The sequence below is a fragment of the Euphorbia lathyris genome, chromosome 2 (genome assembly GCF_963576675.1).
Source record: "Euphorbia lathyris chromosome 2, ddEupLath1.1, whole genome shotgun sequence".
Lineage (NCBI taxonomy): Eukaryota > Viridiplantae > Streptophyta > Magnoliopsida > Malpighiales > Euphorbiaceae > Euphorbia > Euphorbia lathyris.
The window spans coordinates 121,887,083-121,959,171 of NC_088911.1; the positions used below are offsets into that span (position 1 = coordinate 121,887,083).

The 72,089-nt window shown below is 35.4% G+C and overlaps 2 protein-coding genes and 1 non-coding gene across 14 annotated transcripts; all 3 read right to left on the bottom strand.

Moving 5' to 3' along the window:
• Positions 1-3,730: 3,730 nt before the first annotated feature.
• LOC136221000 (small nucleolar RNA R71) lies at positions 3,731-3,837 on the bottom strand. The gene has a single exon (XR_010684794.1). It is a non-coding gene; the product is annotated as a small nucleolar RNA R71 (small nucleolar RNA).
• Positions 3,838-19,165: 15,328 nt separating this feature from the next.
• On the bottom strand, positions 19,166-26,179 carry LOC136216637 (homeobox protein knotted-1-like 4). Of its 3 annotated transcripts, none has more exons than XM_066003188.1 (7): positions 25,481-25,552; positions 24,690-24,816; positions 24,508-24,557; positions 23,988-24,062; positions 21,921-22,067; positions 21,573-21,707; positions 19,166-19,490 (listed from the first exon to the last, which is right to left on the bottom strand). In XM_066003188.1, the coding sequence occupies exons 5-7, from the start codon at positions 21,964-21,966 to the stop codon at positions 19,243-19,245; spliced, it is 429 nt and encodes a 142-aa protein (XP_065859260.1). In that variant the 5' UTR covers positions 21,967-22,067; positions 23,988-24,062; positions 24,508-24,557; positions 24,690-24,816; positions 25,481-25,552; the 3' UTR covers positions 19,166-19,242. The 3 variants fall into 2 exon arrangements, with proteins under 3 accessions (XP_065859259.1, XP_065859260.1, XP_065859261.1); XM_066003187.1 differs by lacking the exon at positions 25,481-25,552 and adding an exon at positions 25,844-26,179.
• Positions 26,180-28,951: 2,772 nt separating this feature from the next.
• On the bottom strand, positions 28,952-37,986 carry LOC136219760 (uncharacterized). Of its 10 annotated transcripts, none has more exons than XM_066007285.1 (9): positions 37,765-37,986; positions 37,424-37,532; positions 30,699-32,991; positions 30,292-30,597; positions 30,143-30,203; positions 29,673-29,748; positions 29,516-29,588; positions 29,324-29,397; positions 28,952-29,230 (listed from the first exon to the last, which is right to left on the bottom strand). In XM_066007285.1, the coding sequence occupies exon 3, from the start codon at positions 32,985-32,987 to the stop codon at positions 31,512-31,514; it is 1,476 nt and encodes a 491-aa protein (XP_065863357.1). In that variant the 5' UTR covers positions 32,988-32,991; positions 37,424-37,532; positions 37,765-37,986; the 3' UTR covers positions 28,952-29,230; positions 29,324-29,397; positions 29,516-29,588; positions 29,673-29,748; positions 30,143-30,203; positions 30,292-30,597; positions 30,699-31,511. The 10 variants fall into 10 exon arrangements, 7 of the variants coding, with proteins under 7 accessions (XP_065863357.1, XP_065863356.1, XP_065863355.1 ...); XM_066007284.1 differs by having other exon boundaries at positions 37,424-37,538; XM_066007283.1 differs by having other exon boundaries at positions 37,750-37,986.
• Positions 37,987-72,089: the final 34,103 nt, after the last annotated feature.

The following is a 72,089-nucleotide window of genomic DNA, read 5'->3' on the forward strand; positions in this document are numbered from 1 at the left end:
GCTTTTCCGCCTCGTTGACCCAACCAAGGCGGTAAGGTCTAGGATGTGGCTTGGGAACCAACCCAAACTTACTCACGGCAGACCGACTAATGATATTCACTTGGCTTCCTCTGTCGATCACCATCTCACACTTCTTCCCAAGAACTAAGCATCGAGTTCTAAATAATCGATGACGTTGGCTAGGCTCCTATTCACTAGGCATTGGCACCTTAGTCACCAAATACACATTGTGCTCATTGCCATCATCATCAACTTCATAAGTGTCTTCATCTTGGCTCCACTCAACACTTCCCGACTCATAGTCATTTCGGAACCGATCTTCATCATCATCATAAGCTTCTTCATTTCGGTCCCACTCTACATTTTCGAACTCATCTTCATGACAGAACTGTCCTCCATCATACTCATAGATATCTTCATTGTAGTTCCGTTCAACATCCTCTAATTCATCATCACAATAGAATCTACCTTCATTACCTTCATAAGGAGCCCCGTGTCGATCCCACTCAACACACCGACGCTCACTCTCATCATAGTAGACCCCATATTCGTCTTCCTCATAAGCGGCCCCATATTGGTTCCACTCAATGCTTCGACATTCATCCTCCCCATGGTAAACTCTACCATCTTCATCATAATCAAACTCATATGCACTATGACAAAGTTCACCATCCTCACATATTTCATGTTCGGAAGTGTGCTCTCTCTCGTCAACCTCATCCTCGAATTCGCCTTCATAATAATCACACTTCTCATGTCTTACTATCTCATTCTCGGATTGGTTCTCCTCTTTATCAACCTCCTCTTCTTCATGGTTGTATTCAAATTCATTTCCATCTTTATCCACGATCCATCTTTTCCCACGACCTCTCGTTTCCTCACACTCCTCCCTATAGTTCAAGACGGCTAGACCATTTGAATAGCTACCCGACCCAAACGACATGTTACAACCAACTATAGTTTAACCACCAACATCTCTCCCATCTCCATAGCCATCAATCTCCACACATAAACTAATTTCATCATGATCCTCAAAGAGATTAATAAGCCCAAAGTCACTCTCCCCTTCCTCATTCATTTTCCCAACATCTCTCCCATCTCCATAGCCATCAATCTCCACCAACATTTGAATAATGCCTTCACTTTCCCCAATCTTACAAATAAGATTATGCTTAAGAGGCATTTTATCAAACACTTGGGGAGCATAGCTTGCTACATGGGCTTTCCCAACATTCTCACCTACCAACTCTCCTTCATCCTCATCCATACATGAACTCACATTCTCATTCATAGCATTATTATCAATAAATCCACAATGAGAATCTAAATCCACTTCAACATCATAAACAACATCACAAACATCCAATCTCTTCCTAGCAATAGGACTATCCACAACTTCAATATGAGAAATTGGAAGTTTAGGATTTACCTCTTCAATGTGTAAAGGAGAAAAGATTGGTGATGGATCTTTAAGAGGAACTTCTATGGCGGGTTGGGGATCATTTCGGTATCCTTGCTAGTGGCTCTCTGTTAAGCCCAAAATATACCTAATATATCATCACTGATTACATCAATATTGTTACGAATTTCTGCTGTTTATACCTATTTAGAATACTTTTACGTTCGAATATGTTTCTTTCATGCAAGGTACCTAAATATTTGGTACAGTCCAAATAGGAACGAAAAAGGATCAAAAACAGAAGAAAAATCCTACATAAGGAGTCAAAGACGACGAAGATCAAAAACGCCAAATCGAGGACGAGAACAAAAGTCGAAGGCTAGGAAAAATCTCCGTGCCGCGACCGCGGCCCCCAAATTCCCGATCGCGACACGCGTTTTCCAGCTCCTCATTCCCTTCGTCCGAAGACCAAATAAATGCTCCCCCATTCTCGGCCGAGAATTTGCATTCTCGATAAGATCAGAAATTCTGAAAAAGCCAATTGCACACTTTCGTTTTCGATAAAACGCGTTCGTTCGGGTGGATAAAGACGTCCCTTCACAATGGATACGATCCTTCACAACGGACACGACGCTTCAATCAAGACTCTTCAACATCTATAAATAAAGAGTTGATGGAGAGTTGAAGATATATGAGATAGATAGAAGAAAGAGATTAGTATAGAATTAATGCAGAAATTCTGAGTCGAGTGATTCAGAATTTAGATTTCATTTCTGTAAAAAGCAATATGATGTACACACATTGTTTATTCAATAATAACAAACACAGTAGCGTTTAGATTTGGTCATATTTAGTTTACATTTTGGTAGACGCCGACCGTATCCCTATTACGAAGTTACAGCGAGAAGATTGAGTAGAGAATCCGCCCTGAGTCTGACAAACTCTAACGAAACCCAAGGAAAGGATTGACAACCCGTTCACTTGCACACCGTAGAATGTTTTCATGCTCCTTGTTCTTTGTAAACTTGTATCAAATTTATATTTCATCTAATAAAGTCCGTTCTATTCGATAGATTTTTATGCAGCACTTTGGTAAAGGATCCGAGGTGGATTGGTGGTGTTTTCATTAAAACGTAGTTAAATTCAAATCTTTACAAGGAAACTTTGTTGAACAACTTAACAAATTAATATCATTAGTAGAGTATTAATTTGATTAAGGTAGCGATCTTACCCGACCGTAGGAAGATTGACTATGGTTCAAAGCCCTAAAATTAGAGGTTCCGTCATTTATTTCATTGTTATAATTTATACAAAGTTTAAGTTGTTTTCTTTGCTTAATGCAAACGAATACATTTGTTTACTTTTCTAAAAGTACTAAACGTTCATGTCTTGCAAATTCAACCCTAAATCAGAAGTATTTTCTAATATTGTTAAACTCTAATCTAATTCTTATTCTAGCAATTTTAAAACCAAATCCAATTAAACGATTTTACGTATCATAAACTTTAAAAGTAAATCTAACTGTTTCAAAATAAGTTTTTGTTGAAAAAGCGTTCCCTGTGGGATCGATATCTTTTATTACTACAAGCGTATACTGTGGACTTGCGAAAATCGCTCAACAAGTTTTTGGCGCCGTTGCCGGGGAACGCCAAAATTTTTGACAAAAATTTAGATTTTTCGTATTTTATTTCGAATCTAGGTTTATTTATACTTATTCAAAATTTTATATTTTATTTATTTTTAGTTACTAACATATTTATTTTTCAAATTCCGTTTTGAAGGTAGTTTCGGTTCGTGCGAAATTTCAAGTTCATGCGCAGTTCTCGAAGTTCGGGCACGTCACCAGATCCTATTGACCTAGAAATTGAAAGGACTCTTAAAAAGAACAAGAAAGACAAGAAAAACAAAAACAAAAACAAAAACAAGACTCCAATAAAAATCAGAGTTACCGAGCCAGAAATTATGGCCACACTCATGGATTACGCTAGGCCAGGAGTGGCCGATGTAACAAACAGTATAGTTAGACCCCAAATTAATGCAAATAAATTTGAGATTAAGCCAGCGTTGCTTAATATGTTACAAAATAACGTAACATTTTACGGGTTACCTGATGAAAATCCTAACACCCACTTGACAAATTTCTTAGAAATTTGTGACACTTTTAAAATACCGAATGTGACTGCGGAAGCAATCAATCTTCGCCTTTTTCCTTTTACTTTGAAGGATCGAGCCAAAGAGTGGTTAACTTCTATGCCAGCCGCATCATTTGAGACTTGGGAGCAATTAGCCCAAGCGTTTTTATTGAAATTTTTTCCTTTAGCAAAAACCGTAAGAGTCATAAAAGAGTTAACATCTTTTTCTCAAAATGATAATGAAACTCTTTATGAGGCTTGGGAACGTTTTAAAGAACTTCAACGTTTATGCCCACACCACCAATTGCCCGCTGAACTTTTAATGCAGACATTTTACAATGGTTTAAATCCTACAACTAGAAGTTCATTAGATGCTATGTCTGGAGGGTTATTCATGAAGAAAACATCGGCCCAAGCAAGAGAACTTTTAGAGGAAATGGCAATCAACAGTAGTATGTGGCCCGCGGAGCGTGGACACGTACCAATGGCGAAACCATCATCCTCAACTACGTCATCAGTTAAAGGAATAGTGAATCTTGATCCAGTTGCGATGTTGCAAGCCCAATTTTCTGCCTTATCGCACAAAATTGATAGGTTTATGGCACCGTGTGATCCTAATGGTAAGCCAACCCAAACAGATGTGGATTATGAAGGTATGAGCAAAATTGAATAGGTAAATTTTGTCCAAGGGCAAAATCAAAATAATAACCCTTATTCCAATATATATAATCCTGGATGGAGAAATCATCCTAACTTTAACTGGAGAGATAATAATAATGCTAATGCTAATCAAAATCGTACCACTAATTATCAAAATCAATCAAGAGATACGATTAGCACTTTATCTTCTAAAATCGACAAATTTATTGATGCTATGAGCGGAAAAATAAGTAATCACGACGATGGTTTTAAACGGATCGAGAATAAATTCGGTCAGCTTATTAAAAACCAATCATCTAGCATCCATAATTTGGAGGTTCAAATTGGACAACTCGCTAAATCAATTCCATCCCGCAAAGAGGGAAGTCTTCCCAGCCATACAGAAGAAAATCCGAAAGACCATGTAAAGGCTATCACTCTTCGTTCAGGGAAAAAATACTTAGGTCCGAAAACGCCCAGAAATTCGACTTTACCAGGAACTGATTTACCAAAATCCAAAGAAGATAAATTAAACCAAAAAGATGCACAAATTGACTCTAGTACAAAAACTTTTGTACCCAAACCACCTTTTCCACACAAAGTCCGCAATAAGGACTATGATAAACAACTTTTAACATTTTTAGACAAACTTAAAAATTTGCATATTAATTTGACGTTTATGGATGCGATTACGCAAATTCCCAATTATGGTAAATTCCTAAAAGATTTAATTTCAAAGGAAATCAGTTGGGAAGGAATTTCATCCATTTCACTAACTGAAGATTGTAGTTCAATTGTGTCAAGTAATTTTCCCACTAAACTCAAAGATCCCGGATGTTTTACCATTCCATGTAGATTGGGTGATATTGAATTTCCCAGTTGTCTCTGTGATTTAAGAGCAAGTATAAATTTGATGCCATTATCAATTTTTAATAAGTTAGGCTTATAAGAAGATATCAAACGTACCAATATGGTTTTGCAATTAGCGGATCAAACCACCAAAAGACCATACGGTATAATTGAGGATGTTTTAGTTAAAGTTGACAAATTTATTTTTCCTACCGATTTCATGATATTAGATTTTGCATATGACGTTAATTGTCCGCTAATTTTTGGTAGACCGTTCATGAACACGGGACGTGCTCTAGTTGATGTGTCGGAAGGGAAAGTAGTTTTGAGAATAGGAGACGATAAGATCGAGTTTGATATGAATCAAGCAATGAGGTATCCTATGGAGGATTTCGCTTGTATGAAACTTGGTCTAGTTGAAGAATGTGTAAATGACATTGTTCAAAAAGAAGAAATAATATAACCTATAATGAGTGAGGAATTAGAAGATAAGGACCCAGAGCCTTTGATTTGAGAAGATGGACCAGTTCCGCCTTCAATTATAGTTCCACCTAAATTAGAACTTAAAGAATTACCAAACCATTTGAGGTACGCTTTCTTAGGCGAAGGCGATTCTCTACCTATAATTATCTCTAACAAGCTAACACAGGTTCAAGAAGAGAAATTGAAAGAAGTTGTTAGAAATAGGATAGGAAGTATGGGTTGGCAAATTTCAGACTTAAAAGGAATTAATCCTAGTATAGTAATGCACAGAATTCACTTAGAAGAAGATAAGCCACCTAAAGCGGATAGGCAAAGACGCCTCAATCCGAATATGAAAGAGGTAGTAAAAAATGAGATTACCAAACTTCTAGACAATGGAATCATTTATCCTATTTTGGATAGTGAATGGGTTAGTCTGATCCATTGTGTACCTAAAAAGGGAGGCATAACTGTTGTAAGGAATGACGAAGGTGAATTAATACCTACACGAACCACCACCGGTTGGAGGGTTTGTATAGATTACAGAAACCTTAATAAAGCAACTAGGAAAGATCATTTTCCTCTTCCTTTTATTGATCAAATGATCGAAAGGATAGCTGGTTATGCTTTCTATTGTTTTCTAGACGGTTATTCCGAATTATTTCAAATATATATTTACCCGGATGACCAAGACAAAACAACCTTCACATGTCCTTATGGAACATTTGCATATAGGAGAATGCCCTTTGGTCTATGTAACGCACCAGCAACATTTCAACGTTGTATGACTGCGATTTTTAATGATTTCATCGAAGATATCATGGAAGTTTTTATGGATGATTTTTCCGTTTATGGAGATTCTTTCGATTCATGCTTACAAAATTTGGATAAAGTTTTGTCTAGGTGTGAAGAAACAAATTTAGTATTAAACTGGGAAAAATGTCATTTCATGGTTGATGAAGGAATTGTTTTAGGCCACAAAAATATCTAAAAAGGGATTAGAAGTGGATAGAGGAAAAACTTCAGTAATAGAAAAATTACCCCCTCCAACTACTATTAAGGGAGTAAGGTCGTTTTTAGGACATGCAGGTTTTTACATAAGATTTATTAAAAACTTCTTTGTAATTTCCAAACCACTTACTAATTTACTCATAAAAGATTCAACCTTTGATTTTAATGACGATTGCGTTAAAGCTTTCGAAACATTGAAAACAGCTCTAGTCAGTGCACCTATTATTGCTAAACCCGATTGTGATTTACCTTTTGAAATCATGTGTGATGCAAGTGACTTAGCCGTCGGATGTGTTTTAGGTCAAATGAAGGATAAGAAATTTCATGTCATCTATTATGCAAGTCACACACTGTCTGGTGCACAATTAAACTACACCACAACCGAGAAAGAAATGTTAGCTGTAGTTTTTGCACGCGATAAGTTTAGGTCATACTTGTTAGGTTCGAAAGTTATTATTTATACTGATCACGCAGCTTTAAGATATTTATTTGCTAAACAAGATGCAAAACCACGTCTAATTAGATGGGTTTTATTGTTACAAGAATTTGATATAGAAATTAGAGACAAAAAGGGAGTAGAAAACCTTGTCGCCGATCATCTATCAAGACTTGAAGATGAAAACGGTCCTACAGGTGAAACTATCGGTATACGAGATGATTTCTCTGATGAACATCTCTATCAAATAAAAAGTGTCATGTCACCATGGTATGCGGATATTGCAAATTATCTTGCAGCCAATATTGCTCCGGAAGGATTAACTTTCCAACAAAAGAAGAAATTCTTCTTTGACGTTAAAAAGTATTTTTGGGAAGATCCTTTTTTGTTTAAAACTTGTGGTGACGGGATAATTAGGAGATGCATTAGTGAAAACGAATATGAGTCTATAATGTCTGAATGTCATTCTAGCTCATATGGAGGACATAACGACGTTAGTAAGACAGTAGCCAGGATATTTGAATGTGGTTTCTTTTGGCCTACGATGTTTAAAGACGTCCGTTCATTTATTACTCGTTGTGATAAATGCCAAAGAACGGGAAATTTAGGTAGAAAAGATGAGATGCCCCTCACAAACATATTAGAAGTTGACGTATTCGACATGTGGGGAATAGATTTCATGGGACATTTTCCTCCTTCTAATGGTAAAACTTACATATTAGTCGCCGTAGATTATGCTTCAAAATGGGTTGAAGCAATTGCAACCCCGACAAACGATTCCAAAGTTGTTATTGGTTTTCTTGACGATATATGTTGTAGATTTGGTTGTCCTAGAGTCATTGTTAGTGATGGCGGTACCCATTTTATAAACCGAAGTTTTGATATACTTATGAAAAAATATAGAGTACGCCACCGCGTGTCGACGCCATACCATCCTCAGTCGAATGGTCAGACAGAGATATCAAATAGAGAACTCAAATGGATTCTAGAAAAAACGGTTTCATCTTCAAGAAAAGATTGGTCTTATAAACTAAACAATGTGTTATGGGCATACCGTACTACATTTAAAACTCCAATAGGAATGACTCCATACCGCCTAGTGTATGGGAAGGCGTGTCATTTGCCTGTGGAATTAGAACACAAAGCCTATTGGGCTATTCGGGAACTTAACTTTGATTTACAACAAGCAGGTAAGAAACGTTTGCTCGACTTAAATGAATTAGACGAGTTACGTCATTTATCTTACGAAAATGCGAAAATATATAAAGAAAAAGTGAAAAAATGGCACGATGCCAAGATTAAAGTTAAAAGCTTTAAAATAGGGGACAAGGTGCTGTTATTTAATTCACGGCTCCGTTTATTTCCAGGTAAACTTAAGTCCAAATGGACAGGACCATATCTAGTTCTCCATGTATCTGATTATGGCTCCTTAGAACTTGAAGGACCTAACGGAGTTCGCTTTAAAGTTAACGATAATAGATGTAAAATCTATTACGAAAATGTTTCAAACGAAAAAGTTGCGTTTGTAACGCATTTTTCTGACAATTAAGTTCCTTTAGATTTAATGTATTTTATTATTTATTTTAATTTCGTTTTGTTAGTTTTAATATGTTTTAATGATTTTTTTAATTTAGTTAAATTTCTACACATGCTAATTTTATGATTTTTAATTATTAATAGACTTTATATTAAAATTTAGATGCATAAAAATATGTTTAAGTCATGATTTTATTTTATTTTTAGGCTTTTAGTATGTTTTTGGAGAAAATTGGTGATTCTTAGCCGAGAATTTGGAATTCTTAGTTGAGAATTCACATTTTCAGACTTAACCAAAGAGGTATGGAATTTTCTGAACTTACCGAGAATTTAAAATTCTCGGCCGAGAATCGGAAACATGGGTTTTGACACCTGATTTCCGCAAGAAATCAGCATGCGCGACCGCGAATTTGACATTCTCGGTCGCGACACGGCACTTACCTGCACCATCAGACCTGTATCTTCTTCTACCTGCAGGCATAACTTTTCAGAAACGAAAAATTAGATTTCTTCAATCTTCAGAGGTATGATTTTATGTCTTTTCGCATCAAAACAACACCTCATTTCATCCTAGAATCCTATAAATAAGTTCTAGAGGATCAAAGTTCTGTTACATTCTTTTCATCTCTGTCAGAACAAATTTATGATTTTCTAAAAACCTCCATTCATAAACTAAGTTCCAGACAAGTTTGTTTCTTCGATTTTTCCCAAACACCATGACTACAAAACACAACACCTCTAAGAGAATTCCTGTTTCCAGCACTAAACATTCCGACTTATCTAAACGATACGGTGCACCTTTTCCTATCTTCAATCACGATGAAGGAAGGCGTTACTGGAAGCTTCATTACAAGTTCTTCACTGGAATGTTGTATATGGACGACTTTCTTAACACACAACTCGGAATTAGCGATGACATGAGTCGCTATATGGAACGCCTAGGGTGGACAAAATTCGCCACTATGCGATTCCCTATTATAGGCGATTGGATTCTGGAATTTTTCTGTACCGTTCGTTTTGTTAATAAACAACGGGTCCGTCTTAGTTTTCGTCGAGATGGCGAAATCTTTACTTTTGGGTATCCAGAGTTGCATGCTTGGTTTGGTTTTCCCCCGAGGGATACAATCAAACGTCATCCTGGCAAAGACATGACATCCACTGATATTTGGAGAATGCTCACTGGATTATGGCGATTCAATCCTCGACTCGCCTATAACCATTCCTTTCACTCCAACTCGATGTTGTATCTGCACAAGTTACAGTCTGTTCGGGCGCACTTTTAGTAGTGTGGTCCGTGACACCGACTTGTATGTCCTTGGGGATGTGTTCCAAGGAAATACCGTTGATACTTCCAAGATTCTGATGGAAGGACTTGTTGCCGCATCTCGATCCAAGGATAAAAAGATTGGATTCGGGAATATAATTTGTGGAATAATTCTCGGTACTAAGGGGACTATCACTATTCCTTAGAGCGAGGATGAGAGTTTTCCAACTCTCGATTATGAGTTTCTCGAGTACGAAGGACTTGTGAAACGTGTATTTCGAGCAGGCCCTCATTTTCTTTCTGCACCGGAACGTCAGGCTTTCGTGCAGTTGCAAATTGATCTTTATAGGGCTAGAGAAATCCCGCTTGATAGGGATAAATATATAGAATAGTTTAGGTTTTTATATTTTATTTTGTCCATTTTTCCTTTATTTTGTTGTTATTCAATTTTTATTTTTATGTTTTGTATATATATGTTAATTTAATAAATGAAATTTTCTTTTTCATCTTTGTTCATTTACTGCTTTTTCTAAATAGTTCGATAAATTTGTTTCATTTTCTTATGGATAAATCTATGCTACGTCCATTAAATTGTTACTTTCCATTCTAATTATTCTTGGTTCAATGACGAAAAAGAAAAATGCTTCGAATAATCCAATATGGTTTCTTAATCAACACATATTCTCACTTTATAAACTTAATTCATTGTGTTCTATACATTAAGTTTTCATTTAATTAATTCAATTCATGCATTTAATTTGTATTAATATGAACTTAATATACACTTAATATGATTCATTTAACTTGTATACATAAATAGACATTAATGATTCATTAACTCTTCATATGCTATTTATTTCTCTTGAATATTTCCCATTAATAAGGATAAACCTTTGGTTTTCCTTGGAATTAATGTTATTTATTTCAGTTTTTAAGTGCAGGTACAGTTTATATTAAGTTCAGGACAAAATTAATCAACAAAATTACACAAACCAAGTCAAAATGCACAAAATCATGCACTTTTTACCAATTCTCTACCGAGAATTTAAAATTCTCGGTAAGTCCAGCGAAAACAGGCCGAATTCAGAGCAATTTATTCTTTGAAATTCGCGTGCCGCGACCGCGGCTAAGCATTCTCGGTCGCGACACGCGACCTGTAGGCAGAGTTATTCCAGATTTTTGACACATTTTTGGCCTATTCCTATTCCTATTCTACCTCTACATCTCCCTATTTCACCCTATATAAACCTACTTCTTACACAAACCTCACATCACCTCACTTTTTACCCAATCCACTACTCTAAACTCTTCCCCAAACATTACTTTTACTCTTCCCAATTTATTCATTACCCTTTCTACATCACTTATCAATTCAATCACCTACCCATTACAACTCCCAACTCATCTTCAAGCTTTGCTTTTCTCTCTTTTCTTCTTCTTCTTCTTCTTCTTTGCAAACCCTAAACACCATTAACATGCCTAGAACAAAGCGTGTTGGTCACAAGCCCGCTGTTACGGAGGCTAATCGCCTTCGGGTTCAATGCGGAGCTTATTTTGATATCGCTTCGGAGGAGGAAGCCGCTCGATTTCTTCACTTTTCCAATTCCAAGCGGGAGTTTGTGGATATGCACTTCATTGACTTCGATTCGGTAAGAGCATTGAACTTCTCTACTAGAATTGATGCTTTTATTGAGGCTTTAGGGTGGCAAGAATTTGTTTCTATGCGTTTTCCCCGTATTAATGAATATGTGGTAGAATTTTTGGTCACCTTGACCATGAACAAGAAGAAGACATCCATTTCTTTTAGGAACAATGGTACTACTTACACCATTGATTATGAAGCTATGGGAAACATGTTTGGTTTCCCTACTAGTGATTTCTATGATAAGCCTAGGGATTTTGATAACGATTCTATTTGGCAAAATCTTTCGCATCAAGATTATTTTAGCTCCAAAAACACTGCAAGTTGATTAAGGACAATTGTGTGTTCTTCTTTCATAAATTTCTGATTTTTTCATTGTTTGGTCGTGTTGAGAGTTCGAAGATTCAAGTTCGGGATTTGTTTGTTTTGGATTGTCTATTTAAGGGTTTGAGGGTTGATAGCATAGGCATGCTATTTGACAATTTATTTCGTGCTTCGAGGGCTACTACCATTCAAGTACCTCTCGGTAATTTTATCACGGCTATTGTTTTGGGAGCACAGGGTGAATTGGACGATTATGACATGTCCACCTACCATGGGTATGTTTCGGTTTTGAACATTTCGGCACTTGAGCGGGCTCACTTATTTCTTTCTTCGGTTCCTCCCGTTTTTATTTCATATGCTTCCCGTATTGCCCATCTTCGTGGCACTATGGGTGGAGGCGTTTCAAGTTCACAATTTGTACGTATCGAGGAAGGAGGCGAGGCGGAAGGCGAGGAAGATGCACCGCCGGCTCAACCACAACCCCAAGCACCTCAAGAAGATGATCCAGTAGATTTAAGGCGAATTTTGAACCAAATCAATTCCAACAATCGGCAAATGAATTTACGAATTGATGATTTGGTGGAGAACAATATGGTGATGAATGATAACCTCAATACTTTGAGGCGCGAGCATAGGTCTACTCGGTATCGGATGCTTTCATTCTTCCGTCGCCGAAATGTGGAGACTTCACCAACACCTCCGGATTCACCACCTAATGCCTAGGTTGTCTCTTTTATTTTACTTCTTATCTTGTTAAGTTTGGTACAATATTTCTTTCTATTATGTTTGGTACAATTTTTAATTTTATGTTGAATGATTTTTATTTTGCTAAATTCTATTTTTATTTCGTATGCTTTATTTCGTGTTTCTTTTTCATGTTATATCCATTTTTGCACCAATGAGGACATTGTCCAATTTAAGTGTGGGAGGAGATATACATATATCATTTAAACAAATAAATGCAACGAATACTTTTTATGAACGAATAAGAATAATTTATAAATGCAACACTTGTTTAATACAAATGCAACATATATTGCAACACAATTTATTTAACATTATTTTTCATAATTTTACATTTTCATATGTTTAAAATATTTTAACTTATGATTATTTTTAGGTTATCATTATCGTTAGAAATGATATTTCTATACGGGTAATAGTTTTTCAAATATTTCACAAATCTTCGATACGATTTTAAGTTAAATTGTCTCGAGTGAATGTATTTAAGTAAAAATTCTTTAATTTTCAATCTCTATTTTATATCATGCAATTCATGATACAATAAATCTTATTTTAAATTTTCAATTAGGTTTATAGGCATTAAATTGAACTAACAATTTTAGCTCGGTTTGATTTCGTCTTACATTAACACCAATTGAAGTTTTTAAGGAAACTTTAGCCATAATACATGTTGAATTTTAAGTCAATATAGGATGAATGTGCTATCTTTCTTTTTCTCAAGTTACAATTATAAATTCATATTAATTAATCAATTAGTTGAATTCTTAACTTTTGGCCACGATTGAGACCAACCTTATCACAATCGAGGTATGAAAGGGAAGAAAATTAAGTACCATTTACTTTTGGCCACGGTTGTGACCACCCTTACCACAATCGAGGTATGGAAGGAACGTTTAAATAAAAATTACACGTGTTTGAGTTTAAAGTAACGATTGCATCCACCCATGGCATGGTCGGTACCTCTTAAGCGAACACTAAGCAATAAAGTTACGGTTGAGACCACCCTTATCTCGGGCGTAACTAAGCAAAACAAATTAACCCAAGTACTTATTTAAATATATAATATATCTCATATATTAGTTTAGGTTTGGGAAATGAAATTTTGTGCTTTGAAATGCCTTGAGACAAAAGACTCAATAACATGCGTGCTTATATCGTCCCGAATACTTCAATTCAAAATTGAAAATACAAGACGAATGATATATCGCTTTTATATACTAAGTTAGTTTGATATTTTGCGTATAAATTTGTCATGCGAAGTTAGTCTTTTCGGCTTAACTAATTTAAAAGGAAATACCAAGATATATGTTTTATTTTTATAAAGAGATTAGTTAAAGAATAAAGTCAGTGAAATTTTGCTCGGGACTAGCAAAAGATAAAGTATGGAGATTTCTTAAGCCCAAAATATACCTAATATATCATCACTGATTACATCAATATTGTTACGAATTTGTGCTGTTTACACCTGTTTAGAATACTTTTACGTTCGAATATGTTTCTTTCATGCAAGGTACCTAAATATTTGGTACAGTCCAAATAGGAACGAAAAAGGATCAAAAACAGAAGAAAACCCTACATAAGGAGTCAAAGACGACGAAGATCAAAAACGCCAAATCGAGGACAAGAACAAAATTCAAAGGCTAGGAAAAATCTCCGTGCCGTGACCGCGGCCCCCAAATTCCCGATCACGACACGCGTTTTCCAGCTCCTTCCCTTCGTCCGAAGACCAAATAAATGCTCCCCCATTCTTGGCCGAGAATTTGCATTCTCGGTAAGATCAAAAATTCTGAAGAAGCCAATTGTACACTTTCATTTTCGACAAAACGCGTTCGTTCAGGTGGATAAAGACGTCCCTTCACAACGGATACGATCCTTCACAACGGACACGACGCTTCAATCAAGACTCTTCAACATCTATAAATAAAGAGTTGATGGAGAGTTGAAGATATATGAGATAGATAGAAGAAAGAGATTAGTATAGAATTAATGCAGAAATTCCGAGTCGAGTGATTCAGAATTTAGATTTCATTTCTGTAAAAAGCAATATGATATACACACATTGTTTATTCAATAATAACAAACACAGTAGCGTTTAGATTTGTTCATATTTAGTTTACATTTTGGTAGAGTCCGACTGTATCCCTATTACGAAGTTACAGCGAGAAGATTGAGTAGAGAATCCGCCCTGAGTCTGACAAACTCTAACGAAACCTAAGGAAATGATTGACAACCCGTTCACTTGCACGCCGTAGAATGTTTTCATGCTCCTTGTTCTCTGTAAACTTGTACCAAATTTATATTTCATCTAATAAAGTCCGTTCTATTCGATAGATTTTTATGCAGAACTTTGGTAAAGGATCCGAGGTGGATTGTTGGTGTTTTCATTAAAACGTAGTTAAATTCAAATCTTTACAAGGAAACTTTGTTGAACAACTTAACAAATTAATATCATCAGTAAAGTATTAATTTGATTAAGGTAGCGATCTTACCCGACCGTAGGAAGATTGACTATGGTTCAAAGCCCTAAAATTAGAGGTTCCGTCATTTATTTCATTGTTATAATTTATACAAAGTTTAAGTTGTTTTCTTTGCTTAATGCAAACGAATACATTTGTTTACTTTTCTAAAAGTACTAAACGTTCATGTCTTGCAAATTCATCCCTAAATCATAAGTATTTTCTAATATTGTTAAACTCTAATCTAATTCTTATTCTAGCAATTTCAAAACCAAATCCAATTAAACGATTTTACGTATCATAAACTTTAAAAGTAAATCTAACTGTTTCAAAACAAGTTTTTGTTGAAAAAGCGTTCCATGTGGGATAGATATCTTTTATTACTACAAGCGTATACTGTGGACTTGCGAAAATCGCTCAACACTCTCCACGGGTGCCACAAGCTTCCTCGATAGGTTGTTTATCACCCGAAAATCCTCCTTACAACTCGCGTGATACCTTCTCACGATGGCTTCGAGATTTTCCAACGCCTTGTTAAAGGTGTCTTCAGATCTATGAGATGAATTTGGTTGAACCATAGTCGAAAGAAGTCTCCGTTAAGGAAAACGATCAGCTCTGATACCAACTGATACAGATCGGTTCGTCTGAAAGTTTTAATCGTAAACTAACAAAGATATTTCTTCTCTAACTAAACTAAAATGAGTTAATCCCGGGTTTTATGGACTAAATCCACAGGAATAATGAAATCCCCATTGTTCACTACAAGAAATTTGGTCTTTTGTGATGAATTTTTTTTATCTACGCACATAATGTCGTCACTTATAATCACTTAATAATGACAAAAGTTATCAATTGTCATTTTTGAAAACTGTTAGTGACAAATTTTATAATCATCTCCATTTATTTGAAATTCGGTCACTATTTGATACATTTGATGACGATGAGAAAAAAATCATCACTTATAATTTTGGAAGCAAAAATAAATCCAACGAATTTGGACAGAATTTCTTTCTTGATGAAAACAATATATTTGGTGACAATCTTATTGTCATGTTAAGAAATACTTTTTCATGACATTTTATATTTGTCATCAATTAATTAGAAACAATAGTGATAAATTAGATTTTATCATGTATAATTATTTCTTTTGTGATATTAATTAAATTTCGTCATGTATTTTTGATATTATTATGACAACATATGAATAATCGTCACTGTAATATTTAGTGAGAAATTTTAATAACTTCAAATTGGTGAAAGAATAATTTATTGACCAAATAATTTTGTTATGTTTTCATCGCATTTTAACGATTGTAAAATGTCATAAAATATTTCATTAAATGTGGTAAATTATTTATTTTCATTTATTGTTATATTGTTATTACCATATAGATATATTTGAATATTCAAGTGTTAAAATATAATAGGATATAAACAATATTAATTAAGAATTATTATTCAATGTTTGGTATGTGGGATAGGGATAAGGATAAAATAATACATTTTATTATTTTAACCTTATTTAAACTACATAACATTAATTTGAGGGATAATATAAACTATTTTATCCTATTAAAATCGCAGGAGCTTATACCACCTCCCTTATGAGTATAGCATTTGGGGATAAGAAGCTTACCCCTCATCCATCTTACTTTTCTATCTCTCAAACAAACACAAGATAACTTATCTCGTGTTTTTTTTATCCATATTCCACCTCATATATCCATTCTAACAAACACCCCGTTTATGTCTAATTATCGCTCTATATATGGTTCAAAAAAAATTACCGTTGTATATATTGGTGATACGTCTGTGCCTGTCTGTGCAATAAGTTCTATTCTGACAGATTTATAGGAGATTAGTAAATAAAATTTCACAATTGTTTTTAAGGCTTACAACCCCTACCATATCACGTCTCTCATCTTTGCGATTTCTCCGGCCACCAATTATTGTCGTTGCCTCCAACCTCTCCTTTATTCCTTTCTCTTTTCACCTTCTCTTTATCACTGACTCTCTCATTTATCTTTTTGCAACCGTAATCCAACCTCCGTTCAATTTCATTTCACAGAATCACCAATGGCAGTAAACATCAGAGGCTACCAGCTTGCAAACGACACTCACAATCTCTACAATATCACGTGTGGTTGGATCTGTTATGGGATCTATGAATTATGTATGTTCACATTTAGTTCCACAATTTTCATTTTTTATTTTTGATTTTTTATTTTTTATTCAGTTATGGGTTGTTTCACAATTTTCATTTTTGATTTTTTATTCCTCTTGTTTGTTTTCCTATTTAGTGCCTTGACAACTTAATACTTATAGGGTGCTTCTTGAAGGATATCTTGATTACTCTCCGAGAAAGGTAATTGTTCAAAAGTAAATTTTTTAATTTGTATTTAGACTATTGAATATTAATTGAGTTGGAAATTTCACAACATTCCTTGAAATCTCTCTTCCATTCTAGAAACTGACCTGCCACAGGCCCTAAATGTGTAGAAGAGTGACCAGCAAATGGAGTGTAGAATTTGTTATGATCAATGCCTCCCAATTGGTAATGTCTATGTAGACGAAGATCTTGGACCTAGGAATGAAACTAAAATGTATTATACATGTGATAATAACAATTGTAATAGGACATTTCATAGTTGTTATGTAACTCCAGTTAGTAATTCCTTCCTACCTTAAAAGGTAAATTTAGCAAAATATGATGGATGTTCTATTAACATTCAATCACTAGTTGTATTTACTGTAACTCTATTTTGGTTTGAGTTTCACTCTGTTTTCTAGCTGAACAAGATTAGCGAGCCAAAAGACTTAGAGATATTACTGAGAGTATCGTCCTCCAAAGAAAGTAAGTAGAATTCGTATTAAATAATCCAAACACTTGCACATTCTTAAATTAATATGTCAACGAAAAATTAATGCTTCCTGATTTGACAGAAGTTGAGATATCCATTAGTTCTCTGTTTATTTATGGTATTCAGGTTTCAACAAGTTTGAGTCAGAAGCGTTAATAAGAATCAGAGACTCACATGAAGAATAAAATGGTATGACAATCAAATAGGCTTTGGGTTTATAAGACCAGATAATAGGGGATGGAGTTATATGTTCACTATTAGTATTTGAAATTTGATGGTATTATACACCTCTTGCCTGGAACAATGGTAGAGTATGAAAGCATTGTTAGATATGATGGTTAAATGCAAGAAATTAATGTCACTGCTCCTAGTGACATACTTCTGTAGATAGTATGAAACTTGCTCTCCCAAACCTAAGCACCTTAGTCCAGACCAATATGGGATCATCTTAAAGTTATTATAGAAATCGTGGGGGTCTCTGTTCTTGTTTTAAGTAATAATTAATGTTCCAAAGTAACTTTTTTTAATGTGTGCATTTAGAATATTGAATTGTCCATTTCAGAACATTCTTTGAAAATCTCGAAATTGAACTGCCAAAGCCCTTAATTTTGCACAAGAGTGGCCAGCAAATGGTGTGTGGAATTTGTTATGCTTAACATCTTTGAGTTGGTAATGTTATTTAATATATGCATATGTTAGGAATACGTTAGTGTATTTTTTGTTGACTTTAATATTTCAATGTAGATGAAGATCTACCTAAGAGTGGAACTGAAATAGCAACTGCAATAAGGCATTCCATAGTGGATCCTACATTTTGTTCATACATATGCACCTCAAATTTGATAAAATTGCAGGCCTTTTACACAGGAGGACCTAAAATTACAGTTTGTATTTCTATTGCACTTAATAGCTATATGCTTATACACAGGAGGAACTCGGGATTGAATATGATGAAGATGTTGCTGTGAGTTTGCAATCATTTGGTGACCTGCTTCAACATAGCTTTAACTTTTTATTTTTAAATTTATTTGTATATGAGTGCTACAGAAAAAATGGGTTTTAATAAGAGTGAAAAGCCTTATTAAAAGTCAAATTTTCCTTATTAGAAGCTTTTAATAAGGGAAATTCCCCCTTACCGACCCCTTAATAAATGCTTCCTTACTAAATATTTTTAATAAGGGAAATATTTTTTTATAAGAGTATCTTATAATAATTAGAAATCCTCTTATTAAAAATTATTTATAATAATTAAAATTTCTGATATTAAAATTATTTATAATAAATAAAAATCCCATTATTAAAAACTATTTATAATAATTAAAATTCTCTTATTAAATCATAATATTTACTCTAATTAATGATATTAATTAATGATATTTACTCTAAAAACTATTTACAATAAGGCAATTTTCCAGTTTTCTCTTTCTTAAAATTTCCTCCCTAAAGTCCACAATCTTCTCCTTGTAATCCTAAATGCAGAACGCAGCTCAGCCACACTGTAACAATACTGCTTTTAAATATTTTTTGTTTTTGAATCTTACCTGTTTCAGTTCATGCTTCAATTCTTTCCTTACATGCTCCATCAATGACCTCTCACTTTCAGTGGGAACAAGTGGGCCATATCCCACGCAATCTAGCCCGTCCATAGTTCCATCGTACAAGTTGGCATCACTATCTTCCTGATCATCCTCATCCTCTAACATCGTGGCACCGGTGCCTTCACCCAATGATGCACCTGCAATGCATCATGATTAGGTTGTAAGCCTAGCAACTTCAATCTGACTCTCATTATGGTAAACGAAGAAGCATAACAAAAACTTGGGAAAAATCTTTCTGATTCTTCAAGAACGAGTGGAGGCAAAGCAGATGGGTCGGTAAAGATCTCTTGGTCATGTTATAGGATAATGGTAAGAAAGGGAGCAGAGTGTAAAAGTCCACATGTTAATGTTCTGCAACATGCATTTTGAGGTTTAAATTAGAAGTTCCAAAACAAAGTATTCTTAGGAGATGTTATAATCAAGCATACTACAGTATTCTTGTTAGATTGGTTAGAGGAGAGCATATCCGTTCTGTTTTAGCAGTCAGAGTTATAAAAATGTGAAAAAAGATAAAATGATCTTTTTACTATGTCAATATGTGCATTTAATGAACAAAGCCTTCCAACATTATCTTCTATTGCATACAGAGAAGTGGAGGAAAACAATATGCACATAGAGATATCAGAACACAATATAGAGAAGTTTTCAAGACAGAAATTTGTCTTTCTAATTTGCAACAGAAGAAACATTGAAACTGTAACTGTGCCTGCAAAGATACTGCAACAACAATCGGGGTAACATTAAACAGCATGTCTCCTCAGAAAAAAAAAAGGGCGGCCCGGTCGCACTACGCGTCCCCGCTGAGCGAGGGTCCGGGGAGGGGTCCCACCACAAGGGTGTACTGGGGGCAAGCCTTCCCCTGCCAATTTATTTGGCAAGAGGCCGCTCCTAAGACTCGAACCCATGACCTCTTGGTCACACGACAACAACGTTTACCGTTGCGCCAAGGCTCGTCCTCAGAATGAAGATTAAAAGTTCTATGAAAAGAAAAACTGCTGCTATTATTGAGAGAAGTAATGAGATATGTTCTTATATAAGCACAATTAACAATTTCATTCCAGATATCCACACGAAACCATGTCCACCAAACAAAAATAAAAAAGAAAAATCATCTTAGAACTCAATTCAGTAAACGAGTTTTATAGCTAAAAAGATGTTTCACTGTCAAGAAGGTCACTGAAGATGCACTTGTGGCAATAGAATATAAACAGTTCAGTTTTACATGGGTATAAAAGTTAACCTGTTTTCCCCTATACAAAAAGTTAAAAAACAAAAAAAAAAAGAATTTGATATAGGATGTACCCATGGATTAAACTGTGATCCTTGTCCTTCTCAGTGAATAGTCATTATAGTTGAAAACATATAACCAAAGTCAAAAGTAAATCAAGATAAAACAAATACACAATCCTAAAACATGTTTTAAGTACCAATAACAAAAATTTGCTCAGAATATCAAGCTAGACAATGTCTAGTAGACATACTTCTAAAAGCTAGATGAGGGCCAGAAAAGCAAAATGTTTTAACAAAAATCCGATGTAACTATAAAGGAAGTAAGCATGCTATCAAGGAGCTCCCTTCAAAATCTGAAAGAGAAACAGAGAATCAAGTTGGTCTAGTGCCAATTTCGCACCCTTTTTTAATATCACATTGATGGAATCATGTTCCTTTCAAATCTTACAAGCCATTCAGGTAAATTCCAATGTCCTCCCTCCCCACTTCTAACATTTTATTTTTACATTCCATTAACTTGTGTTGCCTCCTCTTCCTCCACTAAAATATGAGCAACAGATTTTGCCCTTGTACCAATATCTCATGAATAAAAGCACTGAAACACTTGCACCCAACTTCATTGTCACATCATTGTCACATTGAGCTTCAGAATCATAATTGAAACCCGCATGCCTACCCTTCACCCTCTCAGTGCAAGAAGATTTCAATATTAATAATGAAAAGAAACTATAGCCTAGAGTTGAACCAACTTAAAGTTGCTAACTTGCTACGAGAAAAAAGTGATACAAGGGAAAGAGAAATATAAGCTAACTAAAAAATCATATAATTGCGACTATGCAAAATAAAATAGCAAAATAGGCACAAAAAAGAAGCAGCATGACTCTTGAACATTTAATCAATGAAGCTATTTACTCTTTCAATGCTCAGTCGAAACAAGACCAACACCTATTATTTTAGTTTGCAGAGAAGATGATTCCTAAAAGAATTACCAGTTAAGCTTTGCAGTGATTGTTCGAGCTCCCAGCAAGCCATCACTGCCTCCATAGCATGAACACGGACATGTTGCAATTGATCTTTAAAAGAGCAGAGAAGTACAACATAATGTGTCTGCATAGAACAAAAACCTGACAAGGAGATGACAAGGAGAGTCAGATGAAAGAACAAAATATGAATACAAGGATTTGAGTTAGAAGAAAGAGGTAAAATAAATAATTGTGCAAATTGTGCAAATAGTATTCTCCATAAAACTCGCTACAGATTGAGTTTGATATACTATATACCATACAACAAATAGTATTACTCTGCCAGACAGTAAAGTATTCTAGGTTACTACTTACTCAATTTACTAGAACAATGACGACATCTAGGATCGTAAGTGATCATTAGAAAAAATTGCCTATGAGTTCTTGGACGCCATCCTTGCCTAATATATCCTTCAACAGCATCCACTTACTTCTTCAGGTGTAACTTTGCTATCATAATCCCTGCCAACAATGAACATAAATTAATATAAGTTTGGAGGTTCAGTTGCATGAAGAAAGGGGCTACAAGGGTTTATTAACCCCTGAACTTATAGTCAAACAAAACCTGAGGACATAACAGGCATGGCCACTTTGCATCTAAACATGCAATCTGCCCACAATTTAGAAAACAATAGGAGTTTCTTGAGGGTGCATTAAAACAGTATGTCTTAAAGAACAAAGTAGAATTTCAGATGTGGTTTAAGGCTTAGCAAATATTGTCCACTAGGTAATGTAAAAGAACATAATTTAGAAAAGAATAAAAAAGCTTTATAGATCAACTTGACTATCAAGAAAAGGACACTGTCAAGTCTACATCAACTAAGAAAAAACACGAGAAAACTCCACCCAAAGCTAAGAGCTTTAGATAAGCAGCCACATCCATTGCTAGTACAAACATGTTATAAAGGCAAGCTTCAGCCATTTCAATTTTTATTTCCAAAGCCTATAACATTGTATCAAATTACATAGCCACAATCTAGTTATGTAACAAGGCTATATGTCACATGATCAATTTATTTGAAATCCTGAAAACCTTATTGGCTTTCATTTGTAAGCCATGGGAAGAAGGGTTTATACCACCGGAATCCCAAGTAATCAGCATGGTCAAGGAATGAAAGGCCTTGCCCAAAGCAGCCTTCAAAAATTACCATTAAAAACTTAAAATTCCAGCCCTTACAGATGTTGAAGCTAAAATTGCAAGTGCACTACTAAGTTCACAGAACTACTGTCGTTTATCTAATATTCTTGCTCTAGCTTGTTCTTATGCCTCATATGCTCCTGGTGTGGTCATCTCTGTCAATGCCACATCCTCTTCACTACTTTTAGATTCCTTCACCTGGGCAAGCTCTTCTTCCTCCTAAAACTTATCAATTTCAAACTGACTTAGCAAACAAAAAATGACAAGGTTCCTTCTGAAAGAGAGAAGTTTGTAGATCATAACTTGATGCAAAAAGTTTCAAATTTCTTATTTAACTAAATTAGGGTAAAGTGCAAGCTCAAGAGAGAACTTATGACTTCGAGGATGGAGAGGGTTTCGAACCCACAATATTCCTATCAATACTTCGGTGACCGACTCTTTCAACACTGGTCAGACATCCATCTCCTTCGCACAAGCAATCACGATTGGTAGGACCATAATTTTCTTAAATCATTTCAGCTCAAATAACATGTGAACTTTCAATTGATCTGCGTCTGCCTAGAGTTATAATATAACAAGAAGCGAAAAGAGTAGGTGAATTATAAGAAACAATGCAGTTCTGTCCTTGAATGAAATGTAATTCAAATCTACAGTTCTGTCCTTTTCCTAATTTCCTTCTCCTCCTTCCCTCCATTAAAAAGGACATCCATCTCCACCCTCTTTTCCTCACTCCAAAATCTTATCCAATGTGCTCAAAAGTTGTATATGAACCAGTTAAAATTCATGGTTTCTAGTTAGTGGAGGTTTGTTTTTACTATAAAAAGAAGTGAAGAAGGAAATGGCAAACATATTTTAAGACAATTACATTTTTTCTTTTTCTAATCTTCAAGTCGTTTTCATCTTGGTTTCACTTTGATTGATTTAAAGGTTTTGAGGATTAGGTTTCAAGTCAGTTCTAACTGGTATACCACAGTTCTATTTCCAACCAAGTCAGTCCTTGTGTACCAGGTCCAACAACTAACCTCTCCTTTCCTCATTCGGACATACAAATATTATTGTCAGCGGGCAAGATCGAAAACTATTACGGTTATATGAAACAGAGTATGATCCTTAAAACGACTTCAAATTTCATTGATACTCTACATCAACTCCCTCTATGTATAAAGATGATTCTGATTTTGTTGATTTTTTTTCTCTCCATGTTTTAATAAAAAAAAACACTTCAAATTACACAGAAAATTTACCTTCTCTTCTGATGCATCAAATTCCTTTGCCATTTGAGCAGCATAGATGAACTCCTGCAATTGAGGGTTTTGATCCTGAAGCAGAGTATATAGGTCAAGGAAAGAGTGAGACTGGATCCACGATACACATATACACACAAAACGCTGAATAAATCAAGGGTCCCTTGTACTCGGCCCGAAACACTTATTGACCCCTGAACTTTGGGCATGTCTTATTAACTCCCTTAACTTACTTAGAATGACTGATTGGTACCCTAAACCCTAAACTTACTTAAACTAACCAAGTGGTACTCGAACTTGCTCAAAATGACCTATTGTCTCCTTGAACTTGTCTTAAAGTGTCTTACTGGCCATGTAGCACCGGGAGGTTAATCAAGTCACTTTAAGCAAGTTCATTGGGGCAATCGGTACTTTAGGCCCCTTAAACTATTGACTAAAAGGAAACTAAAGATCCCAAAATCAGTTATCATAACACTCAAAGAGGATAAAGCTGCAGTTAAGATTAAGGAACCTATATTACCTTGAATGGAACAGAGAGATTGAGAGAGAGAGATCGAGCCAGTCACAAAGCTGCAGTTAAGATTAAGGAAACAAATTAACATATTGAACTTCATATTAACAAGTAACAGATCAACCTTAGTAGACACCAACGTGGAAAATCATCTGCAAGAAGCAAAATACACAAAAGGTTAATCTCAAAACCTGCTGCCGCATTTCTTCAACAGATAACAAACCAAGCATGTCACATTCCCTACAACCTTCACCAAGCTCAGCCTCTGAAAGAGACTCCACACCCTCTTCTTGAATTAACTTATCATCATTCTTGATACTGAAAGCAAAATAACATGATGAATAATAGGCAAATTACATAATTTCTCCCCACAAAAAATAGAGATTAGGAATTCCGGACTATAAGCCTCAAGTCTGATGTCTGTTGTGGTCAAATTATTTAACAAAATAGAAAGACACCAGATCAGTGGGGAAAAGAAAAAGGAAACAATAGTAGACAATAAGGTAAAAGCAGATATCATCATAAGAGTTAATTGATTAGAATTCATTCACTTATACTAATTAATTAATGTTTTTTCATTACTTTGAAGACCAAGCCATTCCAAGAACCAATTAGAAATCCCACTATACTATGGAAGCTGTATCATGAAAAGAAATTTGAGAGCTCTCTCCAAACAAAGATTATTGAGCATCATATATAATTATATTGAGGATAAGCAACTGGGAAGTTACTTAACTTTCTACATATTTATACTTTAACCTGATTAAAAATGATATACTCATTCCATCTAATTATTTATTAGTCCATATGTCCAAATTACAGCTAGGCAATGTTGCAAGTACACGAAAGCCAACACTGGAAACACTATTTCTAAGACATAGCCAGCCTTCAAACAAAAACAAGACAAGAAATTTAGAATGCTACTAAAGAGAAGTGTATGTGCAACATATCAACGAGGTAACAGAGCTAGAATGGTAATTACCTCATTTTCAGAACTATATGTGTCTAAAAAATCATCCAGGAAGGTCATAGCATATTCTGAAGAAGAACATCTACCACATTCAAAAAGAAACCCAAAGGGCAGAAGTCATATGAAACCCAAAGGGCATAAAAGAGCCTAGATGCTTGGAATAATATACGCAGAACTCATATGAAACCCTAAGGACATAACAGAAGGGTTAATTACGACCCTAAAGGAAACCAGGACAAAAATCAAACAAACATTGCCTACACATCAAGTTGAGCTTAACACAATAACCCTAATTTGAATAATTTATAGATTCTAAAGCTTCAAACTAAGACAACAACCAAATAGATAGCAATGGGGATAGTTAAAGATCAATACCTCAAGAAGAGCACGAGAAGAGGAGCCGGATATGGAAGTGAAAATTAACTGTTGAACCAGTTACAATTTCGAATTTGGAGCTGAAAGCTTGACAAGGCCTATCCATGTTAGTATATCGGCCACCCAACCACTGGCGGAAGAAATTAGGCGTTCAATACAAGATGAGAATTTCGTCTTCTAGGGTTTCTGCAAGAATAAATTGAAAGGGGTTCTACAAAGATAAAGTGAGGAGGTTTTTGCATATAGTCGATGTATTTTAGTCCCGGAGAGGGAAGAATTTTTGGTCTTGAAATTTTGGTTTTGGAGGGAGAAAAGATGAATTGGGGGAAACGAAAATAGAGGGGGGAAATGTTGGCGGTACAAGGAAAAAAACGTTAAGGGGTTTATTTCTTACCATTACAATTAATAAGTGTTTATTTTACTGTTACAATTTGTAAGGGGTTTTTTTATTTTTCTATCAAAATAAAAATAAATTTTTTTTAATTTATAATGAGTTAATAAGAGGAAGTTCTGGCAAAATTTAATAAAAAAAAGTGTTTTGTTTATTAATAATATAATTAGAGGATTTACTCTTATTAAATGTATTGAGAATATATTTTTAATAAGAGAATTTCATACCCTTAATAATTTTTGCTTACTAATACCTCTTTTTCTTGTATGTTTAAATTTTTTTATGTTATAATTCTATAGGTTCACCGTGTTGTAATTAACTTAATTATTATTTATATAAGGTGTTTATTATTATTATTATTATTCATAATGACTTTTTTATCATTCATAAACGTTTACTTTTAATGACAATATGATTATCACTAATTAAATGTTAGAAGTTACAATAATTTAGTTATAATTTCATTAAAATTCTACAATTACAGTCCGATGTAGATATTCATCAAGTTAACTGTATATTCATTGACGAAATATGTATTATCTTAATTTAATATTACATTTCATGACGGAATTTAATCTTAAGTGACAAAAGTTGTGATAGATATAACGTCACTTAAACTCTATAATTTCAATTCTATATTCGTATTCGTCACCTTAACTATATTTTTACATGAAAAAATTTGGATGGCGTCATTTAAATGTTTACTATTCATGACGAAAATGAGGTCTTACATGACTAAATACCTACACTACAAAATAAGTGTCACTAAAAGAAAATAATATAGTGACACATATTTTTATTTGTCATATAAAAGTAAATTAACTATGACAAAAGTAAAATTCGTCATATATACATAATACCACGCTCATACCGTGACGATTGCTATGACGAGACATTTACGTCACATATTGTGTATTGTGACGAAAAATTAAGTTTTCATGACAATTTATGGGCATCATAAAAAACCAAATTTCTTGTAGTGGTTGAAGGTGAAAACCTTACCAAGCTTCTTGAAGAAGATTAATATTTGATTGATAAAGAGTTAACTATTACAATGACAAACAGATGAATTTATATCATCTAAAACCTAATTGCCAAATTACAATAAAGGGTAAAGAACATAACTAATTAAAATAATAAGATAAGGGTAAAATGAGTTGAAAGTAAAGGGGTGGCATGGATGGTAAATAGGGAGTGGCATGGGTTGTAAATAAGGAGTGGCAGGATTGTAATTAAGGAGGAAGTTGAAGGAGCAAGTTCCTTAAAATGAAGGTACGCGGAGCGTGCCCAATCTAAGCCCCACATATGTGACCTCTTGGGCTTCTCTCCGGATCAGTACTCAATCTACGCGGAGCGTGGATTGGCTGCTGAACTCTTCTCCGGATCAGTGCCCAATCTACGCGGAGCGTGCCCAAATCTACGTGGAGCGTGGATTGGCTGCTGAACTCTTCTCCGGATCAGTGCTCATTGTACGCGGAGCGTGCCTGAGCTAATGAGCTGTTATGTGGCCCTGTTTTGGCCTCTTTACTCGCTTGTTACTTGTGCTTGGTTCTTCCTCCGACTTTCCTCGTCCGGACCCGATCCTAGGGAGAGATGCCCCGCATCAGGTTATAATTATATTATAATCTATAATTTTATAACAATATTGAGTCTATTTGATAACCAATTAAAATTGTTTCTCTACATATACGAATATATTTTTTTTATTAGGTTTTTATATAATATTTTTTATTAGGTATTTTAACAAACATCATATAGGTAAAATCAAGTTTCAATTTAGTAGCTTTATTGAATATAGTATAATATGCTATATGTAGTTACAAACATTTTACCACTTGTGAATTTTCACAAATGTGCGAGAAAATAAATTTTTGAGGGGTTAAAAAAGAATATGAAATTTGAAATCACTACAAGAAATCGTTCATTTTGTGGGGAAATATTTTGCCACTAAATACTACTTTTTCGCCATAAAAGTACTTAGTGGCGAAACCAGAGTTCGTCCTCAATTCGCCATCCTATAGGCGCCACAATAGGTATTTGTGGCGATCCACATTTTCGCCACAATTAGGTATTATATTGTGGCGAACCATATATCCTCACTCATATCATATATTTCCCCACAAATATGATATTTCATTCGATTTGATTTTTTGTTTTGTGGGAAACAAATTCGTCATAAAAACCCATAGTTTATGGCGAAAATATTATTTTGCCACTGGAGGAGAAATTGTGTGACGAAAAATTCGCCATAATCGGTACATATATTATGGGGAATATATATTTCGCCATTAATGAGCGATGTGTGATGAAACTTTCGTCACAATTGATATATATGTTATGGGGGATATGTTTTTCGCCACTCATAAGTTGTATTCTGTGATGAAAAATTCACCACTATTGATTTATATTTTATGGGGAATATTTTCGCCATTGATTATATGCAGTTTATGAGAAAAAATCCCCACAAATAAATTATGTTATGTGATAAAATACAAATTCGACACAATAAGAATATGTAACTGTGTGGAAAAAAAATCACCACAAAACATAGATAATTTGTGTGGAAATAAATTTCTCATATATATATATATATATATTAATGGGATAATTTAATTCCAAAATCATCAAATTTTTTTAGTTAATTTAAATAGACATTTCTAATAAAATATATGTTAATAAAATTAATAACAGTAAAAATTTATAAATTAAAACCATCATGATAAAACAAAATACATCGTTAAATATCATAAAGTTTGAACTTAATCTTAGGATTTAACAAGTTTACAAAATTCACTAACTAGCTATGGTAGTGTGTCAAAAAAACTACACCAAGTTCAACTTAATATTAATGCTATAGGACAATTACAAAATACCAATATGTCACTAACTAGCTATGGTAGTGTGTCAAAAAATTACACCAAGTTCAACTTAATATTAATGTTAGGACAATTACAAAATATCAATGTGTCCGTCAATATTAACTTTGAACTTGAAACCTGTCAAAAACAAAATAACAATAATTTCACCTTAATATCGCACTATCAACATTGTTAATATTGAATATATAAAAAAAATTAAAATATGCATACCGTATTCAAACAAAAAATTGTCCATCAATATATATTGTGAGCGAACCTTGAATCATTTTTCTTTCTTCATTCTCCTATTTAAGAATGAATCACACAAACTTTTTAATAGAGTTACACACTGATTAACAAACTTCAACTTTATAATCCCTTAATAAACTTCAACTCTATATTCCTTAAACATGAAATTCAAACCTTTTTGTAACTTGAACATTGGTTGCAGTAGGTGTTCCGATATTGTTGTTCAAGTAAGGCTTATTCTTGAAGTCTAAAACAAATAATAAAAGTAAATAAATTAGAACAGTACATATTATATAAACTGTGGTAGAAGATGTCATATATAGATACGTACGGACTGCGCGGATGTGAAGCATTTAGGTCTCTGCATCAATGAATCTACCATCGCAGCTTTGGCAGGTGTAATAAAACTAAAAAAATGATGAGACAAAAGGTTGGCAAATAGCATGAATATACCAAAAATTAGTTAAAAAATAGTTAGTTTCAAGAACACGAAGTAATTAAACACATCTTTAGGACACCTGCAGAACACTTAATAATAGTTGTGGAAGAACACCTCAAAATAAGTCCATTTGATGCCATAATTAACTTGCATTTATCAATATGGAAGGCAATTCATTTTCTTAAGTGGCTGAAAATCTATTCTGGCAATAGAAAGTTCAACAATAACTGACTGCACCTATACCACATATAGAGATAAATATTATGCAGTATCCTGGAACAATGCTAACTGAATATCATCCTGAGTAGTTTTCTCAGAATATCATAAAGTATAGATTGATTCTAATATTGTTGATTACTTACCGTTCTTTCCAACCACTTTATGAAATCAACACCTTGACTAGCTTCTCCATTTTCATACAATCTATCATTTATTAACAATATTTGTTATATTATTATATGGAGATATATGATGAGAAATTAAATTAAGTTGCCACAAGAAAAATTCTTACTCTATGAACGGTTGTACTTTGTCACAATTCCTCAAAACATACAGTTGAGCTCGCTTCCAATCTTCATTACTTAATTCCTTCGTCATCCCTTTACTCAATGGCTTTCCATAGCGTGCAAAAATAGATAAGCCACTATTTTTCACCCTTACTCCATCAAAGTTTCGTTCTTTCTTATTGAATTTTATTTCGGCTCTTTCTAAATACCGAGAACAAAAGGTAAGACACTCATTGGCAATGTAACCTTCTGCTATTGATCCTTCTGGGCGTGCCCTATTACGCACGTAACGCTTATATTTTTGCATTTCACTACACAGAATATGAAGGGATGATATAAAATTCACAACATATATATATATATATATCACTAGAAGCCAGAATGCAAAACGTAACATAATTTTAAAACATACCGCTCGGTGGAAAACATCCAGCGATAATGAACTGGACCAGCAAGCATTGCTTCATTTGCCAAATGAATTGGTAAGTGAACCATCACATCAAAGAAGGACGGAGGAAAGATTTTTTCAAGCTTGTAAAGGGTTTTCGCTATGTTGCATTCTAATCTCTCCAAAGTCTCCAATCTTAAAGCTTTGGAGCATAATTGTTTAAAGAACATCCCAAATTCTACCAAAGGCTCATACACATGCTTTGGTAATATTCCACGAAATGTTGGAGCAATTAGATCTTGAATGAACACATGAGAATCATGACTTTTCATACCAGAGATTTTACCTTCATCAACATTAACCCATCGTTCAATATTAGATGAGTATCCATCTGGAACTTTCACACTAGCTAGAAACTTGCATACGATTCTTCTTTCTTTTAATGTCAAAGCATATGCAGCTCGCGGCATCTCATACTTCCCACCAATTTTGGGAACTAAATGCAAGTATTTCTGAATACCAAAAAGCGCCAGGTCTTTTCGAGCTTTCTCACCATCTTTATTCTTTCCAACAATACCCATCACTGTTCCTAAGATGTTGTCACAAATATTTTTTTCAATATGCATAACATCCAAGTTGTGACGGATCAACAACTTGCTCCAATAAGGTAATTGGAAAAAAATGCTTTTCTTTTTCCAATTATGTTTGAAAATGGATTCAGTTCTCTTTCTTTTCTTGTCAAAATTTTCAAATACGAAGTTTGAGCAACCAATAAACTGCTCAAGAATATCATCACCTGAGAGATGTTTAGGAGCAGAGCGATGCTCTTCAGTACCATCAAAAGCTTTTTTTATCTACCCTCCATTTATGATCAGCTTCCAAGAATCTCCTGTGCCCCAACCAGCAAAATTTCTGCCCACTTTTCAATCTTTGAGAGCTTGAATCGAAGTTGCACGAAGGGCAAGAAAGAGCCCCTTTAGTACTCCAACCCGACAAATTTGCATAAGCCGAGAAATCGTTAATGGTCCATAATAATGTTGCATGCAAATTGAAATAAGTGGAACTCAAAACATCATAAGTTTGAACTCCATTTTCCCACAACTCCTTCAGTTCTTCTATTAAAGGCTCTAAGAAAACATCTATGTTATTTCTGGGAGCCTTATCACCTGGTATCAATAAAGACATGATGAAAAATTCACTTCTCATACACATCCCCGATGGTAAATTATATAGCATCAACATCACAGGCCATATGCTATATGTAGAGCTTAAGTTTCCGTATGGATTAAAACCATCAGAAGATAAACCAAGTCTTACATTACGTGACTCCATTGCAAAGTTCGGATACGACTCATCTAAAGATTTCCAAGTCCTTGAATCAGCTGGATGCCTCAAAACCCCGTCATCTAAACGTCCTTCTTTATGCCATCGCATGTGAGATGCTATTTTTGAAGACATGTATAATCTTTGAAGTCTTGGAATTAAAGGAAAATGTCGTATGACTTTATGGGGAACTTGTTTTCGTTTAACCACAGACAAAGTTTTCTTTGGCATATCACCTTCCTCGCTAGTATTCTTCCACCGTGAATAGTTACAAACTGGACAACTTTGGTAATTGGCGTACTCTTTTCGATATAATATGCAATCATTCTTACAAGCATGAATCTTAACATAATTAAGACCCAACTCTTGTTGGTACTTCTTTGCCTCATAAGCGCTGCTTGGAAAATTCTCATCATGTAAGAATACTTGCTTCAACAATTGCAGTAACATAGTGAAAGAAACATCGCTCCAATGATTGATGCATTTTAAATGCAAAAGATGCAAAATGAATTCTAACTTTGAATAATTTTTACACCCAGGAAAAAGTTCCTTATTAGCATCTTTCATCAACCTATCAAATTTCTCACGCATATCATCACTTTCCTTGGTCTCACACCCTTCTTCATCTCCATTTTTACTGGAATCGACATCTCTTATATTCGTAACATCATGAATCAAAGAGATTGTCTCATCAACACCAATTACATCTTCTATATTTTCTATCTCCTCAATTTCTTCAGTATCACTAACTTCTCCATGGAATTTCCACTTTTTATAACTTTTTAACATTCCATGCATAATCAAATGGTTGAAAACTTCTTCTCTTGTTCGAAAAACACAATTATTACAATTGTTGCATGGACACCTTATTTTCCCTGATCTCCCTACCCTCTTAAATGCGAAATCCAAAAACTTGACAGCTCCATAACGATATTCTTCTCTTATTCTGTCTCTTGTAGTATTGTAATCCATCCATTGTTTATCCATCATGCAACTTTCATATGAAAATAAACCAAAGAGTCATCATTGGAGCCATGACATAATTCAAAATTACTAATATGCTTGATATATTAATAGTTTCCTTACCTTAATTTAAAATTATAGTATAAACCATTTTACTGTTTAATAGTTTATACTATAAACTAGTAAACTGGATTATTATGACCAGTTTACTGGTTTAAACTAGTAATCTGACTTATAATAACTAGTTTACTAACCTAGTCTAAACCAGTAAACTGGTTTATTATAACCTGAAAATGGCAATAAGGAATTTGATCAGGGTGACACTATGATGCCTGAGTTTCCCGGTAATTGGGAAAACAAAGATGCAGAAGGTGGTGGATGCACATGATCCGATAAATGAGAAAAAGATCGAATTAACATAAGGTGTTTGCTCATTTCCTCTAATTGAAATCATGATAATTGGAAATTAACAAAGCATGATACTGTTTTTGAACATTTCATTTAAATTTCTAATATATTGGGTGTACACAAACAGAACTTTTTTATATTTTTTAATAGGTGTATAATTTGGATTTCCCTGGTAGCCAAACACAAATTTCATCTAGGAGTAATTTAATTATGGAGGAAGCTTTCTCTGATTTACCTGGAAGTTGATATTAAAATGTTTGAACAATATACTTTGTTAAAATGCGAGCATTCAATCTAATTGCGAACTAAAGTCTAATTTTTCTTCTTCTTACATAAATTCAAGAATATAGGGGTTATTGTTCTTGTACCTGCGTTACTTGAGGGGTAGTTACTTTTGTAGTTAATTTTAACCCTATATACTTAGTTTGCATTTATAGTAAAGTATGGTTGACTCTCTTTCAGGATTTAAAGAAGCAAGGGAAGAAGAAAAAAGTCAAATGGTCAGTAATGTTTATACCAAAGTTGCTTCAAATTATGATCTGATGAATGATTTAATGAGTGGAGGATTGCATAGATTATGGAAGGATAGGTGAGATATTCATGATCTATTTGAATAGTTTTCCAAATTCCTTATGCTACTTTGACTCGACATATGTTATTTGTGTCATTGTTCAGATTAGTCTCCAAACTAAGTCTGTTTCCTGGAATCAAACATCTTGATGTTGTTGGTGGGACTGGTAACTTTTACCCTTATCCAAAAGTTCAATATTTCGATATTGTGTTTACCAAGAGCCTAGAAAATTGACATATGAGCATTATGGAAAAAAAAACTTGAACATTTTAAAGAAATACAGGGAATTTTTCACCATAACAAAAGGGATAATTAGACAATTGGTGTATGAACTTTCTCAATTATTGTGCTTCCTTCTTTGAAGGGCATACTTTCCTTTTTCTTTATTTTCTTTCCTTATGAAACATATTTTGTTAGATTTACTTGCTCCAATGCTAAAAAAGTTATTAGTCCCTGTTTCTCCTTGTGATTATGAAATTTGATTTATTTTACCATATTTACTAGCAAAAATCTAGTCCTTAAATTCTCTTTCTTTAGTTTACTATTCTGTTTTTTCTTTGATTGAACTTCTCTAGTAGCTTAACAATTTTCATTCTTTCCACAAAAATTAGTTGACGGTTCTAAGTACTTCTTCCATCTCAAGAATATAGGCCTAGCTCTATTTGCACCATGTTAAGAAAATTTAGTTATCTGTGTTTAAACAATAAAATTTATTGTTTTCCCCCAATATGAGTATAGGCTTACTTTACTTCCCATATTTGAATGTCCCAACTAAATTGATGGATGAAGTTTTTCATTACTATAATTATAGTACTTTCAAACCATTATAAATAAGGGCATACTTGGAAATTAATGGATTTAAGTTAAATTTAGTTTAAAAAAAAAAAAGAAAATGAGCTGATTCTATGGGACATTCAAATATGGGAAGTAAAAGCCTATACTCATTGGATAATATGGGAATGTTATGAACTGAAAATGCCTACACATGATTTTATTCTTTTTCCTGAAACCTCAAGCTTGGGAAACGAACCACACATGTGTTTTATTTCCATTTTGGCGTGGATTTTTTTTTTTTTGAATCAGTTTTGGCGTGAAGCTTGCTGAAGCAGAAACAGGAAAGAAGGTCAAGGGAGAGGCCAAGAAGGAGAAACATTTGATGGAAGAGAAGGGGCATGTGAAGCCTGCTAATTATCTAGATACACACGAAAAGTTTATCATAAGTGTTGCTACAAAAGGAGTGGTGAAGTTATTTAATGTTGTGAACAAGGCACAAAATGCACAGAAAGGATTGGATCCTTCAAGAACAAAAGATGCAAAAGTGATCAAGAAACGAAGGAAACATGCCTTCTTTTCGGAGTTAGGCAGGACATCAGCTAATGAGGTGAAGGTGAATGGTGAAGGGCTGTCTTGGGCTCCCCTACGCGAAGGATTGCATTACTTCCTTACCGGATTAGCAATTGCTTAATAAATAAAAAGGATTCAAAATGAGCTTATCTTAGGCCCCATACTAGATGACCCGGAACTGGATGTGTACTAGACATTTGGTGATTACCCACTTGACTAAGAAACTTCCTACTAGGTATTTCCACTTCCATAAAGAAAAGAATCATTACTCAATCAATGAGAATAGCAAGAATGGTACTTGCAACAGAAACATATGGGAAAGTCCCAATAGGAGAAATGGGAAATAAGGTTCCCTATCTAGGTAGTGAAGTTTACCTATTCTAAAGAGCAAGTGCAATACTTGTAATGAGTAGCCAGCCTTAATCAATAAGGAAGGAGTGGCTTATTATAGTATTCTTCCAAATAAAGAAATCATACGATAGCAGTCCTGCAAAGAAAGCCTATTTTAGTAGTCCACCATATCGGAGATCGGGATGAAATTACTGGTGCGGCAGAGAAAACAGTGACTACTTAAGTAATACTGCCAACTAAGGGAAAGAGAGTAGCCATAGCTCCGGCCGTCCAGCATTTATTATGGTTTGGGCGCTGTTGCCCAAGAGAAACTGGGTCCAGGCCAGTGGAATGCAGAATTCCCGGTCTACTACTTCTATGCATGGTTGGACCTGTATTTTCCTAAGTTGTATACTACATGCTAACAAATTCAAAGTTGAAGGATTGGGATAGGAAGCAAGATACTGTTGCAGCAGATGATATAGGAAAAATCTCTAAAGATAGTGGTTCGGATGATGATTGCTACAGATATAGTTGGGACTTTAGAGTTCCAATGTTTTTGTCTAGAAATAGTTTTGTTTTTCTTTTTTGTTTCTTCTGATATGTTGAATATCTACTGTTTGTTGAAATTACACTAATAGTCTAGTTGTAACCAAAATCAACAATATAAATAGCTCAATTTCAAACAATATTACATTGCAAATTAAGTCATTGCTAATACATCCAAAAACTTCACTAATTTCAAGAATAAATAGAAGATGTTATTCACAACAATGGCACTTAATTTCCTTTCCTCCATTTGTGCATATAAATAGTTGGAAGTTAAGAAGCATGTGCATGGAAAAGATTTCTGACAGGACTCAAAAAAATTGAAGCATTTTCCAAAAACCCACATAACACAGATGGATTTCATGTGGCCCAGTTCTAAAGGCAAAAACGAATTAGGATTCTTAAGCTATTAAGATTGCAACTTGTAAAGGTTTGATCTTTACCAAATACATGGTTGGAGAACTCACATACTAACACCTGTAAGGAAACCAAAAAGAAACCAAACAAACACCGAGACAACTTGCCGATTCCTATTCACTGTAATTCATGCAGGAATCATACAAAAACGCAAAAATAATACATAACACCCAATAATATAGTTTATGATTATCAAAAAATAATATTGAAGTTAGTATTACTACGAACTTCATATAAATCTATACATCTCAAGAGAAGGAAAGAAAAAAAATTCATCAGCAAGAACAAGAAAAACAAATAAACAATAATAAGAATGGAGGACTTATATGGTAAGAATAAAATACTAGAGGTTGAGTAGTTTAGTCTTATTAATAGGCACCATGTTCACTCTTAAATCTTAACTCAAACTCTTGTAACATTTTCATCTCTGTCTAAATCAGACAAAACCCCTTCACCAATCTTTTTTAACTTCATTTACACAAACTAGGAACTTCATCATACCCCATATAACTAACCTCACTTTCCCTTCATATCTACCGAATATTAATAAAATGGAACAAACCCACCTCAGGAATCAAGCAAAGGAAAGGAAACACCAAAAGCTAGCTCTCTTCTATTAAATTTGCAAATAATAATAACAAAACAAATCTCTTTAGACCTGTAATCTTTTGCATTGAGCCATTTAGATTTCAATTTGACACATTACTCATGGACTCATTACAATAAAACCCATACTACCCAAAATTACCTGGAACCAAATCAGTTACTCACTTACACAATTCATAAAAAAATTATAGGAATCCAAAGGAACAAACAAGTAATGAAAATAAGAGACATTGAATACCTGAACTAGGGATTCGCTTCTTGTAGAACACAGAGGAGATAAGAGCGGATGCTAGGAAGAGGAGATAAGAGCGAATGCTGATTAGGTACGTCTGTTCCAAAAGGATTACCTACATCTGTTCCAAATAAGTAAAGGAAAAACATGGAAAAAGCTAAGAGATTCAGCACTAGATATATGAAAGTTATTTTGTTCGACATAACCTAGAGTTCCGTACAACACATTTCGTTCAACACATTTAGTAGATTTGCAAATCGGTTAACATAGTAGATTTTGCGTTCTCTAATTGATTTGTGAAGATGAAAGAAAAAGAGAAAGAGGAATCATACCAGAAGAAACCATACCAGAAGAATTCCATTTTGCTTTCTCTAATGGATTTGGGAAGAAGAACGAGAAAGAACAGTGACCGGTCTATTTTGCTTTCTCAACTTTATGTCAGGGGAGAAGAAAGAGAAAGAGACAGTCTTTGAGTGTATTTTTGTTTTAGCGCGTGAATCTGGCGCCTAAAATTTTAGAGTTTATGTGGCGAATTAATCGAATTCCTCACTAAGATATATCCTTCTTTTTATGGGGAAATCTAAAAATTCGCCACAAATATATATATCTTTTATGGGAAAATATCCGAATTCGTATATATATAATTTTGTGGAGACTCTAATTCGTCCCTATATGGAGTTCATTGATTCAAGATTACCTATCCTAAATTTAAGCATTTATGTGGGGAATTCATTATCTTGTCACTGTAAGGAGTTTATGTGGGGGATTATCATATTTGCCACTAAAACCTATCCTTATTTTGTGTCAAAAAATTTCAATTCCACATAAAAATATATAAATTTTATGGCGAATTAGGTACTTCCCACTAGATATATATATTTTTATGTCGAAAATATTAGATCCCCACTAATATACCATTTTATGTGGGGAAACCAGAAATGCCCCACTGAAATCTCAAGATCAGTGGCCAAAAATTTGTTCCCCACAAATCTATTCACGTTAGTGGCGAATAATTTTTCCCCATTGGATTTTCCCCACAAAAAGAGTGATTTCTTGTAGTGAATTTATATGTAAGTGTGGTTATAATCAATAATTTTATAATAATATTAAGTCTATTTGATTTCCAATTTAAAATTGTTTCTCTATATAGAACATATATTTTATATTAGGGTTTTTTTTAAATATCTTTATTATTTTTTATTTTTCATTAGGTATTTTTATCAAACAACATATAGCGAAATCAAGTTTCAATTTAGTGGTTTTGTTGAATAATGTATAACATGTTTTATGTAGTTACACACATTTTACCACTTGATTGGAGCTTACTTGTTTGGAGCTTTGATTAATCTTGAGTAGGCATCAGAACAATTTTTTTAGAACCACAAAATTATATCACCAGTCATGTTTTTCCCACTCCTAAAATTAATTAGGAGGAAGGAAGAATATTCCACATACTAAGAACGAAATCTCACCAAAGAGAGAGTGATTTAAAAATCTCAAATCAATTAATGTATTGTCTAAAGTTTAGCTTAAGACAAGACTCATTTATCCTTTAGAATAAGACAATTAACTCCTAGTTGAATACTTATTCTAATTCATGATTTAAATTAGTATTCTTAATTAATTAATAAGGTAAAATAGAATTTCTATTTATTTAATTTTTTAATTAAATAAGTCTCTGAATCCAATTAGGATATTTTTACTCCACGTGAAATATCTACATTTGTTAAATTATAAGAAATAATTAAATTATAATTATAATAAATAATTATAAATATTAAAATTTAGTATTTAAAATAATAAGGACGGAAAAGTGGCAAAAAAAAAACATATACGATAATATGAAAAAAATCTAATGCAATTTTTATTTTTGTATATGTTTTATTTATAAAAAAAAAATGGATTATAAAATTAAGATAAACAAAATACATACACTTATTTTAAAACACATATATATATATATATAAAATTAATTTTAACTCATTTATTTTAGATAAACAAAATACATACCCAATTCTCAATACTTACAGAGATAAAATAGTATGGAGAATATAAAAGATAAAATATAAGATTATTAGACGTATTTAATAAATAAATACTCATTTACATTAGATCTATAAGATAATTAATTAGATATATTTAATAGTATAGTATTAGTATTATATGTCATCATTGTTTTTTCTTTCCCTTTCATATAAAAAAAAGTATTATATGTCTTCCTAATAATTTTACATATTTTTCAATATATATTATGGTTGTTAGAATCATGAGTTGACATATAGTAGAATATAAACACTAATAACATAAAGATTGTCTTTTTTTTATTGAATTTAGTTGTTTAATTGATATTAAATGACAACTTTTTAAGGCCAGAAAATGATGTTATAAACATGATATGTTTAACGATTTTAAGAATTAGTATCATCAACTAAAATACCACGATGCATTAGGTGAAGGAATGCAATTCTAATATGTATACTTGGCTTTAGATGATTTAAATTTATGTTGTGTTAATCTTTATTTGAGGTTAAATATCTAAATGTTTTCTTTTTAATGTGAAAAATTATTTCATAGTAATTATATAGTGACTTGTTTGTAATTTAAAAAAAAAAACTGGCGGACATATGTTATTGCCCATTTACTTAGTTGGGATTTTCATCAATATTTGCGTTACAACATTATAAATAATTTATTGTCACTAGTGTTTTTCAAAAAAATTATATAACACTGGTAAAAAATTAATTATCTATTTATGGCGTTGCTACAAAGATTTATGTATGTTGATTTTTCATAAAGATGAGATATTATAAATTAATTATGGTTTTCAAAAATTTATTTTATGTGCTTACTTTATGCAATAAAATAGAAACACAATACAGAAAAATAATTTAATTATGTTTTTCACTTTTATCAAAAATGAATAATAGTATTTGTTTTAAATTATGTAATAGACTTTTAAGATTAATAGAAAAAAACTTCCGTACTTTCTGTTCAAACAAAACTTCCATACTTATTTGTAAAATATAATCTAATATTTTTTCTTAAAAATAACATAGTTGAAAATAAGATTAATATATATTTATATAATTCAAATCTTAAAACTTATCTATAATTTTGTAATCAATTATTAGAACTATATCAAGTATAAAAAATACTATTGCCCTTTCAACAAAAAAAAAATACTATAGCAATTATAAAAAGTTCTTTGTATTATTTTCTCACGCCATTTCATCAATTAAAAAGTCACTTTGACATTTATAAGATAAACATTTATACATTTGTCATATTAAAAATTAAATCACCACCATTAATAAAACAATGATATTATTGTCATATATGATTTTCAGGTTAAAAACCCATATATATTTCTCTATTAGTTATGATTCAAGCAACGAAGGTCGAGCTTCAAAATCAAAAGAGAATGAGGATGTGAGATCGAAGTGAAACATGGATCGTGTGTTATAATAGGTGACCAGGTCAAGGGACGATGTTGGAATCGTTGGGTTAAATCGGAAAATAGTGACTCACTTTCTCTCCCAAAAAGGACCGCTCCCACCTTTGGAAACGGTGTGACATGTGTATTGAACTGTTCGTAGCATGTCTAGAAAAGGTAAAGTGAAACAAATTCCACATATATAATAATATAACTCAGTCATTTCTGTTTGGCTACTTCTATCTTCGTGGCCCTTCTTTGACCACGGAAGTTTCTTACGGTGAGGCTAAAGCCCAAGGATATAAACTTTCAACAAGTGCAGATCGAAGGAGATACACAATAGATTATAAATAGGCTTTCGATTCCTGTTAACAATCATTTCAATTTAATGCTTCGTTTTATGCATGATTGCAAATCTATTGGTTGATGTGCTTTTAATTTTATTTCACCGTAAAATAACAAGGCAATATATTAATTACAATATATAATGTTATACCTACCTTTACATTTGTGGTGGTCATATACCATGAAAAGAATGAGGTAAGAATATTTAATAACTTACTTTAATTTCTCATTGAAAATTTAACATAATATGTATACCTAATCTATATCTATTACAAGCTTGGTGATCAAGAAAAAAGACTATCATAAGAGATAAAACAATGAAAAAAAGACCATGACACATGGAGCAACCGTAGCCGTTGATCATGGCTGATGAAGATGAATGGTGATGAAGGCAAGGAGAGGAACTAAGTTGTGGTGAGGAGTATGATTGTTCATTGTGTTCTTTATTCTAGAAGATTGTTCTAGCCAAAGAACTAAAATGCCCCTAGGTATTTGAAATGTTGGTTGCACAAGACTTAAAGTCTTTGTACTTATCTTTGGGAATATATATATTTATTATTTATTTTAAAAATATATAATTTTTAGAAAACTATGAATTGTGCAAATCTATAAATTATAATATATTTCACACATCACAGTGGGCTGGACAATAGAAAAATAAAGGCATAGAGTTTATTTGGTCTCCTAAATTATATAGCCAAAATCAATTAGCCACCCATTCTACAATAATCAACAATTGGATCCTTAAACTATATAAAATCTACCAATCAAACACAAAAAAAAAAACATAATGAATTTATAATTGATAAAATTAATTTAATTTTATCATATTATATTATTTCAAAATATAAATATGTTATACTGTAATTATTCTAAACGTATTACAAATTGGCCTTTAAGCCATTTTTTTAATAAATACTTTTTTTACTAATATATATTAAGTCATAAGTCATAATTAAATTTGTAAAAGAATATAATAGTTTTTTTATCAATAATTACAAACAATTTATTAATTATAAAAATACAAATTATATATATAAATCAAAATTTTAAAGATAGAAATACATGTATTAATTAATATGAAAAATTATATTCCAAAGATTCAAATATTAATTTTACTTGAATAAAATCATGAATAATACAAAAAAAATCTTAATTAATTGTATTAGTAATTTAAAATATATCAATATATAGTTTTATTTTATTTGTTTGTTCTTGAATTAGGTAATATTTTAAAATGGAAACATATCCTATTGACAGATTATAGTCTTATTCTTTTTATAGTGTAACGGCCCGGCTCGAGTCCGAAATATAGTGTGCGTTGGGCTGAGCTTGGACAAAATAACTATGATAAATCTAATTAGGCTCGGCCCAACCCACAAACATTTCTAGTTATAAACTGTGACTTTTCTTTTTTTTGGTAAGAAAGGAAAGGAAAAAAAACAAAACCAACAAAAAACCTACACCGAGATCAGTCTAGGAAGGCTGACTCCAATCCTATCCTCTAGGAGAGAAGGCAAAAGAAAAGAAGGAGGAACAGATAGGGTAGAAACACCTAACATTCTCTCATGCCCAGCAGCTGCTAAGCGATCCGCCACGCGGTTTTGCTCCCTAAAAATATGGGAGAAATTAAGATACTCAAAGGCAGGACGAAGCCTCAAAATAGCTTTGATGAGATTCTGGCTCTTCAGACAAACAGCCTGGCTATCTGAAATCCTGTTAATAGCCTCCAGATTATCAGATTCCACCGAGAGCTTTTTAACACCCATGCGAATGGCGAGTTTAATACCTGACAAGATACCCCAGAGCTCCGCAGAAAAGGAGGAGCCCGTCCCCAAGTTATGGGTAAACCCCGCCATCCAATTGCCACCAGCATCCCGAAGAACTCCTCCAGCAGCAATTCTGCCATTGCTAAGGCAGGAGCCATCAGTATTCAACTTAGCAAACCCTTCTCTAGGCTTACTCCAGCCAACTAGCAGGATCTCTTTGTCCGGGGAGGGGCGAACAAGAGAATCTCTTTCAAAGCTTTTAGTAATAACAAAGAGCTTCTTCGAGAAGAAAAACAGTAAATCAGGAATAAGGACAGCCTTACCCGCAAATAATTCTTCATTCCTCCACTTCCAGATTTGGTGACAAGTAATAGCAAAGAGGATGGCACCGTGCTCCATGTTGGCCAGCAAGTTCCCCTTGGCTCCTTGAGAGAACCAGTCCCCTTCAGAAAAGGCAGGAGCTTCCTTTGGCTGGGTATCAAAGACAGGCTCCTTACGAATGCGGATAGGCACAGAAGGCACTTGACTGAGTCTAGTGCCTGTAGTAGATGCAGAGGCAATGTGGAAACCTTGTGCCATGCCTTGAGGGATTGCCCAAATAGTAAGAAGATCTGGGAAGGGATCCTCCCTCATCACATCCTCCCTTCCTTCATAAACTGTGACTTTTCTAATCCTCTAGTTTGATAATTGTTATTGTTTTTACCGTCTCAATTGTGATTTTTAGTAGAAAATTGTGATATGTAAGCTATTAATCAAATAGACATAGTGAGTTTTGAAATTTGCCCATTATTTTGTAGTCAATTTCTTTTATTTAATATTAGTGCATATATTGTTTCATATATTGGGTCGTTTGTTGTTATGTAATTTGCTTAGTTGTCAAATTATCTCTCATTTTTAAACACATTTTTTCTTTATCATTTTCATTTTTTAAGAATATCTTTGAAAAACATTGACATTTCCTAAACCATATTATTAGATTATAAATGTCATTTCTTTTGCATGTTCTGTCATGAAAACATTTTCTTTAGCTAATGTACACATTAGCTTTTGAAAAATGTTGCTTCCTACCGCTTAAATAGAGGGTTTTTTGTTGGTGCTAGTGATTTCTATCAGGCGGGGAATATACATTTTGATGGCATCTCTGATATATACCATCTGCTTTTCATCAAAGTATGAGTCCTTTTCTAACCAAATTAAGGACTTATTTGGAGTCCAAATCTTATCATGTTGGCTCGAGTTTCAGCTTTCTGGCGGAATTGAAGGCTGCCATGTTCACGGTACATGTTGCCTTCACGGTGGGGTGGACACAATTGTGGCTTCAGAGTGATTCAGCATAAGTTGTCCAGTTTCTTCGCTCCCGCTCTCTCTCAGTTCCATGGTTTATTCGTCAGGATTAGCTACAATACCTAATATATCTGGAATCTATGACATTTGCGGTCTCGCACATCTATCGTGAATATAACCAAGTAGCTGATTCTCTAGCTAACTATGGTAGGATTGCCTCCCGTTTAGAATGGTGGAACTCTTGCTCCCACTTTTTGCTCTTCTTCTCTCTTCTGTAACTCGGGGGGCGGCCTGTTTTCCGCTTCACCTGAGTTTGTCTTATTTTCCTTTCACTATCCCTATTGTTCTTGTATGTTTTTCCCTTTTATTATTAATAAAATTGGCGCAGGTCTCGGTTAGTAGTTCGGAAGTGCCAATTTTGAGTACCATCCTCTCTTATTGTTGGCCTTTACATAAAAAAGCATTTAAAATAATAAGGACGAAAAAGTGGTAAAATAACAACATATACGGTGATGAGAAAAATCTAATGAAATTTTTATTCTTTTTTGTATATGTTTTACTTATAAAAAAGAGTGGATTATAAAATTAAAATAAACAAAATACATGTACCTCTTTCAAAAAAAATACATATATACTAATTTGTTCAATATATATATATATATATATATATATATATATATATATATATATATATATATATATATATATATTTGCCATACAATCAATATTAACTCATTTGTTTTAGATAAACAAAATACATAAACAATTCCCAATAGAGATAAATAGTATGGGAATACAAAAGTTAAAATATAAGATCATTAATTAGTTAGATTTATTTAATAAATAAATACTTATTTACACATTAATTAGATATAAGATAATTAAATAGATGTATTTAATAATATTAGTATTATAAGTCATTTCATTCAAAATTTGTATTTTTTATTATTATTTAAAAGTAATTTTGGATGTGTAATTGCCTATAAAACTCCAAAAAAGGGATGACCTACCCTACGCCGCATTGACCTAGCGACGCCTCTCCTCTGATCGCCTGCTTCCTCCTACTGCTTCGCCTTCAGCCATGGATTCTGCGGTTCTCGTTGAGGATCATGTGGGAATTAGAGTTCTCTTCAATCCAAACCTCCTCTTCGGAGCTCCTTCTCCCCCTATCCCTAAACCTAAGGCCCCATCCTTCTCCTCTGTATTATGTCAGAATATCCCTGTGAACCCCCCCCCCCATCATCAGCCATTATCTCCGATATTGGACGAATTCGTACTATTAAGATTTCTCAATCTGCTTATGAGAAGCGGCTAGCTCTATGTGAACACTCACTCATTGGTCGTCTGAATTTATCGAAAGGGGAATCCCCCTGGAGGGTGGCAGATCTCAAAGAAAATCTTGGTAAAGAGTTGGGGCTTGCCTGAACCATGGAGATTGATTTCTATTGCTAGAGGTTTTTACCAGGTTTTCCTGAAATCGAAGAGGGAAACAGATATGGCTATCAGTAAGGGCATCCTCAATCTCAAACCAGAGGTCTTTCGCCTGCAGCCTTGGAAAGCGAATTTCGACCCTTTTGCTGAAAAATCGACACATGCACATGTATGGGTTCGTCTTTATGGTTTGCTTTGGGAGTACTAGGATCCACAAATCATGTATGATATTGCCCGAGGATTGGGAGCATTGATTCGATTTGATAGGGCGACGTTAGATGGGGATGTTGGACATTTTGCTAGGCTTCTAATAAATATCGATTTAGCAGAAGAAATCCCTACTCAATTGGGCATTGAAAGAGAAGGAAAGCAATTCTGGATAGATGTTTCCTATGAAAATCTCCCTAGTTATTGCCAGGTATGCTGTAATATTGGGTATATGGCCTATGAATGTCGTAAGAACTTAAACCATTAGTTCAGAATGTGAAGTGCCTTGAAAAGAAATTGAGAGTGGATGTTGAAACACCTTTCCACATAATTTTGATTTGACAAAATTGTTTAAGTATAATTGAAATACATATTCTAAACACACTAAGTTTAAATGCTTTGATTTATTCTACTAATGTGTTTGTTCAATGTTGAGTTAAAATTGTTTATAAGACACAAGAATTAAAAGGCCCAAGCCCAATACGGAAGTCAAGGCCAAGTCAAACAACTCAGTACAACTCGGCCCGCGTTTGTTAAAACGTTGTCGCTTTGGACAAAACGCAACTCAGCAAGAGAAGGATCTAGAAGACCTTCGGGAACAACTTCAAGATGAAGCTGCTGAGTAGTCTCGACAAAGCGTACAAGACAGCAGCTGGCTAATGAAAATTTCCAGACAAAGTATTTCTACTTTGGATAAAGTTCAGACGACACAGTATGCTGTCTAGTTGACTTTACCATAAAAGAAGAGACAGTCTGCTGAGCTGACCGAGGACAGAAGATACACAAATCTGATTGGCCGAGAGCTCTGAGCAAGTTAGGATGACAACGATAGGAAGCCGTTTCCTTCCAACGGTTATTTCGAAATTTGAAATGACCGATGCCCAGACGTCTCTATAAATAGTGCCATCAGAAGCTTCATTCAACACAGAACTTGATCAAGCCATTACGCTGACCAAATTTCTACACAAGTTCTGCAAGCAAGAAGCAAAGCAAATCTTACACTACAATTCATACATTTGTGTAAAAGTCTAGAGTGATTATTTCAATCGTCTAAAGTGTCTTAGCAAATCATTGTATAGGACAAACACTTATCATTTCTAGAGATAGAAAGGAGAGGCTGAGTACTCGGTTATAGTACTCAGCGTGAGATTAGGATTGAGTAGAGGTATAGAGGAAGGTACTCTTGTTATACTCAGTTGCTAAGATTGTAAAAGGTTTGAGGCTCTACCTTTAAAGAGCTCAGTAGAGGATTCGAAATCTCGGAACGTGTTCCGGGGACAGGACGTAGGCTTAGAAGAAGCCGAACCTGGATAAATCTGCTGAGTAAAGTATTTCTTACCTTTAACTCCTTATATATATTACTTGCTTAAAATAACCAAAAACTGACCAAGTAAAGAGGTCAAGTTGAGTTGTGCGTGTTGAACATCTGAGCTCAGGAATAGACTCTAAGTGCTATCTCCTGACTCAAGCTAAGAAACTGACCTAGTCACCAGTTGACTAAGCCAGTATCTTGTTGTTTACTCAGCGCCGCTGTTAAAACCTTTTTCCTTAGAAAAAGAAGTCTGCCCTAATTGCGAAAAAGTTTAAATAGTTCCTAACCCCCCTTTGGAACTATACTTGCAACCTTATAAGGGACCAACAAGTGGTATCAGAGCTTAAAAGCTCACTGTAAAAGGTCTAACAACCTTGAGCTGATCCCTACCATGGGCGAAAATAGCACTCGGTTTCTCCTTGGAAACCAAACAACTCAGATATTGCCTGAGGGGCTGTCCATTACTAGGCCTCCCCTATTCTTCGGGTCTAACTATACCTTTTGGAAGAACAGGATGAAAAACTTCATTCAGGCTACAAATATGAGTGCCTGGCTATCTATAGTTCAAGGCCCATTTGTACCTGTTGAAGTTGTGGCTGGCCTAACAGTTGTAAAAGCTGAGGCCAAATGGACAGAGGATGATCTTAAGAAGCTTCAAAATCACGCTTCGGCTATCAATATGCTTCACTGTGCGCTCGATGCTGCAGAATATAATAAAATCTCAGGTTGTGAGTCGGCGCAAGAGATCTGGAAAAAGCTGGAAGACACCTACGAGGGAACCAATAAAGTAAAGGAGTCCAAGGTGAATCAGCAGATGAGACTGTACGAGTTGTTCGAGATGAACAATGATGAGGGCATTTCAGACATGAATGCAAGGTTTACCAACATCATTAATGAGCTCAAGAGACTTGGGAAAATCTTCAATGAGGAAGAACAAGTCAAAAAGATACTCAGGAGTCTTCCTAAAAACTGGCAAGCAAAGAAGACAGCTATTGAGGAAGCTCAGGATTTAACCACCTACAAATATGACGAACTCATCGGCTCGTTGCTGACCCATGAGATATCTATGAAGAACTTCGAGGTGAAGGCAAAATCTGAAGACAAGAAGCAGAAATCCTTTATCATGAAAGCTGACTCCACTGACGGGAGCTCAACTGATGGTGAGGAGATGGCTATGTTCACAAGGAAGATGAAAAGGCTATTCAGGAAAAATGACAAATACTCTAAGAAGCCTTACAGAAAGTTTGATAAGTATAAAGCTGACTCAAGCGACAGCAAATACAAAAAGGACAGCTCAAAGCCCATTACATGCTTTGAGTGCCATCAAACTGGCCATATTAAGTCAAGCTGTCCCACACTGAGGAAAGACAAGAAGAGTGGCAAAAAGGCAATGGTGGCTACATGGAGCGACAGTGATGAGTCTTCATCTACAGAAACTGAGGCCACCGAGTCAGTGAAGATATGCTTCATGGCTGACGAACTTGCTGAGCCATGCGTCTCTGAGCATGCTGACCTATCCGTCGCATCAGATGACGAGGAGCAATCAAATGAGGTAATTTCTCTTCCCCAGCTCAGAAATGATATGGTTAATGCCCTGAGTGATCTCTACACACTTGTCAAGAAGTGTAATAAGAAAGTTAGAGCACTCAGCAGGCGCTGTGACGAAGTGGAAGAGGTCAAACTGAGTGACCTCAGATTCCTTCTTCAGGACAATTCAACTCTGCATAATAACATGAAGATCATACATGAGTCTGTCTCTGAAGTCCAATCAGTTTCAAAGAAACTGAGAAAGGACGTCACAACTATCCAGAACCAATTAAAGGTTCCAGATAAAAGAAACATTTCTCTGAGAACTCAGTACCAAAGTACTCTGCAGAAATGGAATCCCCAGCGAAAAGTCCAGTGTGACTTTTGTGGGAAGAAAGGACACACCACTAAGGTGTGCTGGCACGCTCAGCACTGGGGTGCTGACAAGTCAGTGAAATATCCTAAACAGAAGGTCAGATGTGACTTCTGTGGAAAGAATGGCCATACTGTCCAAATATGTCGCCATAAAATAAAATATGATGCTTTACCTGTTGCACCTAACAAGCAAGGACCCAAAAAGAATTGGGTACCTAAAAGTAACTAGTTACAATGTAGGTAAGCCTGAGATGTGCCGAGAAGTCAAAGATGTGGTATATTGACAGCGCATGCTCAAGGCATATGACTGGTGATGAAACTCAGTTCATCACGTTTGAACGTAAACGAGGAGGAAGTGTAAGTTTTGGAGACAACAAGAAGGGTAAGATAGTAGGGTCAGGAACCATCGGAGGTAATCCTACTATTGAATCTGTCTCCCTAGTCAGCGGACTCAAATATAACTTACTCAGCGTAGCTCAGCTATGTGACAATGGGAGAAAAGTTATATTTGATGCTACTGGATGTAAAATATATGAGGGTAAAACAAATGAGTTAATCTTAACTGCCCCTCGCATAGATAATGTCTTTATGCTAGACTTAGAGAAAAAGTTTTCAAAAACTGTGTGCTTAGTATCAAAGGAAGAGAATTCCTGGCTATGGCACAGGAGACTTGGTCATGTAAGCATGGACCTCCTGGCCAAACTAGCAAGAAAGCAATTGGTTGAAGGACTGCCTGAACTTAAATTTGAAAAAGATCAATTATGCCACGCTTGCCAAGCTGGAAAACAAACCAAACAATCTTTTCACAGCAAAAATATTGTCTCAACTAAGCGTCCGTTAGAGTTACTACACTTGGATCTCTTTGGTCCAGTCCAGCCGCTGAGTCTGGGTGGAAGAAGATTTTCCTTGGTCATTGTAGATAACTTCTCTCGGTACACGTGGGTCATCTTGCTGACCAGCAAGGATGAGACCTTTGAGACATTTTCAAATTTGGTTAGAAAAATTGAAAATGATAAAGACCTAAAATTAGCTCACATCCGTAGCGATAACGGTGGAGAATTCAAAAACCAAAAGTTTGTTGAATTCTGTGAAGCCAGCGGCATTGATCACAATTTTTCTGCTCCTAGAACACCTCAACAAAATGGGGCTGTAGAAAGGAAGAACAGAACTCTGGTTGAAATAGCCAGGACAATGCTGGATGAGCATAGGCTTCTAAAGTATTTTTGGGGAGAGGCTGTTAACACAGCGTGCTATATTCTTAATAGGGCTCTAGTTAGACCTATACTCAAGAAAACCCCCTATGAACTTTGGAAAGGACGAAAGCCCAATATTGGATACTTTCGTGCCTTTGGCTGTAAATGTTTTATTTTAAATACCAAAGATAGCTTAGCAAAGTTTGACTCAAAAGCTGACGAGGCTATCTTTTTGGGCTACTCAACAAACAGCAAAGCATACAGAGTTTTTAATAAGCAAACTCAAGTTTTAGAAGAGTCAGTACATGTAGAGTTCGATGAAACTAACCCTGCATGTAGATACCAGCCGCTGACCGAAGATGATCCACACTCAGTAACCACCGCTGACCAAGAACCAGCTACTGAGTCATTCACGAAAAGGCTGACCAAGAGTAAGAGTGAACCTAAGATTACTTTTACTGACCCATCTACTTCTGCAGAGATTGTTGAAACACAGACAGCACAAGACATAAATCTACCTAAAAAGATAAGGATTCCAAGAGGGCACTCAGAAAGTGCAATCCTTGATTCTGCTGGGAATACCCTGATGACGAGGAATCAACTCAGGAAGTACCTCAGCAATGTTGCCTTTGTCTCAGTTCAAGAACCGAAGAATTTCGCTGAAGCTGAGTACGATGAATTCTGGATGAACGCAATGTAAGAGGAGCTCGATCAATTCAGAAGAAACGATGTATGGGAGCTAGTGCCTCATCCAAAGAGTCAAAAGACCATTAGAACAAGATGGGTCTTCAGGAACAAGATGGATGAACAAGGGAATGTAGTCAGGAACAAAGCAAGGCTTGTAGCTCAGGGCAATAGTCAGCAAGAAGGTATTGACTACGGTGAGACCTTTGCCCCAGTGGCAAGGCTAGAGGCAATTAGAATTCTATGTGCATATGCATCTTACATGAACTTTAAATTATTCCAAATGGATGTCAAGAGTGCATTTCTTAATGGAGTTATAAACGGGGAGGTTTATGTTAATCAACCTCCAGGTTTTGAGGACCATAAATTCCCTAACCACGTTTATAAACTCAAAAAGGCTATGTACGGCCTCAAGCAAGCACCACGTGCTTGGTATGAGAGGCTGACCAGTTTCTTGCTGACTAGAAATTACGTCAGGGGCAAAGCTGATACAACCTTATTCATTAAGAGAAAGGGTAAAGATACCCTGCTGGCCCAAATTTATGTTGATGATATAATATTTGGTGCAACTAACGAATCAATGTGCAAGGAGTTTAGCAAACAAATGCAGACTGAGTTCGAAATATCCATGATGGGAGAACTCAACTTCTTCCTCGGTCTTCAAATTAAACAAGGAAAGAATGGCATCTTCATCAGTCAAGCCAAATATGCCAAGGAGATATTAAAGAAATATGACTTGGAGAATTGCAAGCCAATATCCACTCCTATGGGCACTGACACTGTCCTATGTGCTGACGAGAATGGTAAGTCAGTAGACAGCAAATTATATCGAGGTATGATAGGCTCTCTACTTTACTTAACAGCCAGTAGACCGGACATTCAGTTTTCAGTATGCTACTGTGCTGGATATCAATCTAACCCTAAGGAATCTCATTACATTGCTGTAAAAAGAATCCTTAGATATTTGCAAAGCTCAGTGAATGCATGTTTATGGTATCCAAATACTCATGATTTCACACTCATCGGATACACTGACGCTGACTATGGACGGGATAAGCTAGAACGTAAAAGCACCTCTAGAGGATGTCACTTCTTAGGAAGCTGTCTTGTATCCTGGTTCAGCAAAAAGTAGGCGTCAGTAGCCTTGTCTACCACTGAAGCTGAGTACATTGCTGCTGGTCATTGTGTTGCTCAAGTCCTATGGATTAAGCAACAACTCGAAGACTATGGTGTTCAAACAAAGACAATTGAAGTCAAATGTGACAACAAAAGTGCAATTGATCTTTCAAAGAACCCAATTCAACACAGCAGAATGAAGCATGTCAGCATCAGACATCACTTCATTAGAGACCATGTACTCAAGGGTGAGATCAAGTTGACATTTGTCCCAATGGACGAACAGCTTGCGGATATCTTCACGAAGCCACTGGCTCGTGAGCAGTTCAGCATACTGAGAGAAGCTATTGGTATGTTTAATCCTCTTCAGTAAATTCCTGAACTAAATATATATGCATGCTGAGTGAATTACTATGCTGAATGATTGTTTTTGATGTGTACTCATTGAAATTAATTAGACAGCAAATACTGAGTAAACTTGCATACTGAGTAAGTTAGTTTTTTAAACTTAGAAATCATCCATTTATGCAATACTGACCACTCAGAATATCAAACGCTTAGTATTCTAAATGCTGAGTGTTAGATCCGTTAGAATAAATGCAATAGCACGCGTATAGACCTAGGATGACGTACGCACCGAATGTGTCATAAATGCCAGGATTATTGTCAGTTCATAATCCCGAGGCAAAACTGACACATGGATTCGATAAGATCCATTCCTCACCTCTATAAATAATGGGTAATTCCCCATTTTTATTCTTTACGCTTATCGAACTCTCTGGCAAAGAAATTCTTTCTCTCTAAAAACCCCTCTAAGCTTTCCCATCCTCAACTATGACTAAGGTTTCCTACAACATCTCCGGCGCTGGTCACTCTAAACCTAGCTCCGATGAACCTACAAAAAATCCTCCAACACCCAGCAAAGGAAAAGCTGGTCAGGTAAATCCTGTAAAAGTCAGGACCTACTCAAAGGTTTTTGAAAACGTCCGTGAATGGAAAGTTGAGCCCTCAAGATGGGTATCTGAAGCCTTCGTACAAAACGAACAACCCTTCTGCAAGTGGATTTCACAGAATGGATGGACTGGGCTATTTTCAGTTAGGGATCATACTTACCCTGACCTTGTGAAGGAATTTTACCACAACCTTCGCGTTGCAAATGACAATACTAACTATATGTGTACAGTGGTAAAAGAGAAAACCATCTTCATAAACCCTCTCTACCTAGGAAACTTGCTCCAGTTAAAGACTGAGGGAGCAAGGCTAAGGAGGTCTGGAGATCAGGATGGCACTGGGTATGCACACAACTTCTGCAAACCTGAGGGCCACTCAGGAGAAGTCTCAGCTTCATCTATGGGTCAGCACCAGAAGATGGCTCATTATCTGCTGACCTATTTCATCTATCCGAAGATCAACTGCACTACCTCAACAACAAACTTCGAGCAATGCTTTATATGGCATATGCTGACATACACACCAATCAATATGCCAGTTTTTCTTGTCGCTGGCTTCCTACACAGCTCTGGTACGCTGAGGCTAGGATCGATCATCACTAGAATCCTAATCGACCACAAAGTTGATCTCGAAGGTGAGGAGAAGACTCGAGGATCTGAGATCACAGCGGCCTCGCTGAGAGCATTAAAATTCGGACAGCCTTTGAAGAAAGGTAAAGCTGCTGCTGCTGCTGGACAAGCTGAGGGAACTGCTGTCCCAAAGAAAGGCAGAAGGACTAAGGCCCCAGCTTCCCGAAAAAGAAAAGCTGCTGAGACTCCTTCCAAAAATATTGAGTCTCCAGCTAAAAGGCAGAAGTCAGCTGGTAAGTCAGCTGAGAAACGAAGCAGGCAAGGTGAGCCTAGAACTAAGGAAACTACTGAGCAACCTCAGAAGAAGCAGAAGCCTTCTACACTGACTCCCCTCAACGCCATACCTACAGACTTTGTTGTACCTGGTGACTCTCACTTCACCCAGTGTCAAGGTACAGTAGCTGAGTATGACGAACATGAGGTACAACTGGATGATCATTTCATCTCCCAAGTAGAGGAAGAACTCGATGGTGACAGTACAGAAGAAAAAGAAGAAGAGGACAGCGGTCAGGATGACGCTGAGGACTCTGAGGAGACAGCCAGTGAACATGAGACTGAGCAGGCCAATACTGGGTTGGATGCTGGAGATGAGCAAGTACTTGACCAACACAATGTTGATCAAGTCCAAATGCAAACTAACCAACCTACTGATGAGCAACACGAATCTTCTCCTTCTCACTCAAGAGATCCTACTCAAACTGTCACTCCACCTCGTAGAAGAAGAAAATTGGTTAATGCCAGTGAGAAGCCTGTCAGTGAACCTCCTGTGCCACCACCAACTCTTCCTGACTTTGTTATTTCAAAGTCAACCAAGGACCCCACCTCAGTTAAGCTCAAATTTTTCAAACGCCAACCAACTTCTACTGCATCGGCGTCATTAGAAAAGCAAGCCTCTGTTTCTTCTCAACAGGAACATGCCGACCAAAATGCTTCCGCCACCTCAACAAGTCAGGTTGAGCCGATTACTATGAATGCTATTTCTTCAAGAATGGTGCTGACTCCAAACACTTCTGCCCCCGTCAGCACAGACAGTATTCGTATTACTACTTCTCCTATTACCATCCCTGCCGATCAATCAACTATCCCAGAAACTCAAGTGCAGATTGAAAACGCTATTCCAGTCACTGACCAGGTCACTCCTTTCACTCCTCTTCCTTCCGGTCACACTGATGTCCCTGAAGGCTCTCAAAGCTATGTGAATGCCACTGAGTCCGGGAAAAGGATAATTGACTCAGTGCAAGCGTTGATCCGAGACCTTCAACATTCCACTCCTCCTGCTGCTGCATCTTCAACTCTTGAGACCACTCAGCTTTCCCAGGTCACTCAGCTTCTCAACGAAGTTAAGGGACTCAAGGACCTGTTGAACGTCATCATTTCTTTTCAAGCACAGCAAGCTAAGCAGGATTCAATCGCCAAGCTAGCTGAGATCCAACTGACAACTGTGCAATACTTGAACTCCTTACAACAACAAATTCAGAACTTGTCAGCTGTGAACCCCGACCATGCCACTTCATCTGAAGTCAAGATGCTCTTTACTCAGCTACACACCGAGCAACTCAAGACCAACGAGCAAATGGTTTCTTACAATCAGTGCTCAGTAGAGCAAATTGGTGAGGCTATTCGCTTGCTGAATTTGAATAAGCAAGAAATGGATACTGACGCAATGAAATAGAATGAGATGCTGTCTATCACACGACAAACCTTCAACCACATTCGTCATACCAATATTCAACGTCAGTATTACGACACAACCCTCTTAAAGACCTTTCACCAAGTCTTTGTTGGTCTTACTGAAGCACTCATCTGGCAAGGCAAAGCTCAGGCGTTTAACGTCAACATGCTCAGTGCTGCTGAACTCAACATACCCGAAGAGGTATCAGCTGATGGAGTTGCAATTTTTGACGGCGTCAATGAAAGCGCTGAGAAACTTAAGGAGCTGTCCCAAGAACTGACTCGAGCTGTCTTAACTGATGCCTTCAGACTTCCTCCTCCTGATGCTGACAAAACGGGGGAGAAAGAACAAGCAGCTAGAGCTCAGCATAAGCGAAGTCAGTCTCAACACAAGAAAAAGAAATAGATAGGCTAGCTCAGTATAGACTAAGTCAGATGTAATCTATATGCCTTATCTATAAGTTTTGTTGTGTAACCACTGACTACTATCAATATATCATATCTGCATCTTTAATTCTATTCATGAGTTATGATATATGTTACTGTGTACTGAGTCATTATGTATCTTCAATTAAATCAGCTATGTTTAATGCTTATAAAACTTATTGACTAAATCAAATGATGATAACATGTTTGACATTGACCTATGTGTTTATAAAACATTGTCTGTTAAGAACTCATTGAACAACAAATTACTCAGCGCACTCTATATGATTAAACCTTCCGCTTAATACTGAGTAAATAGAATATGTTGAATAAGCTGACCTATATCTGAAAACTGACCTTAGACTTACTCAATTAAACCTTTAAATGTTTAGAGTAAAACTAAGTCAGTAGCTCAACCCTTACGGGGGAGTTTGCTAAATTATACTAGGTCAACTATCATGGGGGAGCTCAATACTGAGTTCCTCGCTGAATAGTTTTGCCAACATCAAAATGGGGGAGTTTGTTGAAACACCTTTCCACATAATTTTGATTTGACAAAATTGTTTAAGTATAATTGAAATACATATTCTAAACACACTAAGTTTAAATGCTTTGATTTATTCTACTAATGTGTTTGTTCAATGTTGAGTTAAAATTGTTTATAAGACACAAGAATTAAAAGGCCCAAGCCCAATACGAAAGTCAAGGCCCAAGTCAAACAACTCAGTACAACTCGGCCCGCGTTTGTTAAAACGTTATCGCTTTGGACAAAACGCAACTCAGCAAGAGAAGGATCTAGAAGACCTTCGGGAACAACTTCAAGATGAAGCTGCTGAGTAGTCTCGACAAAGCGTACAAGACAGCAGCTGGCTAATGAAAACTTCCAGACAAAGTATTTCTACTTTGGGTAAAGTTCAGACGACATAGTATGCTGTCTAGTTGACTTTATCATAAAAGGAGAGACAGTATGCTGAACTGACCGAGGATAGAAGATACACAAATCTGATTGGCCGAGAGCTCTGAGCAAGTCAGGATGACAACGACAGGAAGCCGTTTCCCTCCAACGGTTATTTCCAAATTCTAAATGACCGATGCCCAGACGTCTCTATAAATAGTGCCATCAGAAGCTTCATTCAACATAGAACTTGATCAAGCCATTACGCTGACCAAATTTCTACACAAGTTCTGCAAGCAAGAAGCAAAGCAAATCTTACACTACAATTCATACATTTTTGTAAAAGTCTAGAGTGATTATTTCAATCGTCTAAAGTGTCTTAGCAAATCATTGTATAGGACAAACACTTATCATTTCTAGAGATAGAAAGGAGAGGCTGAGTACTCGGTTATAGTACTCAGCGTGAGATTAGGATTGAGTAGAGGTATAGAGGAAGGTACTCTTGTTATACTCAGTTGCTAAGATTGTAAAAGGTTTGAGGCTCTACCTTTAAAGAGCTCAGTAGAGGATTCGAAATCTCAGAACGTGTTCCGGGGACAGGACGTAGGCTTAGAAGAAGCCGAACCTGGATAAATCTGCTGAGTAAAGTATTTCTTACCTTTAACTCCTTATATATATTGCTTGCTTAAAATAACCAAAAACTGACCAAGTAAAGAGGTCAAGTTGAGTTGTGCGTGTTGAACATCTGAGCTCAGGAATAGACTCTAAGTGCTATCTCCTGACTCAAGCTAAGAAACTGACCTAGTCACCAGTTGACTAAGCCAGTATCTTGCTGTTTACCCAGCGCCGCTGTTAAAACCTTTTTCCTTAGAAAAAGAAGTCTGCCCTAATTGCGAAAAAGTTTAAATAGTTCCTAACCCCCCCTTGGAACTATACTTGCAACCTTACAAGGGACCAACAGTGGATCCCAAAGCAAAGTCAGAATGGATTGAAAAATCTTAGAGTGACAGAACAACCAATCGTGCCATTGTTTCAGATTCAGTGGTTACTGCAAAGATTATTGATACCATTAAGGATCAATTCAGTAGAAAGGATTCTTCCCATGTTGCGCCTACTGATAATTTTCATAGCCCTAGGTGCGTGAATGATCAGCGTGTGACTGATATGGTGGTCTCCTTGGTACAGGACCACGCCTCCGATGTGGAATGCTGGGAGGAGTTGTGTGATAGGTCCCCGTCCCTAGAAATGCTAATATAATCTCTCCAGAATCGGTTTCAAGAGCGAAGGGCATGGTTGCTATCCACTGGGTTGACGAAGTGGAAAGGGAACCTCAAGGTTGGGAAACTGTCACTAGTAAAAGTAGGAAATTGGTTATGGAGCAGCGAATGGAGAAGACAATGACTCGTATCGGACGGATCTGCAAGCTTCCCGCTGATCTTAAATGACTTTAATCTATTGGAATTGTAGGGCCCTAAAAAATGCAGGTACGCAGGGCTATCTTTTTAATATCTGAAATTCGCACAAGCCCGAGTGGCGTTGCATGGCTGAACCGATGGGGGATTATTCTTCAATTAGTCAGAGATTTTGGGATCAGTTGGGTATGAAGCTAGTGGCATAGAACCAAAGGGACAAACCGACACTTTGGCTTTTTCACTCAATTCGTCTCTCCTCCCAAAGCACGGTTATTGCTAGAGGGGACCAATTTATTCTTGTCAATTGTATTATGCGGGGACAAATCCACAACTTATGTTTTGTTTATGGCAGTATCTAGGCGAACAGAAGAAAGGCCATGTTTGATGAAATCTCTGGTCTTCAACGATCCAATCCAAGTCTTTGGTTGATTATTGGAGGTTTTAATGCTGTACTCGGGGCACATGAGAAATCAAGTGGGCCACCAGCCCCATGGCCAAGTCGAGAGTTTCATGATTTTGTAGATGAGGGGGAATGCCGGAATGTTCCTACTTCGGGTTCTTTTTACACATGGTCCAATGGGAGGCATGGTCAAGCTAGAGTCGAGAGCCGACTGGATAGAGTAATGGTTTCTGGGGATTTTGCCTCCTTCTGGTCTTATAACTGCACTTCCTTATTTCGGCACCACTCTGATCATCATCCTCTTCTTTTCCGATTTTACCAAGGTACCACCAGAATTTCCCGTTTCCAGTTTCAAGCTATGTGGGCAACTCACTCGGGGCTCGTGGATGTAATAAAGAATTTCTGGGACGGAGATCATCCTTCCATGGGTCCTATGCAATTGCACTATCATAAACTACGGGAGCTACGGTCTGTTCTGAGAAACTGGAATAAATAATGCTTTGGGCATTTTGACAGAAATATGGAAGCTAGTGAATCCAAGCCTAATGATATTCAATTGCATCCAACCAACGGTTTTACAAAGGATCTCCATGCGCAAGAACTTCAAGCCCATGTGCAGTTGGATTTTCATCTTCTGCATAAAGAAACTTACTTAAAAGAAAAAATTCGGGTTAACTGGCTAGCTCTGGGAGATCGGAATAGCACGTTTTTTCATAGAATGATGACTCATCGTAAAGCCTCAAATGGGATCTTTGCAATGCTAACCGGGGATAGTATTTCGACTGATGATGCGCAAATCGCTAATCACATCTCCGAGTTTTATAGTCGATTATTTTCGAATGATGATTCTGGTGTAGCTGATCTATCTCGGGTTGAGGAGGTTATTCCGAATCTGGTTAATCGGGATATAAATGAGAGTCTGTTACGATGTCCCACAGATTCTGAAATTTTTCATAATGTGATGGCTATGAGTCCGAGCAGTGTGCCAGGCCATGATGGGTTCATGGGTTAGTTCTATCAAAGTTACTAGGGGATCATCAGAGCTGATGTTTGTCGTATGATGCGCTGTTCTTTTGAACATGGGGAAATTAGCACGAGTTTGAATTCCAATATCCTTTCCCTTATACCTAAAGTAGATGGGGCCTTACGTATCGAGCAATAATGAGCAATTTCAGCTTCAAGGTAATTTAAAAAATTTTGGCTGACATATTAGCTGATGTTGCGAGTGTCATAGTCTCTCCTAATCAATTCGGGTTCATCAAAGGAAGGAATATTCATCAGTGCATCGCTATCGCCTCTGAAGGGATTAACACAATGCATAAGAAATGCTTTGGTGGTAACATGAGTCTAAAAATTGACATTACCAAGACTTTAAACACCTTAGATTGGAACTTTTTGCTTGCAGTACTGGAGGCTTTTAGCTTCTCTTTGCAATTCCGGGATCAGATCCTAAATCTAGGGGTGTTCAAAAACCAAATCAAACCGAAATAACTGACCGAACAGATGAATTATGATTTTTTCGGTTCGGTTTTCAGTCTATTAGGTTCGGTTTCAAATATTAAAAGATATCGGTAATATCGATCGGTTCAGTTTTTATGATAAAATAACCGAATTAACCGTACCGACTGAAATAGAGATTAATTAGATTTATAGTTTAGGTTGAGACTTTATTATATGACCGAGACTCTGTATTTTCGTCTGACCATCCAAAAAACGTAACAATTTATAATTTTTTTTGTCAATGTTAACTCTAATTCATTAATATCGTTCTACTAAGAAAAATACATTAATACTGTTCAAACCTCACACTAATACTGATCAAATCAATAATATTAGTGCAAATTATAATTGTAATGCGAATTGTGGTCGTAGCGGATTGGAATTCAACTATTTATATCTTTAAAATTTGAATCACTTTGATATCTTTTTTGTAATTGCATTTTAATAAAATTTAATTTTTAATTTTCAAACTTTGCATAAATTTTATGATGTATGCTACTTAACTTGCGTAACTATTTTTAAAATTTTAGATTAAACTAAATTAATTAAAACTTATAAAATTATATATATTAATTTATTTTTTATTTTAACTAGTTAGTATGTGTTAAAACCGAAAATCGAACCGAACCGATCGAAATAATCAGTTCGGTTTGGTTCGGTTCACTAATATTATTCGGTTAGGTTCGGTTCTTATTTTAGGTGTTATTCCGTTTTCGATTATTTTGGTTCGGTTTGGTTTTCAGACCGAAACGACCGATGAACACCCCTACCTAAATCTACTGTTCTTAGCTAGGATTTCGATCATGACTCCTTCTGGTTTACATGGTTATTTTGTTTGCTCGCGGGGTGTCCGACATGGAGATCCACTTTCGCTTATTCTATTTAGCCTGGCCAAAGATTTTCTAAGCAGATGGTTAGATCGACTCGTTGTTGAGGGTTAGTATGCTCAATCGGCGTATTCAAGCACTTGTAATTTTCCCACACACATTCTATACACAAATGTGTAGGTCATGGCCTAAACTTTTGAGTACTACGACTGTATCTCTGGTCAACAGGTTAGTTGGTGAAAATCAGAAATTTTCTTTGCTGATTTAGCTACGGCACGTAGACATGTGAAGCTAGTGGAAGTCATGGGTATTCGTGTAGGTGCAATTCCTTTCAATTATTTAGGAGTCTCGTTGTTTGTAGGAGCTCCTCATTCCTCTTACCTTAGTCTAATGGCTGATAAAATCTCTAGGAAATTCTCAAAATGGAAAGGAACCTCACTCTCTATGGCCGATCGATTAACCATGGTCAAGGCAGTCATTACTGGTTCATTAACCCATTCATTTATGGTGTATAAATGGCCTATCAAATTGCTCAAGTGAATTTCCCATCATATTCGAAACTTCATTTGGTTAGGTTCGATTTCAAAAATGAAACTCATCACTCCGAAATGGGAAGCCTGTTTTCCGTTGTTTAAGGACGGGGTCTTGGGATTAAAAAACTTAATATCTGGAACATGGAAATTAGCTTGGGGTGTGATTGTTGATTCCTCTTTCTGTTTCAGGGTGCTGAATGTTGGAAACAAAGGAGGGTTACAGAAAAAACGGAATTGAAATTAAGAACGAAAATCGGACTGTGCCGTGGCAGAGGCCACTGCCTTGAAAGCGATTTCGGCAGACCGAGGTGCAATCTGTAACTCCGGTCGCTCCCCAAGGTTAACACAGAAAACCTTCGAACCTGTGCACTCAAAGTCGAAGATTGTAGAATAGCAAAAGAGTATTTTAATTGCCCAGGAAAAATGATTGAAAAGAAAAACTGTGTTTAGAAAAGCTGGAAACTTATTGTATTTATAGGCTGAATTAAGGTTCCGTTTTTGACTAATTAAAATGCTGAAGAAAAATTCAAAGAAGTTGAAACGGATAAAAAATAAAATAAAATTCGGGCCCAGTCCAGTCGGGATGGGCGGGCGTCGCGCGAACGAACGAGCGAGCGCGCGCGTGTGGTATATTTGCTAAAAACCACTTAACACAATTTAAAGGCTTCTAAAGCCCAATTCTATATATACCCACTCAAAGGGTTATAAGTTTTCCATTTGGGATTGTAAAAGTGCTCTTGAGAGCAAAGTGGTTAAAGACAAATATACCCCACACTTTCAAAGCCATTTTTCATTCAACACAACAAAGCCATTTTCTAACAATCCCCCACAAATGGCTTTATGAAAACAATTTTAAAATAGCACAAAGAAGATAATTTTCTAGGCAAATAAAAAGAATACGATAAGGTTATGAAGAACTTAAGTATCAATGTCTTTCGATTCAATTGATACGTAGTGAGATGAGGCAACAGGGTGACGTTTTAGAAGTGAATTACTCTTGAACTTCTAAAACTTCATCTGAGACCCCCATAACACGTAAATAACCTTAAAACTTTTGCTGTTCCGCGATAATACATTACAACGCTTTTGAAGGCCATGCGTACACCTTGGGTCTCATGAGTGCTTTAGAAAGACTGCCTGAGTCTTTCATAGAAGGCGGCCCACCGCCACACTCAAGTAGGTGATCTCAAAATGAGATCATTAAGAGTTTCTCATAACTCAACCTTCAAAACACATTCATCAGGTCCATTATCATGAACCACCACTTAATCGGGCTATGGATTACACACGCACTATTATTTGCCATAGGAATGGGAGTAGTATAGTGCATAACAAGGAAAATATGGTTTCGTTTGACCACGAATGGTGTCCACCATATTTCCTTTACTCAACAGGCTTTAGTCCCATTCCCCTCGACGACTCAAGTACAACTCTTCTAGGTAACCCTTTGGTAAAAGGATCTGCTAGATTCTTTTCCGACCTCACATAGTCTAAGGCAATTACTCCATTCTTCAAGAGTTGTTTCAAAATTCCATGTCTAATGCGAATAGGTCTTCTCTTTCCATTGTAGACACTATTCTTTGCTGTACCGATAGCTGCCTGTGAATCACAATGCATTGAAATGGGTGCAGAAGAATTCCCCCATAATGGAACATCTGCTACTAGAGCTCTCAACCATTCTGCTTCTTGACTAGCTAGTTCAAGAGCTATAAATTCAGATTACATGGTTGATCGAGCAATACAGGTTTGCTTGGATGATTTCCAAGACACTGCACCACCACCTAGAACAAAAACATAGCCACTGGTGGAACTCACCTTATCATTTTTAGATACCCAATTTGCATCAGTATATCCTTCTAAAACAGTAGGAAATTTAGTAAAGTGCAAACAATAATTCATGGTACCTCTTAAGTATTTCAATAAGCGATAAAGTGCAGTCCAGTGTTCATTACTTGGACACTGAGTATATCTACTCAATCTACTAACAACATAGGCTATGTCAGGTCTAGTATGGTTCATTAGGAACATTACACTACCTATGATCTTAGCGTATTCCTCTTGGGAGACACTATTTCCTCCTTTATTACTTGTTAAATTTACACTAGGATCATAAGGAGTTCTAGCTGGAACTACATCAAAACTGTTAAATTTTTTCAACAGCTTTTCAACATAATGTGACTGTCCTAATGAGAATCCATTTTCTGTCTTAGTAATTTTGATGCCAAGAATTACATCCGCTTCTCCCATGTCTTTCATGTCAAAGTGAGAAGAGAGAAAGGATTTTGTGTCATTAACCATATCTAGGCTTGTCCCTAAGATAAGCATGTCATCCACATATAGGCATATAATCACATAATTCGAATCACAAGACTTAGAATAGACACATGTATCCGATCCATTAACCACATACCCATTGGAAAGTAAAACACTGTTAAATTTTTCATACCATTGCTTGGGTGCTTGTTGCAACCCATGGAGTGATTTTTTCAATTTGCACACTTTGTCCTCGTGTCCAGGTATGACGTGTCCTTCTGGTTGCTGTACATAGATCTCCTCTTCTAAATCCCCATTTAGAAAAGCCGTATTTACATCCATTTGATGTATCACCAAGTTATGAATTGCTGCAATGGCAATCAGAACTCTAATAGTAGAGATTTTAGTAACAGGAGAATAAGTATCAAAATAGTCAATTCCTTTCTTTTGACTATAACCCACTACAACTAATCTAGCTTTAAATTTTTCAATGGATCCATCAGGCCTCAATTTTCGTTTAAATATCCATTTACACCTTATAGGTCTAGAGCCTTTTGGCAGATCAACTAATTCCCATGTATGGTTGGCCATAATGGAATCTATTTCACTCTTAATAACTTCTTTCCAAAAATCAGCATCTATAGAAGTGACTGCTTCTTTATATGTTTTTGGGTCTTCTTCTATTAGATAGGCAGACATAATCTCATCAGTAATGTTATCTGGATTTTCTAATAGAAAGGCTGAAATGAAATCTGGTCCAAAGCTATTTTCTATTCTTCTTCTTTTGCTTCTCCTAGGTTCAAAAGCAACATCATTTTCATTCTCATCCTGAGGTAGAGATGAAGCAGACACAATTGGAGTAGCAATAGGTAATGAAGTAGAAGCACTAGTTGTATCACACTGTTTGTCTTTCTTTAGGGGAAAGGTGTTTTCAAAAAACACTACATCTCTAGATTCACATATGCTATAGTCATTTAGATTCATGAACCTATAAGCGGCACTATTTGAGGCATAACCAATGAAAACACAATCAAAGGTCTTGGGTCCTATGTTTGGCTTTCTAAAGGATGGAAATGAAACTTTAGCAAGACAACCCCAAACTCTCAAAAAAAATTCAAATTGGGTGCAAAACCCTTCCATAGTTCATAAGGAGTTTTATCTAACTTTTTATGGGGAACCCTATTCAGAATATAACATGCAGATAAGACAGCTTCCCCCCACATGTTATCAGATAACCCAGAACTAATTAACATGGCATTCATCATCTCTTTGAGAGTTCTATTTTTCCTTTCAGCTATACCGTTTTGTTGAGGTGTAGACGGCGCACTAGTCTCATGTACAATGCCATTATTCTCACAAAAGGACTTAAGGAAAAAAGTTCCATACTCTCCTCCCCTATCGGACCTAAGCCTTTTTATTTTCTTGTCTAATTGATTCTCTACCTCTGATTTAAATTTAATAAACATATGCTCAGCCTCATCTTTTGATTTTAATAAATATACTTTGGTATATCTAGAGAAGTCATCAACAAAAGTAATGTAATATCTTTTGCCACCTTTGCTAACAGAGTTTTTAAAATCAGCCAAATCAGAGTGAATTAAACCAAGCAGTTCTGTACTTCTATTCTCAACAGGTAAGAAAAGTTTCTTTGCAAATTTTGCTTCCACACATATAGAGCATTTGGAATTAATTTCAGAATTAGTGACATTTATAACATGCATATTTCCCAATTTTTTAATGGAAGCAAAATTTACATGTCCTAATCTACCATGCCACAAATTAATGGATTCACTCAAGTAAACAAAAGCAGATGTAGTTGCATTAATTCCAACAGAATTCACATGGACAGTGTTCAAAATAAAGAGGCCATCAGCTAGGTACCCTTTTCCCACAAAAGTCCCATTCCTAGTGAGAATAACCTTATCGGCCTCAAAAATAATTTTTAAACCAGCCTTATTTAGCAAGCTACCAGAAATAAGATTTCTACGAAGAGCAAGCACATACAACACATTATTTAAAGACAAGCTTTTTCCAGAAGTTAACTTAATTAAAATTGTTCCTTTACCGACAACACCAGCAGTAGTGGTGTTTCCCATGTAGACGCATTCCCCATCGGCAGCGTCCTTAAAGTGATTAAACAGGTCCTTGTTTGAGCATAAGTGCCTTGTAGCTCCAGTATCTAGAACCCAGTCCGTTTTGTTTTCCACCATATTAGCTTCAACCACAACAGCAACAATAATTTCTTCATTTTCCACGAGATTGGATTGTGGGGCAGCTCTGTTGTTGGGATTATGATTGGTGTTCTGTTGGTTCTTCCTTTGGTAGCACTGAAATGCCTTGTGGCCAAGTTTACCACACACAAAGCATTCCACTACTTTCCTCTTCTGAATTCTTCCATTCTTCTTGAAAGGCTTGTTCTGGTTTGAGCCTTTTTGGAATTTGGTTGAAGGTCCTTTGTTCCTGTCTTTTGGCACCACAACAGATTCAACAATATTAGCATTAATTGAAATAGACTTAGAGGAAAGTTGCTTATCTTTCATTCGATTTGCTTCTTCAGTTCTCATGTGGCTGACTAGCTCTTGGAGACTGAAGTCTTTTTTCTTATATTTCAAATGGTTTCTGAAATCACTCCAGGAGGGTGGAAATTTTTCCAGGAGAACATTGGCTTGCAGCAGATCAGACATTGTCATGCCTTCACCCAGAACTTCAGCAACTAGATTCTCATATTCATGAATCTGGTCAATGATTGGTTTTTCATCAACCATTTGATAATTGAGCCATCTTCCAACAACGTATTTATGTTTACCTGCATCATCAGACCCGTATTTTTCTTTGAGGGTATCCCAAATTTCTTTGGCAGACCTTTTATTGACAAAAATATCGAACAGTGGGTTCGACATATGATTTAGGAGATGACCCTTGACTGTTTTGTTGTCTTTTTCGTATTTTGCAGAACGAGTGTCGTACTGCTGAACAATCAGGGGACATGGGAGGACCAGTTGGGTCAAAGGGTGGATCCTGGACAACAACATAGTCCAGTTCGAGCTGTTCAAAGAAAATCAGAATTTTCTGCGACCATCTTTTGTAATTAAGACCGTCTAGAGGTTCAAGTTTGGAGAGGTCATGAAGGGATTTCGCAATTAAAGCAGACATGATTGCGAAACAGAAATTCGCTTTCAAATTGTTGGAAACAAAGGAGGGTTACAGAAAAAACGGAATTGAAATTAAGAACGAAAATCGGACTGTACCGTGGCGGAGGCCACTGCCTTGAAAGCGATTTTGGCAGACCGAGTTGCAATCTGTAACTCCGGTCGCTCCCCAAGGTTAACACAGAAAACCTTCGAATCTGTGCACTCAAAGTCGAAGATTGTAGAACAGCAAAAGAGTATTTTAATTGCCCAGGAAAAACGATTGAAAAGAAAAACTGTGTTTAGAAAAGCTGGAAACTTATTGTATTTATAGGCTGAATTAAGGTTCCGTTTTTGACTAATTAAAATGCTGAAGAAAAATTCAAAGAAGTTGAAACGGATAAAAAATAAAATAAAATTCGGGCCCAGTCCAATCGGGATGGGCAGGCGTCGCGCGAACGAGCGAGCGCGTGTGGTATATTTGCTAAAAACCACTTAACACAATTTAAAGGCTTCTAAAGCCCAATTCTATATATACCCACTCAAAGGGTTATAAGTTTCCCATGTGGGATTGTAAAAGTGCTCTTGAGAGCAAAGTGGTTAAAGACAAATATACTCCACACTTTCAAACCCATTTTTCATTCAAGACAACAAAGCCATTTTGTAACACTGAGATCTCATTTTTTGAATGCGGGGGGCAGGGATAGAGCAATTACATCATCCTCAATCTGGATTTCTATCAAATTTGCTTATAGGTTATTAAAGGAGCATTGCAAATGGTTTATTGGGATTAACTCAAGTTTGAATTTCTGGAACTCTAAATGGTTATCACCTATTATTGCCGAACGTATGGGCTTGGGTAGAACAGTTAGGGCCAAATTTCAAGACTGTGTGGCTAATTTCCGTTATAATAATATGTGTTATGACTTACCTGGGTTAAATGATGATACGATTGTTGCTATTAAACAAGTTCAGATTAGCAGCGACATTTTTGATGTTTGTGTTTGGCGACCTAACTCAGACGGGATCTTCACTGTGCATCTTTTCTACAAGTGGTTGATAGGTACTATGGAACTTCACCCTATGCGTCATCTTTGGCAACCTTTCGTCCCTTTGTCTCACTCGCTTACTATTTGGAGAGCTGTTATGGGTCAACTTCCTACTCATGATCTGTTAAGAGCTCATGGTTACCCGATTGTATGCCTCTGTTTAACCAATGAAGAGACATTTATTTATTCGTTGTTGTTTCGCCTCTCAGCTTTGGGATGCTGTAGTGTCGCTGTTTGGCCGTCGATTGGGAGTTGCTAATGATCTAGTTGCCCATGTTAATGAAGCTGTCTCTACTCATTTTAGTTCACAAATTCACACCTTATGGCTGAGTGCAGTCGTGAATATGGTCTGGATACTCTGGAAGACCCAGAATGATTGCTTCTTCGACGATATTGGTCCAAATATACACTTGTCAATGCGTACACTATGGGTTCAGCTTCGACAATCTGATTTCGTTGGCCATGGAACAGTCTGGAACTCAAATGTGGATCAGATGATTATCGGGTCCTTATCGATTACCCTCCAAGAATGCCCAGCATTATCCCCGTCAGCTAGAAGACGCCCCCTACTGGCTGGACAAAAGCTAATTCTGATGCTTCAGTGACTATTCGTCCGCTGGTTGCGAAAGGACTTTTTGTAACAATAACAGAATTGTTATTGGGGCCTTCGTGATGCCTTCAGCTTAATCTCTCGCTCATATGGCGGAACTGCAGGCGGCCATCACTGCTGTTCGGCATGATTTTATGAGAGGCTGACATTATTTGTGGCTTGAGTCCGATTCATCCTATTGTGTCTGTGTTCCGTCGCAAACAAGGAAGGTTCCCTAGCAGCTTCGAGCTGATTGGTTTGAGTGTCTCGGTCTATTACCTAGGATGCATTTGGTGGTTTCTCACATTTACCATAAAGGTAACCAAGTCGCTGATAAGCTTGCGAGCTTTGGTCGATTAAGCACGTCAAATCATTGGTGGGATTTCTCTCCGAATTTTTGCGTAGGCTTGATTAGGGACAATTTATAGAACCGAGCTTCCTTCCGGTTCACTTAGCTTCATTTTTGCTATTTCTGTATGAACTCTACTATTTTTCCTTTTATATTTAATAATACACGAGTCGGGGTTCTGGGTTGTGGGAGGTGCCAACCTGGTTGGGATGTCCTGCTTCCTAGTTCTCCCTCCCCATCTTTAATTAAAAAATTAGTATTATAAGTTATCCTAATAAATATATACAATTTTCAAAAGTACTTATGAATAGGTAATATCCATTGAGGATATATATATATATATATATATATATATATATATATATATATATATATATATATATATATATATATATATATATATAATTGTTAGAATCATGAGTTGATAAATAGCAGAATATAAACACTAATTAAATGAAGATTGTCTTTTTTTTAATGAATTTACTTGTTTAATTGATATTAAGTGACAACTTTTTAAGGCCGAAAAATTATGTTATAAACATGCATGATATGTGTCACACCCGACCCTAAACGACATTGGGTATGAAGGAAGATAGGATAATGAACACCTATATTCGGACTAAAAAAATTATTTATTTATTTATTTGGCTTGTACTCGATAATTCTATCAAGCTTCATACGTATCCCGAACGTCTTTTAATCTTTGAATCGGGAATCAAAGCCATGTAGTTCTACCTATTTTAGGTAGTTCTTTAAATAGTTCTCTTAACTTATTGACACGTTGATTGACACGCTAATGATTTAATTGTATACTTCACTTTATTATTATATAATTATATATATATAACTCATTTTATCAAAACGATCATACGTTTTTATCAAAACAAAACAAATCGAATAAACGTTTTATCAAACCAATTCGTAATGAAATAAACGTCTTATCAAACTAACTCGTAATCAAATAAATTGCTTTAACAAACGAACTCATAATCAAACAAACGTAAAACATTATATTTCAAATCATCAAGCATTTTCAAAACGTAATACAAAATTTCTGTGTGTCCATCATCAATAATATCAACAATATCAATAATCGAGATATCTCATTCATATCTCGCATTGCCTAACGTTAGGACTACCAGCCGTGCACTCTGGCTATACCGCCTTTAGGTATGGTCTTACAACTACTATCCCTACCCCAAGCAATCCTAGATGGACAAAACCATTTTATCTATCTTTCAAAATATAGCAACATAAAAATCATATTTGGACTTCGATCATAAATATTAACAACAGCCGAATTAACTTTCTCAATCCAAACCAAAAACAATTCGCATAAGATTGTCAAATTCATTTTCTAATTTTCAAAATATCACAATCATAATAAATTTTTCTACAATCAAAATCAAAAGTATATAAACAATATATTTCAAACAATTTAATCAAAAGTATCCAAAATAACTCAAATATTATATAAATAATTTAAAACTAAATTTTAAACCGAATACTTTTATGAGACCTATTTTTATATGTCATTGGAATAGTTACATATAATATTAAACCGATATAGTTAATTTAGATCGAATACACCGTTAGACTCGTTATATTGTCATAAGTTTATTTGAACTAATTATAAATTCAAATTCTTGTACTAATTTTATATTCGACTTTATACCGACTCTACTGGTCAAATATCAGTATTATTCCTTCTCTTTTCAAGGTGTATTAATTCGATAAATTAACGTCACTTAATTATTATATAAAATTAAATTTTAAACCAACGTCTTTATCAGACTATTTATGTTCGTCACCAAAATTGTAATCTGTAACACTAAACTGGTATCGTTAATTCTGACCGAATGTTCAGTTAGACTTCTGACCTTGTTAAGGGTGTATTAATACCAATTTTATCTTCAAATTTATTGAAACTTGAAACTTGTTTTATAACTATAAAATTTCTCATATTTTTGTCTTCCCAAGTATTAGACCATAAATCAAATTAACAGTAAAACGTAAATTAAATTCTGAATTCGTACATAGAATAATTATCGAAGCGCAAAATCGGACGTACCTCGCAATTCTTCATCTAGAGTAATTATCGAATGTTCTGAACTCGTACCATACTTCCAACGATGTAAATATGTTGGTTTTCATTTGCTAAACTTGTTTTTCCTTAGTCGTTTTCATTTGCTAAACTTGTTTTTCCTTAGTCGCTCGAAGGTTTCTTTTTGTACCCTTCATCACAACTCTCTCCCATTATAGGTCTCTTTTTTTTTTCAAATTTGCGCACAATGCGCTTACATCAAAGAAAAAAGAAAAATCCCCACCAGACCTGGATGTGATTCGAACCCATGACCTCCCTAATCATAGGTAAGCTCTCAACCATTAGGCTAAGAGCTCTCAAACATTATAGATCTCTTACTTCCTATTTATAATGATCTTTAATTAATTAATTGTTATTTTATTTTATTTTAAATTAAAATATGTGTTATTACCATATTGAAAACAAATCAAAATTAGAATGTGTTAGTATAAGAACACATAAAACCTCTTTTTGACAACACATCATTCTTAAAATAATAAGCACAAATAGTATATTTTGTATTCCAATTAACACCACTTATTTATTTTCTTGAGTAAGCAAACTAACATAATATATTTTAATAATTAAATATATATGTGTTGTGACTTCAACTAACAAATATATATTAATAATAACCCTTTTCATCTCCTCCAAATATATGTTTTAATAATTCAATATAACTTAACTTCATTTATGTAAGTCAACTCGTTTTTTAATTAAATTATTAATAAAAAGGTCCTCTTTAATAATTGAATTTTATAAAACTTACCCAAAACTTTTAATTTACACCTCAAAAATTTGAATTAAACACAATAATGATATAATCTAATTTTAAACACTTTAAATTTTTTGACAAGCACGTGACAATATGTTTAACAATTTTAAAAATTAGTATCGTCAATTAAAATACCACGATGCATTAGGTGAAGGAATGCAATTCTAATATGTATACTTAGCTTTAGAGGATTTAAATTTATGTTATGTTAATCTTTATTTCCGGTTAAATATCTAAATGTTTTCTTTTTAATGTGAAAAATTCTTTCATAGTAATTGTAAAGCGATTTGTTTGTAATTTAAAAAAAAAAATTGGCAGACATATGTTATTGTCCATTTACTTAGTTGGGATTTCTATCAATATTTGTGTTACAGCATTATAAATAATTTGTAGTCATTAGCATTTTTCAAAAATCTTACATAACAATGGTGAAAAATTAATTATCTATTTATGGCGTTTTTTTTAAAGATTGGTTAGGGAGGAAATATATTTATGGCGTTGCTATAAAGATTTATGTATATTAATA

Excerpts from the sequence above, each read along its gene's own strand:
- LOC136216637 (XM_066003187.1), bottom strand. The coding sequence starts at position 21,966 with ATGATCACTTACGATCCTAGATGTCGTCATTGTTCTAGTAAATTGA. Across the intron at positions 21,708-21,920 it reads TCATTGTTCTAGTAAATTGA|GTTTTTGTTCTATGCAGACA; the intron begins GTAAGTAGTAAC and ends TCTCCTTGTCAG. Across the intron at positions 19,491-21,572 it reads ATCACTGCAAAGCTTAACTG|GTGCATCATTGGGTGAAGGC; the intron begins GTAATTCTTTTA and ends GATGCATTGCAG.
- LOC136219760 (XM_066007285.1), bottom strand. The coding sequence starts at position 32,987 with ATGATGGATAAACAATGGATGGATTACAATACTACAAGAGACAGAATA.